General features: G+C 46.1%; 1 protein-coding gene across 1 annotated transcript; it reads left to right on the forward strand.

Annotated features, from left to right (window-relative positions):
* The first annotated feature begins 896 nt into the window (after window positions 1-896).
* Window positions 897-49,615, forward strand: arhgef10la (Rho guanine nucleotide exchange factor (GEF) 10-like a). The gene is made up of 10 exons (XM_062456179.1): window positions 897-976; window positions 2,815-2,915; window positions 11,587-11,708; window positions 25,667-25,753; window positions 29,479-29,690; window positions 30,839-30,996; window positions 35,768-35,910; window positions 39,479-39,650; window positions 46,769-46,888; window positions 47,233-49,615. Exons 1-10 carry the CDS (start codon window positions 897-899, stop codon window positions 47,787-47,789), a joined length of 1,752 nt encoding a protein of 583 aa, XP_062312163.1. The 3' UTR covers window positions 47,790-49,615.
* Window positions 49,616-72,089: the final 22,474 nt, after the last annotated feature.

Below are 72,089 nucleotides of genomic sequence, written 5' to 3' on the forward strand. Positions count from 1 at the left end.
AACCAGCTACCATCACCTTCACCACTATCCCCTTTCACTAACTAGCTACCCTCCACCCTCACCACTATCCCCTTTCACTAACTAGCTACCCTCCACCTTCACCACTATCCCCTTTCACTAAACAGCTACCCTCACCTTCATCACTATTCCCTTTCACTAACCAGCTATCCTCACCTTCACCACTATCCCCTTTCACTAACCAGCTAATAGGCTTCACCACTATTCCCTTGGGCCTCCACTAATCCCCACAGACACACTCAGGAAAGAACACAACATGCCCTAATGTTCATGGCTGCCCTACTTTTATTTTTGTTTATTTGAACCGCTGCTTTGTCAATAGATGACCTCTGACCCTGTGTGGAAGAGAAACTGTAGGTTAGCTTTGCCTCGCATTACCTCCAGGTACGGACATTCACTTGCTGGAGTGTGTCTACGACCTCTGACCTCTGACCTGTGGCTGGAGTGCTGGTTTGTGTGTGGGTGAGTGTGTGGATGTGTATATATGTGTGACCTCTCCCGGTGTCTGGAGTATGCAGGCTTGTGTGTGTCTCTGTGTATGTGTGTATGTCTATGTGTGTGTGTGTGTGATCACCTCAGTGTCTGTAGTATAGATAAGTGTGTGTGACCTCTCCCAGTGTCTGGATGCTGGGTGGTGTGTCTGACCCTCTCATGGATGTGTGTGACCTCTGCGGTACTCCTCTGCTGTATTGGTGCATTCAGCCTCTCTCAGTGTCTGTGTGTTAGCCAGGTGTATGTCAGGCTTTTTCTCCACTCTCCAGACAGCTTCTGTCCTGTCCTTGTGCATGACATTGCTCTCCTTCCCTCCTGTCTTATCTTGTCCTCTCTTGTCCTCTCCTCTCCTATTCTGGGGTCTCCCTGCCCTGCCCTGCTCTATCATGTCCTCTCCTGTCCTGTCCAGCCAGGTTTATCCTGGACAGTGTCTGTCCGTCGGCCCCATGGGCCCCGTGGGCCCTGGGTGAGCCGGCCCTGGTGGCGCCATCAGAAGTGTTGTGGGTGATGAACCTGCCAAGAGAGCAGTCAGTTCCTCATGTCCCTCTCTGTGTCCCCACCTCTCCGCGGACGCAGCAAAATTGTGGGTGCTGTATTTAAGTCGTGAAACGTCCAAATGACACCTTTGTGTGAGAGCTCCGGTTTTTCAACATGCCAGAGAAGTTCAAGATCTGACTCAAATGATTCTGTCCCTCACAGAGCTCTCTCTCTTTCCATCTCCCTTTTCTTCCCCTTTTGTGTTTTTTCAATGTCCTCCTTCTTTTCATCTTCTTCCCTTCACCTTAGTCGAGCTGTCTTTCCTTCCCTCCTCTCTGTGCCTGAGTCGAATGAAATGTGGAGCGGAGAGCATGCAGCGATAACTGAGGCACAGTCCCTTACTGCACACCATTCTCCACTCCATTACCATCTAATGATGTCCAATTTGGATGTGAATGTCTTCTCTCTTGTGTCTGTGTGTGTGAGTGGTGGGTGTGTGTATGTGCATACGTGGGTGTGTGTATGTGCATACGTGGGTGTGTGTATGTGCATACGTGGGTGTGTGTATGTGCATACGTGGGTGTGTGTATGTGCATACGTGGGTGTGTGTATGTGCATACGTGGGTGTGTGTATGTGCATACGTGGGTGTGTGTATGTGCATACGTGGGTGTGTGCTCTCTGTGTGTGTGCTGGTGTGTGTGTGCCCGCATGTGTGGGTTGGTACTGTGTGAGCATGCTTGTGTGTGCGTGCCCACATGTGTGTGTGTGTGTGTATAATGAGCTCACTGAATAGCCTCAGAGTAGACAGGAGACCTGCTTTGCGGCGAGTGGATGACTCAAAGCTCCTTTCTTGACGCATTCAGTCCGGTTGTTTCGAACTCACCTCTACACCCCAGAGCTGAGCTAACAGGGCCTCTACAGGAAGTGTTGCACAACAGCGGACAACACAAATGTGCAAGGTTGCCAGTAAAGGAGGAGGTTAGAGCCGCTTAGAGACAGGAGAAAGAAGACTGGGTTGCATTGAAGTGGAAGCGTCCTCAGCTGTGTGTGTGTGTGTGTGTGTGTGTGCGTGTGTGTGTTTCTGAGCGAATATTACTCACTCTCATGCGCTCATCTCTGCAAGTTGTCATGACTTCACAGTGTCAGTACTCCTAGGGCTTCATTTGAATACATCATTCATTCATTTATTTCATCCTCTCCTCCCAGATTGTGTGTGTGTGTGTGGGGGGGGGGGGGAGGGGGTAAGGGTACTGTACCTTGTCACAGTTACCATTCACCACAGTAACGCTGCTCTCCAAGGTTTACTGCTCCTGTGTCCCCCTACATGTTCTGAAGCTCAGACATAAGAGATCAAACGGAGATGCATCAGACATAACAGATATATCAGATATAACAGTTATATCATACATGTAACAGATATACAACAGAGATGCAGTTGATATGGCACCTATATAACTGAGATATAACACAGCTATAGAAGAGATATGTCATAGATATAACTGAGATGTGACAAAGTTATAACAGAGCTGTGAGATGAAACTGAGATATGCAGTAACACATATATATATATATATATCAGAAAATTAACAGAGATTTAACATCCAGGCTTGTAAAACCTGGATCCAATCTGAATACAGGCTGTTCTTACCCCTGGAAATCCTCTCTTATGTACAAAACAATGCGTCATGTAGTAAGACATGATAATCACATTAGTACAGTGATATTGAAAGGCACCGGTGGAGCTTAAGTCATAATCCTTTTTCTGTGTGTGCCTGTGTGTGCGCACGCACATTGTGTGCGTGTGTTGTGTGTGTGTGTGTGTTCAGGTCTGGACGGCCAGTCTGTTTCATGGTGGTCTTCAACACACCCAGTCCCCTCAGTAAGATCTCCTGGGTCAACCGCCTTCACCTGGCCAAGGTCGCACAACGTGAGTACCCCCTCCAGCTCAGACAAAACACATCACGCTTTCGTGAAGGTGGACTTGTACATGAGACTTTAATGTTTTAAACATGTAGCGTGTGCCGTCACATTTACAACCAAAGCAGTGTCGGACATGATCTTGGTTCAGGTCATTGACATGGGGTGTTGAACATGGGTTGACCCATTCAGACATGTGTGTTGGGCTTGTTTTATACATGGTACATGTGTTACACGTGAACGACTGATAACAGTGATGCACCAGCAGCACCTTGCAACATCCCCTCCCCTCCCCTCCCCTCCCCTCCTCTCCTCTCCTCTCCTCTCCTCTCCTCTCCTCTCCTCTCCCCTCCCCCCACTCCTCTCCTCTCCCCTCCTCTCCCCTCCCCCCACTCCTCTCCTCTCCCACTCCACTCTCTTCTCCTTCTCTTCTCTACATTACTCTACTGTACTCTCCTCCCCCTCCACTAACCCTCCTCTGTTATATACCCCCCCCCCGCCCGTGCCATTAGACCCCCCCCGAGCTCTCCTCCATATCACTCACCCTCCACACTGCCTGTGTGTGTGACTGAGTGCTACTCTTACCCCCCGCCAGTTAGTTTAGCTTTCTGCCCAGTGTTTAGGCAAGCTGTATTCCCAGAGGGCTCTGCTGCGTGCGCTCCTGTACACAGATCTGTTGGGGCTTTCAAAGGGACGGAACCGGGTCAAACAAACCTGGACGTGAAATGACCGATTTTTACAGATGAGCGGCCAGACTTTCCCCGAAGCATCCTATTGTTTTGGGGCCCATGTTCCCGGGCAGAGCACTCTGGGCTGGGACTCCAGTCTAGTTCTGTCTGTGTGGGCGTCCCAGCTACAAGCTTCCTTCCCCGTTCTCTCTGCACTGAAGAGAGCAGCAGCTGAATGGATGTTCTCTCCGCGGCGTTCCACCTCTTGTGAGACAGGCTGTGGGTGTGCCCTGAATACACCAACCAGAGGGAACACATCTGAGAGCTCTCCTGGAGAAACCTGTGTGTGTGTGTGTGTGTGTGTGTGTGTGTGTGTATCAAAGAGGTATCAGAGCCACCAGGCAGGTATAGGGGAACATATTCTCTGAAGCTGGCCTCCTCCTTCTCCCTCCACCAGCCTCACAGCTGTAGTTTAGGGTTTGAGGCCCACAGGAAGAATATATTTCACATGAGTGCAGTGCACAGCGGGACAATGGAGCACCAACACATTATTACCAACATATACATCTGCATACTGTACTGTACTGTGTATGTTAGAGGTGGTCTGGGAATTCACTTGTGTACAGAGAAGTAGCTGTGCATCTTGCCAGCCTAATGTTCTGCTGTTACAGTGTCCTCTTGGCCTAATAGATTATGAATGAGCTGAACTACAGGAGATCTGGGTTCAACGCAGGGTTAGTCTCATTGCACCTTGTAGAGAAGAAGGGCCGGGTACACAGTGTTGTCAAAAATGAGGTAGGGTTTGTTTGGCTCGCAGCCTCACGTCTTCAGTGGTTGCCAAGCACTATTTAGATATTACCCATGGATGTTTGGGAAAAATAAGCTGCTCTCCCAACAGTAACAACAATAACAGCCACAACAACAACAAGCCTCCCAAATGCCAAGCTCTGGCTAATAAACAAAAACAGGTTATTGGACTTTTTGTTTTTACAAGGATGAGGAGCAAAAAACAAACAATCTGTGCTGTCACTCTGGTATCAGTGGGCCCGCATCCCAGAATGCACCAGTGAGGCAGAGTGACAGCATATCTCCAGAGGCGTTTTTGAGGGAACCTGACCAGCAACAGCTAACTTGTGTTTCTGTAGTATGTTATTTGTCTGTTTATCAGTCTGTCTGTCTTACTTTCTGTCTGTCTGTCTGTCTGGTCGTTCTCTCTCTCTCTATCCTGCCTGCCTGCCTGTCTCTCTGCCCATCTGTCTGTCTACCTGCCTGTCTGCCTATCTGCATTTCGGTCGGTTTATTTGATTGGTTTCCTGACCGTTCACACTAGCAACAGAAAGATGAAAACCTCCATGTGACACACTGAGACCGAGGTCAAAGAAAATGAGACATGCCAGCGTTGATTCCCCGGCTGCGCCCACAACAGCCCCCAACACCATCCCGTTCAGGATGTCAATTACATGTTAATTGCATTACACCCACACTTTGCCTTCCCATTTAACCAAATGTAATTACCATAAGGGAGTTGTTGATGCAATTTCACGGATGGCCTGCTGTCTGTGGGACTCTGCCACCATGCCGACCCGCTACAGGGCCAGCACCATGGCTCTCTGGGGACGCCAAACACCAACTCAGCAGTTCAGAGCCACTGAGTCCAAACCTGTTGGTTGCGGAGGAGGACAGCGCTCTCCTAAAACCCCCACCCCCCCCGGAACAACCAGTGCCTTCAAATGTGCTGGTGCTGGATTGCAGGGAGAGATTCAACATCACACGAGAGGGGAGCTCTCGTGTATAATAGGTGTAGCTCAGGCTTCAGCATTTACCTGCTGATCAAGAGGTCCCTGGTTCAAATATCCCCCCCCGACACCCCGTATGTCTCATTGGACGAACGCATCCGCTGAGTGAATGCAACGTTACATCGCAAACCTCAATTCTTAGCTTCTCCTCTTTGTAACGAGGTTTGTCCTTCTGCCCAGATACCATGCTATCCCTCAGGTGAAGTCCTCCGCTCTCACCCTTCTGAATATAGGGAAACACTGGACCAGACAAATGCTGCACTCTCCACTGTGTGCTTCAGGTCACTGGGATTCCACAGCACTCTTTCTATTTGATTACCAACACTTCAGGTGTTGTAAGAGGATGCCTCCAGTGTTAGCCTGGCTTGTGAATCTCGTGGCTCCCTACACTGGCACTTGGTATTGGATACGAACGCACTTCCTGGAAACTGTGCCAGACTTGGAGAAGAAAGTTACTATGCTATGGAGGTGTTAGATGGCAGAGAGGTTTTACATGATAGAATACAGAGGATGTTGGCGGCGCTGGAGAAGCGATGCCTTAAATAAACACCATTTGTCACTTTGTTACCACGTGGCGTTGCTATGAGCCCTTGGAAACGAGAGACAGAGAGAGAGCGAGAGACAAAGAGACAGGGAGAGACAGATAGATAGAGACAGAAAGAGAGGGAGAGAGACACAAAGAGGGAGAGAGGAAGAGAGACACATACAGAGACACGTCCCACAGTTCAGCTGAGACAGCTCTGGGATCCATTAAGAAGACTGGCTGCATTAGAATGTGTCACCGCATCTTGTCTGCCCTCCATCAGCCCCCACTGCTTCTGAAGGGCTCTCCATATCATAGCTAGAAGAATCACCTAATTAATGGGTTGATTCTGCTGCAAATTAATTGGTTTTCCATCGTCTGGGATGGAGGTTTCTGTCAGCCTGGGCTAAGGCTGCTGATTGGACGACCCACAACGGAGACCAGACGTGAGAGATTGGAGTCTGGGGGGGGGAATTGATGGGGGTTCAGGCAGAGAGAGAAATAAAGAGAGTGAGAGAGAGAGATGGAGAGACAGTGAGACGTGAGGGAAGGAGATGGAGGGATAGAGAGCTGGGAGAAGAGAGGGAGAAAGAGAGCGAGAGAAAGAAGGGGCAACAAAAAAAAGGGAGGTGAGCAAAGAAAGGATGATTGAGACAAGCAATCAGCCCCTCCGCAGGGAGCGGAGGGATGCAGGGGGCTGTTGCCCAGGGTTTCGCTGCTACCTCTAAGTGGCTCAGACTCTGCCCTCTCCACTAGGAGAATCAATAGACTCAACTCCCCAGAAGTAGGAGTACCAGAGCAGGCACAGTCCCCTGCACCCCCTTTTAATCCAGTGTGGTCCCCCAGATAGTCCTAACTGGAGCTGTGTGTGGTCGTGGCGGCGGTGGTGGTTAGTAGCAGTGTACTAAGGAGAAAAATCAATCTGTCTATGCATCTATTTGTCTGTCTTGTCAGTCTGGAGTAGAACATAGTCTTAGAGTAGAATACAGTAGAGTACAGTGAAGTTGTTGACCTGAAGCTGAGCAGGATGGGATGTGGTCGGTGGAATCTCCAAGCAACATATGACCCGTCCCCCCCCTCGTCGGAACGTTCGTTTTGTCTTCTCCTACGGTTGTTATGGCAACCGCAATCACAGAACCCACCTTGCTCCTGCAGCATGAGCAGCCGCCAGGTGCTGCAGTGACACCGCCACTGTGTTGGAGTAAAACACCCGAACAGGTCTGGGGTGATGACCACGTTTTTCATTAGGAAGAAGGGACGGGTGGCGGACGGCGTATTCTCAAGGAGAAGGCGATTTTCTTGGAGCTTCTGCAATTCATCTGTCAGAAAAGGGAAGATTATCTTCACATCTCACTGCGCTCAAATGCGGGAAATGTTTGTGAGGAGTAAACATTATCACAAATTTAATTACCAAATTCCACTCAAGCATTTATCCAGAGAAAATATCAATTGCGCTGGGTGTGTGTAATGAGTATATAACTTTGCCCTTTGTGTCGGAGGTCTGATAGACATTGCAAATGAATCTTCATCAGGCTGATTTGAATATCAAAGCAGCAGAATGTCCCGGCCCCCGTCCTTAACTGTTTCCATCCACTTCTTGTCATCTGATTTGTGACACTGTATTGTCATTCACTGATTACAAAGCATATCACTGTCATAGCCTTCCACCTGGTAAAAGATGAACATCGAAATACTGTTAGAACTAGGCACCTCTGATCCCTGATCCTTCTGTTGTACTTGTTGTACATCGCTTTGGATAAACGCATAAATGAATGCAACTTTTCAAATACAGGCTACAGAATCGACGGGATGGACGGTTGAGGGTATAAACGCTGGAAGGGGAAATTAACTTCTGAATATGAAATTCACTTTTTAAGTAAAAACTCTGGACTGGAAGTGACCCTCCATAAACTATGTCTGTCAGAGAAGAAGATGTCAGTCCTCATAAACACCTTGTCTTCACTTGATGGCAGTGGGAAGAATGATGTTGAGTGTTACTGCCCATGGTGTAGCAGAAGCCCCTGTAATAATGAGCCTTCTACACTGCCAAGGTTGGAGATGATTTCATAGATTTTGAAAATAGTACATCGTTCTGAAACGTCTCTGTGTTTTGTTATATCGTGGACCGTGAGTTGAGCTAAGCTTATGGGTTTTTAACAAGGATTATTTGGCGCTGATCAACCTTCCAGGTAATGTCAGGGTTTCTATCCGAATGTAGTAGAGAGTGCGAGACACAGGAAGGCAGAAAGAGTGTGTGACACAGACACAGAAAGAGAATGTGTGTGAGAGAGGTGGAAAGTGAGAGAGAGAGAGTGATTGAAAGGGAGAGTGGGATGGAGGGAGCTCTTGGCTGTGAAACACTTGATAGCTTCCCTGTATGTGCAAGGGTGAGGGGGTCTTATGCTAATGGATGCATTAACTGTGCTTCACTAGTGACTTGGCCCAATTGCGTGTGTGGGTATGTGTGCGTGCGCATGTGTTTGAGTCAATCTATCAGAGGCAGCTTGGAAGTGTGGAGACGATATTAATTTATTCATTTCATAATTCCAACATGAATCTGATCCTAGTATATGTATATATTTGGTGAATTCAATGTATTTAAATATGCGTGTGTGTTTGCAAATGTGCACACATGGTGAGTGTTTGAAGGTGACTGGCCTGCCTGTTTCTCATTATTGTTCAAATTTGAGTTTTTTTCCCCTCTGTTTGTGGCTCTGGAAAGCCCAATTATCCGTCATCGTTAACACAGTGTTTGGGCTGAGGGTGAAGCCTACTGTGTTCTCTCAGACTAGCACTACACCACTCTCCTCCCTGATTACATATACCTCCTCCTCTTTTCTCTCCTCCTCTTCATCATCGTATCGTATCTCCACTTTATTGTCCTTTGCTTTCTCATCCTCTCCTTCCTTCTCTCCTCTCCCCTCTTCGTCCTCTACTCTCCCTCCTTCTCCTCCTCCACATCCTTGTTCTTTTCCCCCACCTTTTCAATTTCTTCCTCCTCTCCCTTCTGGTCTTCTTCCTTTTCCTTCTCATCTTCCTTCTCCCGTCCCCCCTCACCAGCCTTCTCTTCTCCTCTTGATTCTTCTTTCTTTCCTTCCTTTCCTCTTCTACCTCTTCCACCCACTTCTTCATTCCTCTTCGTCTTGGGTTCACTCGGGTTGAGGCTTGCTCAGGTATGTAATAACAACTCGCCCTGCCCACCTCCAGGAGTACTGCTTTTCTGACCCCACAATCACCAGAAAACCCAGCTCACCACACTGCTATCAATGCTAATTGAATAATTAGCCATAGAAAGTCACTGAGCGCTCAGGTGCATAGGAAAGCAGTGGACCTGATGACCCTGGTGGACCAGTTACTGGCAATCCGCCTCAATTACAGCTTTTTAATAAGTCTTTACGGGCCTCACAGGGCTGGCGCTGAGGCATTCAGCGCAAAGGCCAGCCCCAAAGATATATAATTGAGGATCCAGCTGCAGCTATGAAGACCCGTCTGCCTTCTGAGAGAAAACAAGCGATGTTTCAGCCGTTAATGTTCCACCTGAGTCTGAAGAAGCAGAGGTTTGGGAGCGACACACGGGGGATAGGGTCTGTTTTAAAGAACACTTCGGGAGCTTGAGTTCAGGATGTGTTTGTGTTTCAGATGCTAAACTAATGAATAAGAAAGATGTACATCGGCGTACTCCTAACCCTACCTGTGTCAGAAGGTGATGTGGTTTGTTCGGTACAAACAGTCTGACAGATCACATTACTCTCTTTTAATCCTGTTATGGTTGTTGGATACAAAGTTGCTGTTATTTGTGTTTTTTTTTTATGGGATGATCAACCATTTTCTACAACGTTCACAGCCAAACTGCTTGTTCATGGACGAGCTCGCTCGGAGGAATTGTTGGTTTAGAGACCACTATGTGCGTGTCTGGTAAACTTTGAATGTTTTTTATTCCTTGAGTGGATTGTGGTCTTTGTGTGCCTTTGCACCCTTCTTCTCAGTTTACAGGGCAACTGACAGTACTTTGAACAAAAACAAATTCTAACATTCTCCTGACAAATCTTTGCCATCAAAAAAGATTTGCCTCTAGGCCTAATTCTCAATGTGCATGTCACAAAGACAGTCAAGGTTGACGAATACTTCTGTGAGGTTGTAGAACTAGACACAATTTAATACATTATTCTTAGATGTACCAATGTGCCAATTGACATACTCAAGTTTTTCTTTGGGCTATTGTCAGTTTCTCCTTCTGCCCTTGCATGTGTCAGTCTCATCTCTTCTGAATGTAAAGCATTTCTTCCAAAGAGCATCAATCTGAAGATAAGCACAGTTAAATCGTGACTATTAGCCGTTCTTCGGGAACGGCGTTATGCCTCACTAATGCGGTAACAAAGTTATTATTGGTCGTGCTACTCTGCACATGCCATAATTACAGTTTATAAGAGTCATGTTCAAACGGCTACATTTCTAGCTTTTGTTCCAGCATGGAAAGTTGGCCTTAACTATTGCAACCTTTCGAGATTCCTCTTCCTGCAAATTGACTGTTGTATGTGTGTCTGCGTGCTGTACAAGTCTGGTTAAGTGACATCCAGCTCTAGCGTTATGTGTCGGTGAGACTAAACTTGGCTAATTGGCCCTTAAATCTCCCTTATACCTACTCGAGAACACCGAAGTGACTCGAGAAGAACTGGCCTTTCCTGTCTTTTTTTCAAACCAACCCACCCCCCCCTTTTTCATGTTTTTAATTCACTGCAAGATAACCGCTTGGAAAATAGCTAGGCCTACTGATACTTCAGCACGTGGCTTACTGCATTCTGATATATTCAGTCGACCCAGGGAGTAAATTAAGACAAGCTGTTTGATTGCATACACAGTTGCGTTTCAGTAAATCGCGATCGACAATTACAAAATTACTTAATGGAATGTTGGCAGATTGGCAAGAGCGGAGTAAGCACACCTGTTGTAGTGCTAAGAGACGCATTCTCCGTGGGAGAGTGGCAGATGGATGTAGTCTTTTTTACCTTTATTAACTCAAATCCTGCGCTTCGCCTCGCTCACGCTGCGGTGGACCCTGGCTGTTGTTTTGAATATATAGTCTCATTACCATCGCCGTAATCAGCACTGGGGTCTGGTGTAGGCCGAGTTGACTAACCTCTCCTCTAGCCGGCGACTTGGGGCTGATTACCGAGCCCCACACCGAGGCTAATCTGATATTCCTGCCTCACCTGCGAGGTGTGTCTGCTTTTCAAACACTGGTTTGTTTGCGCTCTGTGCGGTCGGATATGATAATACACAAATTGGACGGAGAAAATATATTTCCCTTGAATAGACTCAAATTCTTGTTCAGAGATAGGCATTTATTTCTCTTGTTTTTTTTTGTCACAGTCGAGCAATTTCTGAACACAATCTAATTTCTGAGGACGCCAAGTGCGCAACTGTGGCATAAAGAGTTGCTTACACTGCAGGCATGTGCTCTACAACCTAAAACTGCAAACTCTTAATATAATCTCTCTCTCTCTCTCTCTCTCTCTCTCTCTCTCTCTCTCTCTCTCTCTCTCTCTCTCTCTCTCTCTCTCTCTCTCTCTCTCTCTCTCTCTCTCTCTCTCTCTCTCTCTCTCTCTCTCTCCTCTCTCTCTCTCTCTCTACCACTCTCCTCCCTCTCCTCCCTTTTTTGTTCTCTCCTTCTCCATCTCCTGTCTTTTGTTGTAGGAGAAGAGAACTCACCAGGCTGGTTCTGTGCTGAAGATGTAGAGAAGACCATGGATGCATTCAGGTGCCCGCTGCTTGCCTGCCGCGTGCCTGTGTTTGCAACCAAAACTCCAGAAAGGAAGGTGAGATGCTCAGAGACTTCAGCAGTGGTTTATCACAATATTTTTTGCAGTCCAATTAGCTTGAGACCACTGCAAATTGAAACCAATCGTGGGTCAACTACTATTTGAGAATACTGCCAAGTTCTGCCGATAGTCCAGTGTCCTTGATTTGTCTAACCCAGAGCATTAACAACCAATGGATGAGGCCCTGGAGAGCCAATTGTGGGCCAGTTTAAAACTCGCCTCCATTTTGTTCAGATACTGTCAAGTTATTGATCTGGGTAATTGACCAAGGCCTAAATCAGATCCCAGTAGACACTTAACTGATAATGGCTGTGACACAAACATTTGTAGTTTTTTTTATGAAGATAAATCTTCATAAAAAAAGTTTTGACTGGTGGGTGTGTCCAAAAGGCAGCTTCTGAGAGGTAGCATGTCTCTAGAGGTGAGCAAACGTGTCTGATTCCTTAAAGCTCAGCCCCAAAACTTTTTGTACTCACAGTACATTCCTCATACTGTTCCTCATACTGTAGGTTTTCCCATTCCATAAATTCTCATACACTTGCGCTCAATCTCTTAATGAGTATTTAGACAGAAAAGGTACAAGAAAGATGACAAGCTTCATAACCAGCGAGCACGATTAACTTGTAATTAAACACAGTTGTCATCTTCCATCGAGGTAGTTCAGAGTGCAGCAGCAGGGACCTCAGCAGCTCAAAATACTGAGGTCCGAGGTATGATCTCACTCAAACAATGCAGGACCGTAGGAGCTTACAAGGTGACCACTGCCTCCCCTTCACCCCCCCCCCCCAACATCCCAGCCCACACCCTTCCCGCACCTGGGCTAAAAGCTGGCTGGAGAATGGCGATCGATAAAGACTGTTAAGACTTTAGGAGCCTCTCATGGATCAAATGGCAAACTCAGGTGAGAGACAGACTAAAAGGTTTTTCAGGAGTCAGTCAAAAAGGTATCAAATCAATTTTGCCAGGCTGGGAAGATGATATTTCCGACTACTTTCCCAGCGATAATGCGGTTAGGGGGGCCTGGCTATGGAAGTTGGATAGAGGGAAGCCAAATTACCAAGGCGACAAGGAGAGGATGTTATGAAGTGATCATGCAATTACCTTAATGGCCGTGCTACACCCAAGCATAAATCAATGCTGCCGTCATTAGATAAAGATCCCACACACAAACTGATAGTCTGGATGCCATGTGGTCTTGGGGAGAGGGAGAGAGAGAGGTGGGGAGGGAGAGGGAAGGAGAAAGAGGTGCAAATGGAGGGCAGGGGAAGGAGATGTCGGGGGGGGGTGAAGTTCATAACTGCAGAGGAGAGCACGGGAGAGAGAGAGAGAGACAGAGAGAGAGAGAGAGAGAGAGAGAGAGAGAGAGAGAGAGAGAGACAGAGAGAGAGAGAGAGAGAGAGAGAGAGCAAGAGAGAGAGTAGACAGGGAGAAAGAGTGAGAAAGATGGGGAGGGGAAAGAGATGCATAACCAAAATATTACCCCAAGTTTTTTAGCGGGCGAGGTGTCTCCAAGGACACAGTCGTTCCCCCTGCTGAAGTGTGCTCCACCTGCTGTGAGGGTCGGCCAAGGCAATTAATGGATTTGGAGCGGGCAGGAGCAGGAGTGAACCCTCTGAGGGGCTCGCTCGTATCCGCCGTTTTCGAACACAAACAAATGAGACACCTTAGTATGCCAGGGAAGGGCCTCCGCGGCCGTGGCCGTCATGAGCACGGCTAACCGTGAAATTGGCCTTCAGACCCGAGCTCCTCGCCACTGCACAGACATTTGGAGCCTGTTACCACGAGAGACTACATTTGGACTTTCTGATAAATGCACGCGTCTCGTCATGCTCCCGGGGTGGGGATAGCTCGGTGGTTAGGGCTTTTGCCTGCAGATAGCAAGGTTGCAGGTTCAAATCCCCCCACTGAACTGTACATAGGTTTGGATAATAGCATCTGTTAACAAAATACTGTATTATTACTATGAATATGGTCTGTGTGCACATGCGATATTCATGTTTGTGTGCTATAAGATAATGAGACAGAGGCCTGGGTTAAAGGGAATTGAGCTGAATGTGTTTCTTTCTTTGCCTAAAGAGTAGGCAGCCTTAGAGGGAGAGACTCTAAGTCTTTCATGCAGTGCTGTCTGTGATTAGAAGCTTAATCCTGCAGCAGCCACTCTCTCCTCCTTCCCTCCTTCGTTCCTTCTGTCTCTCATCTCTCTCTCTCTCTCTCTCTCTCTCTCTCTCTCTCTCTCTCTCTCTCTCTCTCTCTCTCCCTCTCTCTCTTTCCTTCTCTCCAGCAGTGCCTCAGCCACTGTCACTGAGCTTATCTCTCTCTCTCTTTCTCTCTCTCTCTCTCTGTCACCAGGCTGCACAGGCCTCAGCGTGCCAAGCTCCCCAACATCTCTCTCCCTCCGTTTTGGCGGTCTTGCTTGGCAGTCTGAGTTACAGTGAGTAGATGGGGGGGGGGGGGGGGAGGCAGAGAGAGAGAAAGAAAGAGAGAGTGAAAGAAACCGCGAGAGAGACGGGGAGGGAGAAAGAGAGGGAAGGAGGGAGAGAGAGAGAGAAAACAAGTCCTGATTAAAAGCGACGTGGCTGGCCGAGGGGGCTGGAGCAGAGACGTTTCCAACTGGAAATACAATCTTCGAACGTAGTGTAGCATGAGCCCCATGCACGGGTCACCAGAGGGAGAGTGGAACCAGATCCTGCGCGCTCGCCTACTCCTGCACTGCACTCTGGGAGATGAAGAGGGCTTCTGGGCAAACTCATTAGACTTCAGAGATAACCCTTATCACAAAACTGTGTTGAAAGAGATCAGGATGGGTTAACCGACATACAGAAATGCACACACACGCATGCACACGCGCACAGGCATGCATACAGTACAAACACACACACACACACCCACCCATACACGTCACCATTATTCCCCTCACGGACAAGGCTTCTAAGCAGCAGCTGCCTTCATTAATACTCCACAACTCAGAGACCCCACAATGTTCAGGGACGTCGAAACCTGTCAACTGCTGTGTGCCTCCAGCCTTAATAGCTGTATGTTCAGCTGGGCTCGCTACTCATGTATAAAAAGCTGCATAGCATCTGAAATAAACTATGCTACAGCCCCACAGTAATGGCACTAGGAAATCAGGTCACACCTGAGCTCTGTGTCCGCGGCTCTGCTCCAAACACCTTCCTCCCTCTCCTCGGCCTCTCCCTCTGTGGTTCCCCTCCACTCGGTCTGACCAGCTCTCCCTCCATCCCATTTTCCTCTCCCGTGTAGATCTGAACGTCGTAGTGCCCTCCCATTTACTTCCTCTCCTACGCATCCCTCCCACCACCTCCCACCCCCCCCACCCCCACCCCGGTCGTTCGGGTGATGACGTCTCGCGGTCGCAGCGTCGAGGCGAGGCGCCGCGACCGCAACGCGCGGCTCACGGCTCGCGGGGGGAGACGTGCAGAGCGGCGTCCGTGCCGTAGCGCGCTCGTCTCTCCGTGTGTTCTCCTCTGTGAGCCGGCCTCAGCCCGGTTCCTGCCTCCGTCTCTCCCACCTTCCTCGGAGCATTCTCGGCGGTGGAGGCCCGTCGGTTTTTGACGCCCGGCCGCGGTGGGAAGGGAGGAGCTGTCGTGTCTTTCCCTCACAGACTCGCCGAATCACAAACACTCAACGTGTCTCTTCTCCTCTGCGACACATTTTCTGTGTCCCTCTTTTCCTTTGGTGTGTCCCTCTTTTCCTTTGGTGTTGAACGCCTCCTCCTCCTCTTCCTCCTCCCAATCTTCTGCACCTCACCAGAGCTTTCCCGACAGCAAAGCTACAAAGAGAGAGGAAAACCAGAGGAGATGTTTCCAGTCCGCGTTTATGTAGCATTAGGCGAGGAGGGAGATGGTAAGGGCTGAGAGGAAAGGGCCTCTTGTAACACCTTCAGGGATTTCATCATGTATGCTTTGAAGTGAAGAATGACAAGCGGGAAAAAAGGGGTTTGGGCTGCATTAGGGGTTAGACTCTCTCTTTCTCTCTCTTTCTCTCTTTTTCTCTCCTCTCTTCTCTCTCTCTCTCTCTCTCCTTTTTCCCTCCTTGTTGAGCGGATTATCTCCTGCGCTCAGAGAGGAGAGAGGCTGCTTGCATCTTTGCATAACGCCTTTGTTTAGTTCACACGGATCACTGTTCCTGATTCAGGTCGCTTCAGTCCATTAGGGAGACATTCATACAGGCAGGTCGTTCTCAGGTGGGGCTGTATTAGAACTTATCACTGAGGTTGTGGACATCATTGTGTTAGTATGTATGTGTGTGTGTTGTGGGTTTGCATGTATGTGCTGGTTTACGCGCAACATACACACATTATTGATTTATGTAGGGCATGTTGAGTATGCTCCTCTAATCTCATCTCTGTCGCTTGATGGCTGGATGCGGGAGAGAGAGAGTGCTGGGCTGACCCTGGAGGAGGGACTGGGGGAGCAGGAAATGAACTGCTTGAGTGGCGTCTCTGGCACCAGAGAACGTGTTGACAGGTCTATTTATAGACAGGGGCTTTTTTTCGGGTGGGCTCCGGATTTGCACGGATACTGTTTCAAAGTTGTCACAGCCCGCAGCGAGGGAGGATGTGTGGACGCGTGTGTGAGTATGAGCTTGTGTGCACACGTGTGTTTTGTGAACGCGCGTGTGTGTGTGTGTGTGATGTTGCGCATCCCAGCTCAGATGATGTGTTCACGAAATATGGATCTCTCTCTCTCTCTCTCTCTCTCTCTCTCTCTCTCTCTCTCTCTCTCTCTCTCTCTCTCTCTCTCTCTCTCTCTCTGTGTCTTTGTTCTCACGAAGGTCGATGTGTATTCATTTTCCACCTGAGCCCTCTGTGACATTGCTTGTAAAAAGGGCTATACAAATACATTTTGGTTTGATTTGATACCGAGCAGCTGATCTCCAACTCCTTTTCTCTGATTTGTGGATAACAGATGCCACGGGGTGGATTAAAAAGCTCTCCCCTCCACTCAGTTTCAGCAGGTTGTACAAGCTCTCCCCCCCCCCCCCCCTCTCCCCAACCATATCCCCTGGCAAACACAATCACGCAAACAGCAGGCTACCCAAGTGCCCACACGCCTGTTAGAAAAGTGCCACGTTCCGGCGGCCATGTTTCCCAGCCCTCGTCAAAGGCTTTGCCTTTTATTAATTGTTTGAGCCGTACCCTCCTAAGCATCGTTGTCTCCCAGGGCCTAACGAATTAATTAAGGAAGCACTATGGATTGAGTGTGTGGGTGTGTAGGAGGGAGGGTTCATTTCAAGTTGCCCTAATCCGTCTCTGGTTTATCCAGTTTGTTTGGGTTCCTCTGAGCTTGACTCCCAGCCTTTGGAGCAGGACAGATCTCCCCTCACAGACAGCCTCTGCTCATCCCTCCTCCGGTTCAAGCAGGGGGAAGAGGCAGGGCTGGGTGTCTTCAGCTTAAGGCGATGCAGCAGGAAGTGTCAATCTGATTACTGGGCGTGTGTGTGTAGCCGGATCACAGATGACCTGTCGCCGGGCAGGATACGGCTCGGCTCAGCCTCTCACAGTCGACATGGAATTGGCCGGAAAAAGAGAGAGAACCCCAGCCGGTCCAAGCTGCGGCCTTCTCGTCAGAGACTCGGACGCAGGGCGTAGTGACAAGCTCGCTAGCTCCGACTGCTTAACACTTCACATCAAAGCAGGACTCACAACAGGGTCAGGTCCCAAGCCAAATGTCTGCCGGTTGAGGGAAGGCGACAGTGTGAGTTGTGACACTGCCAGCAACTTGGCTGAGGTACGAGGGAGGGAGGGAGGGAGGGAGGGAGGGAGGCAGGCAGGCAGGCAGGCAGGCAGGCAGGCAGGCAGGGAGGGAGGGAGGGAGGGAGGGGGAGGGAGGGAGGGAGGGAGGGAGGGAAAGAGGGAGGGAGGGAGGGAGGGAGGGAAAGAGGGAAGGAGGGAAGGAGGTAGGGAGGGCTAAAGCATGAGAGTAAGAAAGATACCAAGAGATACCACTTCAGACTAGGGAGGAGAAAATTGAATGCAGACAGGGTGATCATATAGCACCTGGAACACTGTACTGTTCATGAGAAAGAGAGTCTGTCATTTTTAAGGTGTGCGGCTTCACAACGGTGCCACTTTCACACGTTGAAAATGGCATGCGTTACTGTTGACTTGAATGGTTCTCATGACAACCCTGTTATTGTACATGGTTATCAAAGTCATCATGTGTGCCTTGGGAATGCTTCGCTCAGACTGATGTCTGTACAGGAGAAGCGGACATGCCATGACTCTCCTCGCCAACAGAGGGCAGTGTGGGACCTGTGTAAGGGAGGCAGGGGCGTACATGGTGTAGCTCTGCCTGGCTGAGGTCATCTGAAGAGGGGCTGATCTGTGCCTGTGACAGTTAACATACTAATTACTGTGAGTCGCTTGAGCTTGGCTTTGGAGTGGAGCGGGCTGTGACTCGTCCGCTCCTCTCCCCCTCTCTCCTGTCTCTCTCCTGTCTCCTGTTCCTCTCCTGTGTCTTTCCCCTCTCTCTCCTGTCTCTCTCCTGTCTCCTGTTCCTCTCCTGTGTCTTTCCCCTCTCTCCCACGTTCCTCTACAATCTATCTCTCCTCGCCTTTCCCCCTCCCTCCCTCCCTCCCTCCCTCTCTTTCTCTCTCTCTCTCTCTCTCTCTCTCTCTTTCTTTCTCTTTCTCACTCTCTCTCTCTCCAATTCCTCTCCCCTCTCTCCTCTCTCCTCTCTTGTCTCTCTCCCCTCTCTGTTTTCTTTCTCTCCTCTCTCTACCCCTCTCTCTCCTCCTCATCCGTCCATGGCCTGTCCTTCATCTGAGCCTCAACCCTGGCCTGGGGTTTATAGTTTTCTCCGCACTTGTCATAGACAGACAGAGAGGAGTGCAGCAAGATAGATCAGCCGTGTCTCCTATGTGCTGCTAAATGTTGTAATCTTGTGCGAGAGATGGGGAAACTGCGACGGCAAAACATTATTAACGGACTTGTTAAAAACGCAAGTGCACTTTAGTTGAGAGAGAGAGAGAGAGCAGCCTCTCCAGTCTTGCCTGCATGTTCTGCCTCTCCAGTCTTGCCTGGATGTTCTGCCGTCTCCGCTGTTGTTGTCACACTTGTTTTTCTCCACCATTTCCCTGTCTCTCTCTCTCGTTCTGTCTTTATTCCTCCCTCTGTCTCTTCAGACCATCCCCTTTTCTTTGTCTCTTTCGCTCTCCCCCCTCTCTCTCTCTCTCTCTCTCTCTCTCTCTCTCTCTCTCTCTCTCTCTCTCTCTGCTGTGAGCATTTGTCCTCTCCCTGTGTTTCTCTTCGCTAATGATCCTGTCAGTCTCAGGTCTACCTGATTCCAGACTGGTAAACGCTGCCAGTGTTTGGTTAAGTGGCACAGTACCTCAAGTACCTGAAAAACGTAAAAGCTCACAGCTAGAGAAGCCTTGTTCTAATGGAAGTGGTCTTGTTGCCTGCCATTGTTCAACTTCCAATAGTACCTCAAACATGTCAAATCGACATGGAAATATCACAATGAACTGTAGGACACAGGACATAACAGGATGGGAGATGCTTTAAAGACACGTAATATCATTTGAGTGCTAATCTTCCCGTCTTCTGACAACGTTCAGAATCTCCTCTTTATGTGCCTGCATAAATAACCTCTGCATGCTCCGATGTGTTGTGTGCCAGTCAGTCATGAACCAGGGATCCACTGGGACCTGCTCCAGGGGCGAGGGGCGGCAGATCCAAGGCCAGGATGGGGCTCCTCCTAGATCTCGGGGCAGCTCCTTCCTGCCAACTGTGCGCCCCGAACAGCCACCTGGTGCTCGCTCAGCGGGGGCGTCGGGCAGGGAGCAGCTTTGGTTCTCAGTTCTGCTGCCTGGTGGGTAGAGGTGGCTTGTACCCACCCCCCCCCCCCCCCCCACTGGGCTGTCGACAGGGACTCCCACCCCCGTGATCACGTTGTACTTTGTGTAGCAGAGGTGGTTTGTGAAGGGTTGAGTGTATTTGCCGGGTTAGGGGAAAGGGGTTAGGGATTCAGAGTTTGTGGAGAGGAACTAGGGGTTTACGGGTTAGAAATTGAGGTTCTCGGGAATGGTGTTAGGAGTTAGAGATTAGGATTTAGTGGAGAGGAATTAAAGATTAAGGGTTGGGAGTAAGGGGTTTTAGGGTTGCCTGGTAGTAGTTAAAGTGTAGTAGTTTCGAAGTTGGATTAGGTGTTAAAAGTGAAAGGTTGCAGTAGGAGTTTGGGATTGGGAGTTATATATTAGGGGTGGTTGTTCGAAGTTAGGGGTAAGGTGTTCAGAAGTTAGTGCTAAATTTAGAGATTTTAGATTAAGAGTTTCAGTAATGAGCTACAGTATTGGCCCAGGGAGAGACTAAGAGAGAGAAACACAATCCCGGGCCTGTGGTTTTCTATTAAACCCCATTCAGAGGGGCAGAGGGGGATGGGGGCTCTGTCCATCACTTCCATCCCACTGAGCTGCAGCCAGGATGGGCATGGCGCGACTGTTGCCCCCCGGGAACGGCTGGAGCTAGCGACAACACGCGGAATGAACTTGGGATTAGCTGGACGCACCGTGGAGGAGGAGGCGGGGGGGGGGGGGGGGTGGGGGAGACTGGAGAAGAGGACGGGGAGATGATGAGTCACAAATGGGAGTTTGTGTGATGTCCTGGCAATGTCAGGCTGGGCTCCAGGCTGCTATGCAGAAGCACGCCGTCTCCTCATTCCTCTGAGGGATGATAGGATCTGTGGAGGAGCCAGGAGACAGAGGATCGTTACTGTACAGACACACGCTTATTAAATTGAAGCAGACTTTCGGCTCTGGGGTTTAATGAAAAAAGGACCAGCCGTGATCTGGACCTCATCCCTGACCACACCCTGGAGCGCTCCTACCTCGGCCAGGGAGGGGTTAACACGCAGGCATCCTGGTCTCCAAGTCCCTCTCTCTTCTCTCTCTCTCTCTCTCTCTCTCTCTCTCTCTCTCTCTCTCTCTCTCTCTCTCTCTCTCTCTCTCTCTCTCTCTCTCTCTCTCTCTCTCCCTCCTCCTGCTGATGATTTAATCTCATTGTCTTCGAATGACTTTGAATATTATGAGCGTAATGCCGGGCTGCCAGTACAGCAGGTGGTTGGCACTTTGATCTGTGGCCTCCCGACGCCTGTCGAATTTTGATTCACTGGGCGACGTCCAGCTCATGAAATGGGAAGATGAGCAAGCGCGTCTCAACTTTGATCCTGCCTTCCCTCTGCGTTCCAGGCACGCTGGGATATTGGACAACAAATAACACGCTGACACACTAGGCCCGGATCTCTCTTGAGACCGAGCCATGCGGGGCTCACACACAAACACGCACGCACGCACACATTATGTGTTTGAGAGGAGAGTAGGTTCCACTTACTTGCTCTGTCTAAGGAACAATATCTCAGATTCTCAACAGCTTCCTCCCTCTCTCTCTCTCTCGCTCTCTCTTTCCCTGTCTCTCCCGCACCGTCTCCCTGTATACATATTGATTTAATTCCCATGCGCTAACCACCGTAGCATTATCTTCTACTGAATACAAATGAATCAATATGTGATGCGTATACCACAGGATTTTCACAGGCACGCATCCTGGTGTCATTGTGAGAAGAAACCTTTTACTTTATGAGTGGTGTTGAAGAATCATCACACCTGACCTTGGGCAGTGTTCTCTGAGAAACCTTCCGGCCCTCTTCAACCAGGCCCCCATGCTGTAATGTGGGCCTGGCTGATGTGTTTTTCCTCCTGCAGCCAGCCTTCAGTAGCTACTGGTTTCAGGTTGTGTGGATATTCCTCCACGTCCCAGCCCCGAGGCTGACAGAAAGAGAGAGGGAAGAGAGTGAAAGAGAGAGAAGGGGCGAAGGGGGGGTAGTTATTATCAGTTAATAAACAGAGGCAGTTTTCTATTAGTGCCTGTTAGTGCGTGAGGAAGGATGTTGGAATGTGCAATTGCTGTGACAAAGGACATGGGGAACCAAGAGAGTTGGGGTGGGGGTAAGGGGGGGGGGGTGTTAGCCTTGGGTGTTTTTATTTTTTACCCTAGCCTTCACTTCCTGTTCACTTCCTGTCCCTAAGGAAACCCTTGCTATTAGGCGTCTTTCATCAATCAATGACTCAGCACCGTACACAGGACTTTCACGCCGTCTGCAGAAAGGGCTCGCTCTGCCCACTGTGCTGTGCTGTACGCTGGGGCCACAGGAAGTTCCCTCTCCACATCCCGAATCCCACAAGCGATGATGGAGCACACTTTGTCATAAAGAGAATCCATTATAGAGGCGTGCGAGGGGCGGGGGGGGGGGGGGGGAGGGGGGTGGGGGTTGGAGTCCGTCAGACAATCCTACGAGAAGTGCGAGCCGGCGTGTTATTGTGTTGTCTCGTCTCAGATAACACTTCGCGCGGGCCCCTTGTGCATTCCATACATGGTTCTGGGTTGTTCCGTGCCAGAGCATAGCGTACGGGCGGCCCGCCGCCGCCATCGGAGGCATGATGACAACCGGTGTTTTCTTGGTGGTTGTGGTCACCGCAAGGGTAAGTAGCACACCTGTGTCTCCCTCAGGAGACGCATGCCATTAATTGGTTAGGAATAATCCATCCTCCCAGTGGGCCCACGACCAGCCACAGTCAGTGGATCCCCTACACGTTTACAATATGAATAATTAAACACATGGAAATGATGTGTGCGCTGTTTACAATGGCTGGAACATTCAATCTGGGGATGGTTTATAGAGGGCAAGGGGTCTGTGTCTTCCATTCATCCTGGGAAGGGGAACCATGACGAGCACTCAGACAGTCAGGCAGACAGACAGGCAGACAGACAGGCAGACAGACAGGCAGACAGGCAGACAGTCAGTCAGTCAGTCAGTCAGTCAGTCAGTCAGTCAGTCAGTCGGACAGACAGACAGACAGACAGGCAGACACACAGGCAGACAGGCAGGCAGACAGACAGGCAGGCAGTCAGGTGCATCCACACCGACTTTCCCTACCATGGATGTGGTTTTGCACCATTGGCTGGTGTGCTGCAGTGCGGACAAGGCCCAGCTCATAACCGTGTGGACCACCTGGTGACAGCATATGGGCTTGTGCCCCCTAGGGGTGGTGGGTGGGACATACTATGTGTGGGGCTTTAGGTCATTGGGAACCAGCAGCTGGGAGACCGCCCTCACAGCGCATCAACAAATCTCCCTTTAATTAGCTCACCTGCACATCCCCTCCTCCCCATCTCCAATCTCCCTAAAGTCCTTCATCAAATCACCCTCCCTGGTCGTCCGCTCTCGTCTCTCTCGTCTCTCTCCCTCTCCATCTTCCCCTTCTCCTCATTCTGCCTGTTCCATCTCTCCACCCTCCTTTCTCTTTTGCACCTTCCCTCTTCTGAGTGGCCCCATCGTTCCACTCACCACTCTCTCTCCCTCTCCACCCCTCTCGCTCCAACTGGAATGTACTACTTCCTCTCTTCATGACTCATACGTACATTAGTTCTGGGAGGCTGGGAGGCTGGGAAGGAGAGTGGGAGGCTGGGAGGCTGGGAAGGAGAGTGGGAGGCTGGGAGGCTGGGAAGGAGAGTGGGAGGCTGGGAGGCTGGGAGGCTGGGAGGCTGGGAGGCTGGGAAGGAGAGTGGGAGGCTGGGAGGCTGGGAGGCTGGGAAGGAGAGTGGGTGGGAGGCTGACTGACAGTTGACTTAGCTGAACCTTGTACCACATTGATTTTTAAATGGTTTCCCACTGATGGCTTATTAGCATTGGTAGCATCACCTTAGACAGGCGGTGCTTGGGCCCCTCATGTATCCTTTGTGCCTGTTGATGTCTGGGCTTGGTTTATACAGCAAAACTATTGTATCATTCTTCCTGGAGATGAATCAACCCCTGGAATTCCTTCAAGTGCTTCAATCCAGAAGTCTTGCAATTGATTATTCCTAGCCATTTACCTCTACAGCCATCTAGACTTCATTGGAGGGCATTTTTTCCCCTGCTAAGTCTATTCCACACCATTGACTCCATAAGGCTTTTCAATCACGCCAATACACAGCAGCTGTTTATGTGAACCATCCTACTGCACTTTGATATCTATATAGATGCGTAAAGGAGGTCCAGGGCTGAAAAATAGAGATCCATTCAGTGTTACCAGACTCACTCCAGAGAGTGCTAACAGACAAAGCAATCACGGCCTGTGAAGATTGGCTGTGTCGTGCGGAGGTCTCTGGCGACTGATAACCTCCACCCCCCCTCCACACACACACACACACAAACACACACACACACACCTTCAACAGTCTGCCACCCCGTCGGCGGCAGTTGCATCCGCCAGTCCAGCCCTAGACACCCAGCCGCCCCTCCCCCCCCGCCCCCCCAACACCGCCTCAAGCCCTCTGCACGTCCCCCCACCCCAACACCATCACCACCGCCGCCCGGCGCTTCACAGTCCCCCTGGGCCCATAGCAAGCAGGCCTGGCAGCCCATCCAGCCCTCCAGACCCCGGGCCTGCATATGGGCCTCTCTTATGACCACCACTTAATTACCTATCAAATACACAGCCCAACGCTCCTGAGAGAAGGGCTGCTTGGGGGGGGGGGGGGGATGGGGGAGTGAGGCAGAATGAGAGATCGACGGTAAGAGAGAGAGAGAGAGAGAGAGAGAGAGAGAGAGAGAGAGAGAGAGAGAGAGAGAGAGAGAAGGTGGGTGGCGGGGTGGAGAGAGGGAGAGAGGGAGGGGAAGTGGAGGGAGGGTGGGATGCGGAGAGAGAGAGAGAGAGAGAGAGAGAGGGAGGGGAAGTGGAGGGTTGGTGGGATGCGGAGAGAGGGAGAGAGGGAGGGGAACTGGAGTGGCAGTACATGCGTGTGATGAATGTGAACAGATAGATGCAGACAGAGGGTGAGTGGGAGGAGGGTTCCTGCTGGACAGATGGGCAGGAGCAGTCATCTGGCCCCAAATTATTTTGGGGCGTTTCATGTTTACAAACCCCCTCTGTCTGAGGGAGTGGAGGGGGGGGGGGCGGTTGAGGCTTGGCCAGCGCCATGTCATAAATGACCCGTGATTGATGCGTCTTGCGTCAGGAACAACCACCTTGTTCGACCCAAAGTCCTAGCTATGCAGGTCTTACCTGAGAGAGGCAAGTAACTACCAAAGCCTGGGCCAGTGATGGACCATTATCAGGCTGCAGTGAAAATAGACCAGCTTTCATTATCGGAGTTAGGGCTGAGTGTTTGAGTCCAGAGTGCAGGATGTTGTCAGGTACTGTGGGTACCAGAGTTCCAGAAAGTTAGCTATTGACTTGACGGCTGGATGCCACCATTAAACAGCTGCCATGGTGTTAAAGTGACTGGAAGACATTTTGCTTTCTTTTTTGTCGTAACCCTTCCACCACCTTCCGATCCTTATTTTGGGTCTTTGTGCATGTAGCCCACTGTGTCCCATGATAACATTTCATCTGCAGTGAAATGTCTGAAATGACGTACGTGTGAATAAGAAGATGTTTTAATATGGATCCATACCATGCTAACGGCAGATTGCCGTTAGGCGCTGGGATAAAGTGTGGCTCTGAGTGTTGGACTTAAGAATGAGTGACTTAATCTGATGAGCTCAAGACACAGATAAGAATCCCAGATAAATCCAATGAAATCAGTACCCATCTCTTTTTACCCTCCCTCCCTCCATCTCTCCTCGTCCCCTTCACCTCTCTCTCTCCATCCATCCTCCCTTTCTCCTTAGTTTCCCCAACCTCACCTACTAGAGTATAAATCTGGTGGTTAGGATCCATCTTGCGTCTATAAGCGCAGTGTTGCTGTAGAACCTTGAATCCTCACCAGGTACTCTTGGTCTAATGGTTGGATGGTCTGGCTTGATTGATCGAGGTTCAATCCCCACTCGTTTCATTAGAACTTGAGTTGATAAACATGGATAATTATGAACATTTGACCTTTGTGCCTGCGTGATTCACAACAGGCTGAATCAGTGTTTAACCAGCAGGATGGTTTGTGTTTCTCTCCGCAGCTTGAAGCTGCTATCCACAACCCTGTTCAATGTGCAATGCTGGGGTTTTCAGCAGCCAGCACATCCCTACCTCAAGGCTACCTCTGGGTGAGTAACCTATACATGCACCTCCTGCAGGCACACACAAACACAAACGCTCACACACGTGGGCACACATGCTCACACAGCAATACAGTAAGTGCCAATGTAGACACACACCCAAGTGTGCAGACACACACACACATGCTCACATAGGTACACACGCACACAAACATGCATGCACACACACACACACACACACACAGGTGTGCACACACGCGCGGACACACATGCTCGCAAACATGTACTGTACGTGCACACACACACATTCATACACATGCTCATTATGTGTGTGCACATACTGTGCATGCATGCAATGAGACATATTGAATATTGAATGTTTTCATGCTTATTTATAAGCTCATTCTTCTGTCAAAACATTGCTTTATTTTCCTGTACAGTATAGGCCTACAGAGGAGTTGGTAAATAATGTGTTAGAATCCCTGGAATATTAATATTTGCCTGGATGTTCTAGGGCAAAACACATATTTTTGTGTGGATCAACTTTTCTGATAGATGAAGTTGGCTAAACCCTGCTGCCCCTCTATACCATCCAGACAGGGGCCTTACTCAACCCTGCTGCCTCTCTATACCATCCAGACAGGGGCCTTACTCAACCCTGCTGCCCCTCTATACCATCCAAACAGGGGCCTTACTCAACCCTGCTGCCTCTCTATACCATCCAGACAGGGGCCTTACTCAACCCTGCTGCCCCTCTATACCATCCAGACAGGGGCCTTACTCAACCCTGCTGCCCCTCAGTACCATCCAGACAGGGGCCTTACTCAACCCTGCTGCCCCTCTATACCATCCAGACAGGGGCCTTACTCAACCCTGCTGCCTCTCTATACCATCCAGACAGGGGCCTTACTCAACCCTGCTGCGGACAGGTGGTACTTGAGGACAGGTTTTAGAACCACTGCTCTAGGACACACAGACTTACTCATCGCTGCCCTCAAAGCCTTAATTGTTTCTGGCCGTGCCCCTCTCCTACAGAGAAAAGGCCGGTGGATCAAATGAGCTGGTGGAAAAATGACCGTCTGGCATTTAGAAGACGATCATATCAGTGTCTACTTGAAACGTGCAACAATACGACCGAGTCACACATCCATGACCTTGCCCTTGTTCTTAAACTTCTGTGCGGTGAACAACATGTGCTCTGGTTCTGCTGTGTGGAGAATAAACAAGTGACGGCCTTGGGTAGGAGAATGCCGTATCATTTCGTGTGTGAAGATCCTTTTAGATCCATCTATTTAGTGCCTACCTAGTTAAGGTTATGTAAGGATAAGTAACATTGGATAACTAGTCCAAAAATGACAAATGGGGTTTCAGCATGCACAATTCTTCATTTACCTTAGCTTTTAGTTCATCCAGGCTCCCATTGTCTTACCGAAGTTGCCTGTTCAGTCAAGATAGTGACACTATAATGAAAATTAATAAATGAATACATAAATAAATAAATAAAACAAGTTTCGTAAATAAACCAGACAACAGAGGCAGAAATGATCATGGTGAAACAGGAAGCCAGTGCTTTTGGGCCCGTCAAGCAGTCTGGTTGCTGGAGAGTTCTCCCGCCCCCTCTCAGAACCAGCTTTCTGGCAGGCTTGTCAAATAAGGGCTGACACTAATCATGTTAAAGGAAGATGGGCTTGTGGGATTTCTGCGTGCTTTGATCAGTGTAATGACATTGTTACTAATCAGGCTGGTGCACTAGCATGCATCCAGCACTGTCTGCCTACCTTCTCTGCCCCACTTTCCTCCTTAGTGGTTAAAGTCATCATTTTTACATTAGCTCTCACCTACCCCTTGTTTCTTTCCAAATACAGCCTCTCAGCCATGCAGTTCTTCCCCTTATGTCCAAAGCTCACTTGGAATTGACCCCAAAAACTGAAAAATGTTTTTAAGACATTCTATCTAGTGCCAGTCTCTATGGTGTGCAATGACTCAGGTTCAGTGAGTGAGCAGTACAGGTTAGAGCTAGGAGACACTGCCTGTGGCCAAAACCGTTTTCTTCCTGGGTCCAGGCCTGCCTAATTAATGCTGGCAGGGCATTTACTGTTGGGGAAGTTTTGTCTGGTTCCTGGCAGCTGAAAGGACTCCGACCAGGGCGCCACTCCAGATATCTATTCCTCTAAACTAGTGGTGATGACTTTGTCAGGGCACGATAATTTTGCTGGATTTCTGGGGGAATTGGATCGAAAAGGAGGAGCGGTGGGGCGGGGGGGGTTGTGTTTGTGTGTGGGGGGGGGGGGGGTGCAGATGGACAAGTGAGCGTATTGTAAGGGTGGAGGAGTGTGTGAGGGAAGGAGCCCGAGGCTATGCGGTTACAGAGAGAGAAAAAGCGAGAGAGAAAAAGCGAGAGAGAGACAGACACTTGAAGCTGTGTTTTTAGGGGCTGCTTCACTGTAAGATAAGCTCTCCCTATCTCCAGTTCTCCCTGTCCAACATACCTTTATTTGTTCTGGCTCTCTCTCCTGGGCTCGGAGGACCTCACTCTCCCGGATCCAGCACGCTGATACAAATCAAACAAATGATTGCATGCAAATAAGCACAGCCATGGGAGAGGAGGGCGACAGCCTATATTTAGCTCATGTCTCATTCCCAGAATGTGAGTCATGTGGCGCAGAGTAGATCTGCACTGCTCCGAAATTATGCAACTAACCCCCCCCCCCCCCCCCCCCCCCCGGCGCCCCCCCAGCCCTCTTTCTCTCTAACACACACACACAGAGAAAATATCGTTAACCCATGTAAAAAAAAGAAAATGCTCTCAGACTTAATGACATTACACGAAGGTGGCCCCGGCCCTGATTGAAACGGCGGCATTCGCAAGGTTTGCAGGTTTGTCCCTGCTGTCTTGCTCTGCATTGAGATTGGCAGGCTTGACAGAAGACCAATAGAATTGTGATTCATGGAGAATCCCGCCTGTGTTCAGACACGTTCTCCTCATTGGTGTTGTAGGTTACAATACACCGGGGATACATAGATCGGGCCCTCCAAGTCTGCCAGCTAAGTGCTGTGAGAGTCACTCTCTTCTCTGTTAAGAAGGGGTGACACTGCCCACCTGTCCCTGTGAAAACCACACACTTCTAAAGCGTGACCTCGAATCCCTGGTGAGCTGTAGCCGTTGGAATCGGGGTCACCTTGTGATGTCACAGTGTCGCTTTTGGTAACTTCATAGTGTTTGGCGTTTCTCGTTCACGGACTCAAACACGACATCAATCACTGCCTTTGAGAAAACCCAGAGATTGTCAAGTGATGCAGAGCTTTTCAAAGTTGTTTTTCCCCCCACGTCTCTCTGTTCTCTGCTGATGAAAAGATCTCAGAGTTTTAAAGATTGTTTGATGTCGGAGAAATGACATTGTGAATCCATTACACTCGGCAGTTTATGAATCCGAACGATATTCAAAAGTCAGGAAGGACTGAAGACAAGGTTTGAAAGGATATTTGATTTAAACCTTTCATTCCTCACTGAAGTAAGAATTGCTGACAGGTGGGGAAATTGAAGCAAAGAGGGAATTATGGTATCAAAAGTGTTCTCCATCCTTCTGTCCAGGGTGGTCAAGGTTGACAAACTCTGGCCCAGAATCTCTAATAGGAAACCCAAATTTGATTCCCAGTTGGCTGCCAGCTCCATTACTAACTAAACTCACTCCAAACTCATGATCTTTAACCCCCCCCCCCCGCCCCCCTTACCCCCCCCCCCCCCACACACACACCTCCCCTCCCCCCTGCAGGTGAGTGGAGGGGACGGCACGCAGGGCCAGGTGGAGATCTTCTCCCTGAACCGACCCACGCCTCGGCCCGTGAAGAGCCTGCCCGTGGACTCTCCGGTGCGCTGCCTGGACTACGTGCCCGAGCCGGGCCCCTCAGAGGACGAGGAGGGGGGTGCCCTCCGGAGCCCCACAGGGGTGGGGAACACCATCTGCGTGGGCCTGGACAGTGGAAGGTGAGTCTGGCAGAGCCCAGGCCCAACAGAGATGTGTGCCCATCTGCAGCACTAGCTACAGGATAGAGTCAGACTTTACTAATACATCAGCTGTGAGTGAGCTCAGGTCTCCCTGCATGATTTCAATCATGGAACTGTATGGACTTGGCTCTGCTGTGAGTCTCATCGGATAACGAAGTCGGCAAAAAAGGCGTGCGAAATTACTGTTGTGAAAGGTCAACGGAGTGAAATAAGTAGCTCTCTCATATGCTGATTGTCATGACAATGGCTCTAGCGGTGCTTCTTTCTATATCTCCGCGGTAACATGGACAATCCTACTCTGCATTCTCCTTCAGCGCAGGTCCATTTCAGACGGGCTGCAGAAATAAATTAGCTTGTCAATATTTCATCAAACCAAAACATCAGAGTTGATTCAATACCCTTCAGATCTTGCCAGATAGAAATCACTGTTTCTTGTTTTTTGGCGTCCAATGTATTTTATGATTTCCACTCTGTGCAATGGAGGAATAGTTTCATCTCAGACTCGGTCACAGTACCAGTGCCTGAATTACTGTCTGAGATAGAGAAAACGGCAATCTTGCATTTCAGACTCACCCGTGATATTACCTGTTTAGCTATTCTCTCTCTCTCCCTCTCTCTCTGTCTGTCTCTCAATGTCTCTCTCTCTGTCTCGCTCACACTCACTCTCTCGCTTTGGTTTTCTTGTCGATATATGGAGACCTGAATGAATGAAATTTATTTGTTGGTGCTGACTCATTCAGCCTATATAGGTATCTGTCCTGGAAAGAGAAAAAGAGACAGTTTAATATAGACATACAGTAGAATATATATAGTACAGTTTCAGCATTTTGTCTCACACACCCCCAAAAAATGTCAACTCCAAAATCTTGTTAATGACTCCTTGCATGAAAGAAACATATTACTCCAACGTGGGCATTTGTCATTCTCTAGCAAGAGAAAAATGAACAAAATGCACCCAGAGGAGTTCAAGTGTCATTTCAAATGTGCGCAAGACAGAGTGGCTGCATTGAACACAATACCGGAGCTCTAAAGTGCACTGTTAAATCAACCGCCATGAAAAACGACATGGTCCTCTGTCATTATAAATGACGCTCATTCATCACACTCTGCCACGTTGGGTTCCCCAGCATCCTGGTGTTTGGGAGTGTGGACACGGCAGCCCAGTGCCTGCTGACCCTCCGCACCGCCGACGGCTCCCCTGTCCTCAGCCTGAAGCACTCTGCCAGGTACCTCTTCGCTGGGCTGAGGAATGGGACCATGCTGCTCTACGGACGGACCAACGCGGGTGAGTACGCGGCTTCCTGCACCTGCCAAAGCTCTACCCTTTCGGGGGAGACGCTAAGCTGGAGAGCAGTGGTGGTGCCTCAGTGCTGGAGGTGTGCTAGAGCGTTTGGCTACAGATCATGAGGTCCCAAGTTCAAGTCTATCCGTGTACGTTTGGCACTTCGGATGAAAGTTTCGAGCTAAATCAAAACATTGAATAACAACAAACATGTTCAGCGTGCTGTTCAGTGTTGACCTTTACACCAGACCTTGTCCTACATCATATGTGGCTACAGGAGGAAGAAAAAACTGCTGATTGAGAATATTACGTTTATTGCAAATCATGCTTCTAATGCTCTTAGCAGGTAATTGATATTAGTTTAGGTAATTTGATTTCCTCTTGAGCCTCGTGGTAATAACGTCAGACGTTCTATTCTCTTGCATGAAATGCGACTTTGAAATTGATAGGATATAACTGTTATTAGAGATCGCTAATAGAGCTTGTCTGTAACAAAAAAGGCTTTTGTTGTGGCTAATCTATCAAATTAATTGAGCAAATGGGTTTTATTGTTGTATCAATTTGTACGTTTCATCTGTCAAGCTCTACACCAATTGCCCATGGAAGTCTTTGTGTGTTGCCATGAATGTTTCAGTGTGTGTGTGTGCGTGTGTGTGTGAGAAATATAATTTCCGTCAAACATCTTGCCTGCTTGTTGCAACGTGTTATGTGTCTCATGTGATGGGGTTTCCATTATGGCAGCCCATCTTGTAACTGAGTGCATTTGCAAAGGCAGACAATGTTCCTTTTGCACATTTCTGGAGAGCTGGTTGAAGGCACATCTCCATCTCTTCTCTTGTGCCTCCCAGTCACAGTCGGGGTAAGGTCATCCATCCTGTCAGTCATCCATCCTGTCAGTCATCCATCCTGTCAGTCATCCATCCAGTCAGTTATCCATCCTGTCAGTCATCCATCCAGTCAGTCATCCATCCAGTCAGTCATCCAGTGAGTCAGTCATCTATCCAGTCAGTCATCCATCCAGTCAGTCATCCATCAAGTTAGTCATCCATCCAGTCAGTCATCCATCCAGTCAGTCATCCATCCAGTTCAGTGTGTCAATCAGCCAGTCTTTTAGCCAGCTAGTCAGTCTTTCAGCCAACTAGCCAGCCAGTCAGACCATCATCTAGCCAGTCCAGACCCCCACCCCTCACCCCTCGGCTTGAAGCAACGGCCCCGGTGGATGTAGGTGGTATTGCATTTGCGGTTAGGCACCCGGCTCTTCCGGTCGTTTTTATTCTATTAACTCCAGTCAACATTTACAAAACTATCTCCCCCAATATTTTTTGTTCGATTCTCGAACCTGGCTCATACTACTAGCTTTTTCATAGAATCATTTTTCCTGATTTTTGCTAAATTTGAAATCAATCTGAAATGGGTAAACTAGCACCCCATTTATTTGCTTACGTCAAAAAAAGTTGTCTGGAAATGTGCTCGCGGATACAAACAAGGGACGAGCACAAAAGGGAACATCAGCAAATCGCTGATTTACCTGAGCTGAATGAGAATAAGGAGAAAGGACTTGATAATGTACAGTTGCCTGCCTTTATTGTAGCAATTTTTACAAATGGTTGCACAAATACATGACGGTTGTTTGTAGAGTTTATTTCCGTTATTTTAAAGCAGATTTTACCATTTTGTAATGAACGCATATTATGCTCATGGCATGACAAACGTAATTATAGCATAATATAATTAGTTATAATATCGTGGAATGTTACGGCGTCATTATAGATTGTTGACATGTTATTATGGAGCAAAGACGAAGATTAATAAATCATGTCTGATAACCACAATCTTGTTATGGTCGTTATATTGTTAGAACTTTGCCAGTTAAATTAAGCTTGCTTTGCCGAGCTAGAACAACGACGGAGCCAGATATACAAGTTTACAGTTTCTTTAATCCGACACAATACTTAAGCAGTCAAACTAAAAACACGAAGCAAAAATAACAACATATAGGCCCATGTATTCCCTTTGAAGAGTAGAGACATGACTATCCCATCCTGTGCCTTAGAAGGAATACTCTACTGCCACTATCTTTGTACAGTGTACATAAGTCACTCTGTAACCTACTTCATTTGACCACCAAGTGCTAGGCATTGCTGGACCAATGATTCCAGGCCTGCTACTAATAAACTTCGGTCAGCCGATTGTATTTATAGGCTTAAGTCTCTCCTCGGTCACAGATTGAACATCATCATAACATCCCGCCAACCAGACAGTCTTCCAGACAGTGAGTCATACAGTCAGTCTGTCATCTAGTCAATCATCCAGCCAGCCAGTCAGTCATCCAGTCAGCCAGTCATTCAGACAGCCAGTCAGTCATCCAGTCAGTCATTCAGACAGCCAGTCAGTTAACCAGTCAGGCATCTACCTAGTCAGTCATCCAGCCAGCCAGTCAGCCAGTCTATCATCCAGTCATCCAGCCAGCCAGTCAGTCATTCAGACAGCCGGTCAGTCATCCAGTCAATCAGTCATCTACCTAGTCAGTCATCCAGCCAGCCAGTCAGTCATCTAGCTAGTCAGTTATCCAGCCAGACAGTCAGTCATCCAGTCAGTCAGTCAGCCAGCCAGTCCCTCAGCATTACATTGCAGGCCGAGGAAGGCCAGCTGTAGCTAGTCAGGCATCTAAGTGCCAGCGGATCCACACCACGCTCACTTTGTTTCCACAGCCGGTGGGGATACTACAGCCTGATCAGTGGGCTCAGCACACCTAGTGTACCTGGCAGAGTTGCTGCCCCCATCCCCCAATGATCCCAAGTCCACCCAAGTAGAAATATGATTAATTACACAAGGGCACTGTGTGTGGATTAAATATTACTTTCCTTGTCAGGTATAAAATACATATGAGAGAGAGAAAGAGAGAGACAAATAGAGAAAGGGAGAGATAGAGAAAGAGGGGGAGAGAGACTGAAAAACAGAGGGGGATAGAGAGAAAGAGGGGGAGAGAGAGAGAGAAAGAAAGAGGGGGAGAGAGAGTGGAAGAGAAAGAGAGACCGATTGAGAGACAGAGAGAGAAAGAAGCAGAGTAAGGAAGAACAAGAGAGAGGTAGAAAGACAGGGGTACAGAGAGAGAGGGAGGAAGAGAAAGAGGGAGAAAGCGGGAGAGAGAGAGAACATAAGCTCTGGAGAGAGTCTGGTGCCAGGCAATGTTTGCACATTCTGCATGGCTGTTAAAGATTTATGCCTCCTGAATGGTATTCTCTTCCACAAGACTGCAGGAGTTAGAAGACACTAGGGTTCAACACATCATTTGTATCAGAAGGTGCATGAACACAGTACATGGCTGCTAAAAATAAATCCGTTTTTTTTGGGCACGGGTTCATCGCTTGAATTTCCACCTTGTGCTTTGGTGAACTTATTTTTGGAGATCAGTCAGAGTGTGTTACGTGTTTAAACACTGAGCTTTGTGGTGGGTTGCCTGCCTCTGAGTTGCCATTGGCTGCGTGATGTGAAAAGGAGGTATGAGCTTCCTGGTTCATGCAAGAGGCCGGAGGGACTTCCAGAAGAGAACACATTTTTAAAGGTGGGGGAGTGACATTTACAACACACCAAGCAATTAACCTGAGGAAGTCGGAAGGCGTTCGGAAGCTATTCTTGTATGAAAGGCAGAAATAAACAACTCAAAATGTTAATCAACCGGCTGGGTGCGCTTCCATCTCTAATTTAGCTTCATTAACGGGCTGCTAAGGAAAAAAGCGTATGCAACCTGGCTCATAATGCTCCACAACTGCAGCTGCATACAGTGCCCCGTGATTAAAACTCAAAGGAAAAAGGTCTGCTTCATTGTTACACTGATGAATGTGGGTGGAAAAAGAAGACAAAAAAGCTAGTTCTGATAAAGGAGTTGGAAAGCGTATTAAATGTGAAAGCCGGGGCTTTATTGGGACGTGGGTGGTGAGAGCAGAGTTATTGTTTCCCAAGCAGAGACCGGTGGGATTCAAAGAAGAAGAGAAGACTCCCACCGCCTCTGTTAAGTCAAGCCCACAGTTCTGAACTCAGTCAGTACTGTACAGTGTCCACTGTACAACTGGATTCATGTAGCAGGAGTGTTTATCCAAAAGGACATACATGACATGGTGTGTGTGTGTGTGTTGGGGGGGATGTTGAACCTGTGACCCCTTGATCTGCAGGCTAATGCTCTACCACTATGCTATACCTATCCCCGCTTCTTAATGTTCTTAAACGGTTGCCTAATATTGTAGAGCTACTTTTAAAATAAATTGTCAAGCAAGGAGCAGGGTGAGTTGCTGGGCTATAAGGAGACGAAATTGAGTTTAATTGCCCTGCTCTAGGCAACATCTGCTGAATAACCAGACTGTGTACTCAAACGGAAAGTGGTGCATGTGTTTAAAGCATAATGATGCTGCTGTGGCTTGATAACAACCATTCATTCTGTTGGTTGTTTCAGCACAGTTTGGTTGTTGCCCTCAACTGTCAGAAGTTGAAGACGGTTAACTAAGTAACAAGCAGGGATTCCAACACAGTTGGCTCATGACAAAGTTATTGTCAACCAATGGAGCTTCTATGTGTTTTAAAGTCATTTTATATGTTTCATGGGTGCATGCTGTTTGGGAGCCCCTAACACAATACAGTTTTCTCTCGTCATGAGGGAGACAATAAAGTATTTTCCATTTGAATTGGAAAAAATCCTTGTGGTCCGAAACACAACAACAGTTCTGCTAAGGCAGGATTGCAGTGACAGTTCACTAACTCTTGTTGACTTTGTTTCCAGGAGAGCTCTGGGAGCCATCTTCGTGTAGGAGTGTGGTGGTGGGTCCGGAGCCGGTCCGCACGCTGCTGGTACTGGAGGAGTCGGTGTGGGCCAGCTGTGGCAACTCTGTCACCATCGTCGAGGCGCTCAGCTTATCCACTCAGGTGGGACCTCAGGAATGACAGAATGTTTGGCTTTCAGGCTCAGGCTTGCTGACTGGGCGGTTTACAGGTCAACGTGCTTGTATAGGTCTGGTACGTGTACAACAGCGTGTTGGGGATTTTGGAGCGCTACAGTCTTATTCATTGAGAAACGCCTTTGACCTCCTTCTGCATGGGAAGTGGAGGGGTCATGGCCCCAGCATCTGCGTAGATGTGAACAGGTCAAAGGTCACGTGCACAATCCTTCTCCTCAGCCCTCTCCTTTTTCTAAACATTCCTCCCCTCACTTTAGTCCCGCTCCACTCTCTAATCCTCTTCTCTCTGGCCCTCCTCCGCTCTCTCCCACTCTCTTTCCTCACTCCAGTCCTCTCTTACCGACCCTCCCACTCTTTCCAGTCGTCCTCCTCTGTCTCCAGCTCTCTGGGGACCAGAGCTTAGTCAGTTGACTGGCCATGCAAAGTAGACAGGTTCAGGTTCAGAACCCTCCACATCCCACCACCTCTCCCCCTTAGTGCTTAGACAGACTGCAGTGCTCAGGTCAATGCTGGCCTCTCCTCTCCCCTGTGTTCCTGTGACCCTATGTTCCTGACTAATACACCCCCTGGGGGGAAGATCCAGGGGCAGTTATGGAGCCATATAACCAGGGCCAGGGGGTGACGGATCAGGCTTACTGAGGCTTACCCTTCTCCTGTTCCTTGGTCTTGCCTGGCCAAGCCTCGATCTTAACTAGAAGATCTCTCCTGGCTTCTGCTGGTGCTGTAAGCCCAGCCGCATCTTAGAGGCATGCCTGGTTAGCTGGTTGTCTTACTGGCTGTTTGCCTGACTGGCTGGCTGGTTGTCTCACTGTCAATTTTGCCTGTCTCACTGGCTGTCGTTTTGCCTGGTCTCCTGCCTGCCTGTCTGTTTGACAAACTGGTTATGTAGGTACTGTCAGGCTGCCTGTCTGTCTGTATGACTTGATGTTTGTGCGGCTGACTGGATGTATGGTTGCCTGGTTTCTTGGTTATATGGCTGGATGGTTGGCTGGCTGCCTAGCCGTATGGCCTGGCTGCCTGGTTGTGTCGCACTTTAGTGTGAATTTGAGCACCTGTGTGAATGTTTAGAGCCTCTGAAAGCTGACACAGCAGTTTGCATAGAAACTCATTTTGAAACACACTCTTTGCTTTGCTTCATGGCTGAGCTTTATGAAGGACCAATGACAGTCAGAAAGGGGGATTTTTATATTATTTTATAAAGCTTCAACAACTATATTTGTTGAAAATTTTTCAGTTTCGTCCGACATGATGGAGTGAGATGGTTATACAGAAGGGGGGTGGTGTGGGAATAACACACACACCTCTGTTGTTGTGGGGATCCATCTCATTCTACGAGTGACTGACTTGACTGACCTACCAACACCACACAGTATTGGATAGAATGTGCCGGAATGTGGCCTGCTTTTGCAGCCTGGAGCTGGAGGCTGAGTCAGGCAGGCAAGGCAGGCGTGGGTACCCAGGCTTTGATCAGTATTGACAGCCCCCCCCCCCATCCCTTCTCACTCTCATGCCTCCATTCTCCTCCCCCTCTTCTCTTTGACCTTGTCTCCTCCTCTCCTTCATCCTCCTCCGAGCCTCCCCTCCTTCTCTTCCCCTCGTCTTCTTCTCTCTTCCCCTCGCCTCCTCCTTTCCCCCTCTCGTCATCCCCCTTCTCCTTCTCCCCTTCTCTCTCATGTTCCCCCACCTCCCCCTCCTCTTCTCCTTCCTCCCCCTGCTGCTCCCTCACGGGTGAGACGAGGGCCGCGTACTTGCCGCCCTCCTAGGAACAGTGACACCTTGTCACCCTGGGTAATCAAGACCTAATGAGCTGTTCAGACAGGCATTAGTGCTCCATGGGTTTATCCTCCAGTCCCCCCCCACACACACACACAACCCTCAGCCCCCTCCCTCTGTCTGGCTGAGGAGGCTGCCCCATCCCCGGGCAGGGTGGAGAAACAGCGGCGCCGCTGTCACGCTCCACTACCCAGCTCAGCGCTTCCACCCTTCCTCCCTGCTCTCTCCCTGTAAGCAGGGCCGGGTTCAGATACCAAACACCTCGGCTGTCAGCCGGCTGAACAGTCGTGCCTCCACTTCACCTGGCTTTCCCAATGAGCTCACAACCCGGAGCCCGCGTCTGTGTAGGAGAGCGTGCATTCCACACTGAATCCAGACTGAACACGAGGAGGCCGTGAATCCCGTAACGATTCCTGACCGCGAATCCCTCACCCGTTTTTTTCGTTTTCTGTTTTGAACCGTTTCCAGATGGACGTTGATAGGCGTTGAAATGTTTGCATAGCGTTGCTCTCTTCGACGGTTGTGGGCGCTGGTTGAGTCGTGTACTGTCTCAGCAGGGTTTGGGACGCTGGTTGAGTCGTATACCGTCTCAGCAGGGTTTGGGGTGCTGGTTGAGTCGTGTACTGTCTCAGCAGGGTTTGCAGGTTGTGTGCTACATATGGTGGACCACATGGCAGCCAGCAGTATGAACGCCGTGTCTACCAAAATACTGAGTGCAACATGATGGCTTGGTACAAATTATTATAATTTTTTTACAAAGTCTTTATTTATTGCGTTTATTTCGGTTTTCGACTCCTTTGAATTATGGACTCCTGAAGGTGAAATCTGCTTGGGGGAGGGGGGGGGGGGGGTAACTATCTTTTGATGGCGCTGCACTTCAAAATGGGAGAGATTCCCCTTAGTCTGTGTCAGAGCGGAGGCAGACGCCCGCTGCAGAGGAGTCAATTAAAAGAGGAGACACATCAAAGGCTTCGCTCCTCTCCTCCTCTCTTAAACAAAGGAGGTCCCTCTGGCAAGGGCACAGAAACAGGTGGTAATCCCCCCTTCTCCGGAGCACAGGGGGAGTGCCCTGCAACCCCCCAATCCCTCACCCCCACCCGTCCCTCACTCGCTGACTAATCTCCCGGCCCTCGACTGGGGAGGAGAGAGTGATAGGAGCGGGAGGACCGTTCCAGAAACAGGCAAGGGGAGCTGGGGGGGGCGCGTGGGTAACCGTGATAAGGGCCTGTTGCGGTTTCCTTTGCTACTCATTAAGAGCACGTGTGCCCGAAAACACCCTCTTCTTTGTGCTCTCAGAGAACGGATGCTCTGGAGGGTGGGTTGGGTGGGGGGGGTGGGGGTGGCGGGGGCGCATGCGTGTCATTGGCTTTGTGGCAGTTTTGGGAGAAGACACACCACAGTGGAACTGAAGAGAGAGAGAGAGGCAATGACATTATGTGATTTCAAATTTTTGTGTTCAACATGCAAGTCCCAGACAAAGTTCAGAATAATTATCATCGACAACATTGTAGAGCAATTATCTGAGAGGAGAATGAGTGTCTGCCTATTGACTGACAAGGTCATCACACTGTTCAAATAACGAGGGGAAAATGAAGCTTCAGAACAATTAGAGAGACTAACATCAGTCATATTTATTCTACAGTTAACAAGCTACACCTCAATCAAACTCTAAGCCTTTAATAGTTTACAACCCATCTCAATGGTAAGGTTCTAACTCATCTTTAACCCCCGCTGACCCCCTCCCCCCCCACCCCTCCTTCCAGCGGTTCGAGGTCCACCCTGACCCCATGGTCAGCGTGGCCCACATGGTACGAGCCGGAGGCGGGGTGTGGATGGCGTTCTCCGAGGGCTCGTCCATCCGCCTCTTCCACACAGAGACTCTGGAACACCTGCAGGAAATCAACATCTCCACCCGGGCCACTCTGCTCAACCCAGGTACGCACACATGCTCCAGGCCTCGGCTTCACCTCTGACCCCCGGTCAGGCCCCTAGCTGCCATTTAATGAGAACACACAACACGGCACTCCCTTCGGGTGCCGCCCCTGACACCGGACCAGTCGGGTGTTGCACCTCACCCTAATTGTCTCTCCTCAGAAGGACAAAGCATCAGGTAACCCTGGTGCTTTCTCTTATCGGGCCCAACGCCGACATTCAAGATGCTCCTGTGTTTTGTAACAATAACAACCAAAAAATACATTTGTGTTGAGGCATCAATGCATGTGTGTGACCCCGCAGTATTAGTGAGGTCAGGTGGAAATCCTATGGCATTTATAAGTCAGTTGTTGGTGGAACTGGGTTGTACCAAAGCAACAAGGGGCCACCAATTAGGCTATGCCGATGCCCAGGAAATGGCATTCAGGTCTTTTCTGAGCAGCTCCACGGTTTCATCGCTCCGGGGGACTGACCTGAATAAGTAGCTCAAGGCACCGGAACAGCCCATGATGGAGTTTGGGTGTGGGTTTGGGTTTGGGTGTGGGTGTAGGGTTGGATGGTTGGATGGATGGATCAAATACAATTTATTTGTATAGCCCTTTTTACACGCAAGCATGTCACAGAGGGCTTCACATACGCCCATAGAACTGCCCCTCAACCAACCTAAACCCTCAAGGAAGACAAGGAAAAACTCCCAGAAAAACTCTCAACAGGAGAAAAAATTGAAGAAACGTTCTATAAGTTATACTTATAGAATAAGGATGGAAACAACCCTTCCCCCGTTGCCTCCAACTAGTAACATACTTACCTTTAACAGTCGTAGAAGTGACTAAACAATAAAGTTTTTAACCTAATTTTAAATGTCGAAACAGTATCAGACTCCTTAATTGAGACAGATAATTTGTTCCAGAGAAGAGGTGCTCTATATGAGAACGCCCTACCTCCAGCTGTTTTTTTCTTAATTTTGGGAACCACCAGATAGCCGGCATCTTGAGATATAAGTGTCCTTGCGGGGCAATAGGGTGCAAGGAGACCGGAGAGTTACAGTGGTGCCAATCCATGCAGAGATTTGTAGGTTAGTAGTAGAACTTTGAAGTCAGCTCTGGCTTGGATAGGGAGCCAGTGTAGAGAGACAAGAGTAGATGTTATGTGATCAAACTTTCTTGTTCTGGTCAATAGTCTAGCAGCAGCATTTTGCACCCGCTGTAAATGTTTTAGGTGAGTAATTGGGAGGCCAGAGAACAACACATTGCAATAGTCCAATCGGGACGTAACAAATGCATGTATTAGTTTTTCAGCATCATCCTTTCAGAGAAATTTTCGTATTTTGGCAATATTACGTAGATGGAAAAATGCAGTTCTGGTAATTTGCTTAATATGGTACTCAAACGAAAGGTCTGGGTCCATTGTGACTCCAACATTTTTTACCAGCTGGCTTTGAGAGACTTTGATGCCGTCTAGGTCTAAGGTCAGATTGGAAAAATTATTTCTATATTTTTTAGGACCGAAAATTTGAACCTCGGTTTTATCCGAATTTAGAAGAAGGAAATTTGCAGTCATCCAAGCTCTCAACCTAGAAACACATTTTTCCATAGCATGTGGAAATTCTCCAGACTTTATAGACATATATAGCTGAGTATCATCTGCATAACAGTGAAAATTTACCTCAGAGCTTTTTTCTTAATTTTGGGAACCACCAGATAGCCGGCATCTTGAGATATAAGTGTCCTTGCGGGGCAATAGGGTGCAAGGAGACCGGAGAGTTACAGTGGAGCCAATCCATGCAGAGATTTGTAGGTTAGTAGTAGAACTTTGAAGTCAGCTCTGGCTTGGATAGGGAGCCAGTGTAGAGAGACAAGAGTAGATGTTATGTGATCAAACTTTCTTGTTCTGGTCAATAGTCTAGCAGCAGCATTTTGCACCCGCTGTAAATGTTTTAGGTGAGTAATTGGGAGGCCAGAGAACAACACATTGCAATAGTCCAATCGGGACGTAACAAATGCATGTATTAGTTTTTCAGCATCATCCTTTCAGAGAAATTTTCGTATTTTGGCAATATTACGTAGATGGAAAAATGCAGTTCTGGTAATTTGCTTAATATGGTACTCAAACGAAAGGTCTGGGTCCATTGTGACTCCAACATTTTTTACCAGCTGGCTTTGAGAGACTTTGATGCCGTCTAGGTCTAAGGTCAGATTGGAAAAATTATTTCTATATTTTTTAGGACCGAAAATTTGAACCTCGGTTTTATCCGAATTTAGAAGAAGGAAATTTGCAGTCATCCAAGCTCTCAACCTAGAAACACATTTTTCCATAGCATGTGGAAATTCTCCAGACTTTATAGACATATATAGCTGAGTATCATCTGCATAACAGTGAAAATTTACCCCAGAGCTTCTAATTATGTTTCCTAAAGGCAAAATAATAGAGGGCCTAGAACTGAACCCTGTGGTACTCCGTATTTTACAGTGGAGCTCCTGGATGAGCAGCCATCATAGTCGACATATTGTGATCTATCAGATAGATACGATCTAAACCACTGAAGTGACGTACCAGAAATCCCAACATAGTTCTCCATACGTTCCAAGAGAATCTCATGATCCACCGTGTCAAAAGCTGCACTTAGGTCTAGAAGAACCAGGACAGAGCTAGAACCCGCGTCAGAGACTAACAGTAGATTATTGACTACCTTGGCTAATGCAGTTTCAGTGCTGTGGTGGAGACGAAATCCAGACTGGAGAGGTTCATAAAGCTGATTTGAGGAGAGGTGCTCAGTGATGGAGGAAATTAATAATAATAAATGAAGTCATAGAGGAGCAGCCGAACAGCAGAGACAAAGCTTTTCATTCCTGGGGGTTGTCATGGAAACACTGTTGTCTTTCCTTCAACGTCCCTGGAACGTTGGTATCATGCCAGGTATCATGCCCCCACCCCCTCCTCCTCTCTCCATCCTTCTCTCTTTGGTCTTCCTTTCCCTTACGGACCTTTCTCTTCGCTCGTCCCTTTCTTCTTTGCTTCTGTCCCCGTCTCGACACCATCACCCTCTTTCATTTCCCCTCTCTCTCCCTTCCATATCCCCCACGCCCTACTCCTACTCCTTCGTCTCCTCTCTCCGGCGTTCCTCTGCTGCGTCTTCATCTCACCCTCGGTTTACCTCCTCCTGTATCCCCCTCAGAATGCTGCAGACACCAGCTCCCTCCCTGACTCCCCTCCTTCTCAGTGAATGAAATATTTAGAGGCGAGCTCTGGTCTTCTCTGTGTCGGTACGTGTATGTGGGTAAACAGGGAGAGCAGGAAAACAGATCCCCCGTCTGAGTGTCTCAGGTCCTCTCCCCCCACACTCTCTCAGTCATTCGAATTCATCGTCTGGCGCGGCGTTTGTTTTTAGAATGGTGGGCTTTCCTTGACCCCTGTGGAGTTCAAAACTGCGTGTTTATCGTTTGTTCTGAGCTTAATCAGCCAAGTCTCTCTCGGCCCAAACCGGGAACTGAACCCAGGTCTGTGAGTGAGATGTTCGCTCAGTTAAACCGGAGGGCGATGTTTTTTTCATGAGCTATTCCAGGCTAAATGCAAAGTAAATACGAACGAAGACGTGAACCTGGGAGTTTGTTACTCTCTCTCCCTGAGTAAGACACGACTGTTCCCCGCACGATCGTTCAAAATCACGCATTGCGTGAATGCACAAAATACGTTATACATGGTACCCCTCTCCTGTGCGTGTTGATCTCCAGTAATTGACTATGAACATGCCGCCTCCGACCACCTCTGCTGTTTCTTCTAAAATCGTGCTTTCAGTCACAACTACCAGAGTACGTTCGAAGCTCAACCAATGGTTGGTGTCGTTACAGCTAATCTCCCAGTTAATGTGCTCCTAATCCCTGTCTACAGACGGATGAAAGAGCTCGAATAAAGACAGGCATGGTTCAGAGTCCGCTTCACTTTCTTGTTGTTGAAGAAATTAACAATATCATTTTCAGTCATAGCGCACTCTTTGAGGAGAGGTGTCGTGGTCGAGGTGCCTGGAGAGCTCAGGTGACCCTGAGGTAATTTCCCCTCTGAGCTAGCCCCTTTCCTGTTGAAACTGTGCAGCAGACTGGGGGAGATGGGAAGGGTTTGTGGATGGGAGGAGGGAGGAAGGAAGGTTGGGAATGGAAAGGGACTCTGGTCTCTTGGGTCCCAGAAAGGAAATGAGGTCCACCAGATGTCCTGATGTCCTGGGGTGTTCACAGGAGACCAGAGCGGTCCCTAGCCTATCCAAATAAAGCTTTGTGGTGGCTGCTCAGCGCTCGCGGACACACATGAAACACCGATGGAGTTACAGTACATATCAATGCCCCCCCCCCCACCTCCCCTCCCCCATCTATTCCCAGGGCCTCCTTCCTAAGTGATGAAGGGACATGCATTAATGATAGACTGTCCTCCATAATTCCCACACGTTCGCGCGATTACCCGGCCGTGCTCTGCTGGGAATCTCAAAGGCTGTAAACACCAGAGAAGTTTCTCGAGCTGAAAGGAAGAAAAAAAAGAAGGAAGAAAAAAAAAACTTCACTTTCTAATGGGTTTAATAGTGCTTTCCTTTAGGGAAGGGGAAAAAATGAAATTCCAAAAAGTCCTCAGTGACATATCACAAGGAAACATTTATCTTTGGAGACATCTTCTTTTTAAGGCAAACACTAGCTCCCTAGATAAACCCAAAAGACCGTGAGCTCTGCTGTGAAGAATTGGAGGTGGAAGATAGCTTGAGGTTAAGCTACACCTCCTTAATCTCAAGTGTCTTTGACGTTATCCTACTTTATCGTTGTTTCTAAAGCCTGGAACGCCCACATGCGCTGACTCGACTTAGGATTTCATGCTAACCCTGGAGTGGGTGCTCAGTGGAGTCACTCCTCTGCCTACTCCTTCGACGGTGTGTATAAATAGACGCAATGTGTAACGTGTGTGCAGGCGGATGACATTTAGCTACACTATATTGCCAAAAGTATTCACTCAGCTATCCAAATCATTGAATTCAGGTGCACAAAGCAAGGGCCATAAAGACATGGATGAGCGAGTTTGGTGTGGAAGAACTTGACTGGCCTGCACAGACTCCTGACCTCAAACCCGATAGAACACCTTTGGGATGAATTAGAGACTGTGAGCCAGGCCTTCTCATCCAACATCTGTCTGACCTCACAAATGCACTTTTAGAAGAATGGTGAAAAGTTCCAATAAACACACTCCTAAATCTTATGGAAAGCCTTCTTGGAAGAGTTAAAGCTGTTATAGCTGCAAATGGTGGGCCGACATCATATTAACTCCTATGTTTTAAGAATGGGATGTCACTCACGTTCATATGCGTGTGAAGGCAGCGAATACTTTTGGCAATATAGGGTATATAGACTCACGGAGGCCCTATTGCTTAGACCCTCCTATGTCTCTGCCTAGTGACTGTAATTTACTGTAATTTGCCAAGCGCCTTGCCTTCCTCCTTCCGCTCCACTTCTCCTCTTCTCTCCCTCCTCCTTCAATGCGTACAAACTTGGGTTTGTTTCGAGCCTTGTGAGCTGAATCAATTAATATGCTTTGTAGTCACCCATGCGGACCACACGTCATAATCTGGCACAGCACACGAGCGAGTAAGATAGGAGATGTAAATACACATCCTCTTCTAATTGGGCAAATTCTCTCACAGTGGACATCACATGACTGTTGGTGTAATTCAATTATGGTTGCTGTGGATATTAAGTGGTGCTTCAGATAACTGGGTCATGGTACTGTAGCTGAAAGACCACACACACACGCGCACGCACACACACACACAAGTGACAACCACTTCAAAAAATATCCTATTTTCACTCTGGGTTCTATGTGGATCAGCGTGGGCCTCTAAGGCTGTATGAATGAATGTGGTTACCTTCCTCTCTTAATTGCCGAGAGCCTCCTAGAAACATGAGAGCAAACTCAAGAGGACATGCCGTCGAGTGATGCAGACCAGTTACGTGGGGAAACAGAGGCCTCTTAGTGATTTTTTACAGCAGAAAACAATGGAATGGTTAGACGTTCATGAAGTTCATGAAGGAATTTGTCTGAAAAAAACAATACAGTGTTATTAGTCTTACAGTTACTATGGCTAAATTGACAGTGGACGCACTTCCAGTATCTGACCCACCACCCAGTTATGTTTAATGTCCCAGAGATGTGACACACACATGCATTGTTGTGTAAGTACACTGACAGTATGCCACTTGACATTAGGTTTGACAAATGAGGAAACATGAGGAAAATCTCTCTGTAGTTTGACCCTTTATTCACTACCCAACACCCCATGGTCTAGACACATGACAGGATATCCTGCATACAGTACCAGTCAAAAGTTTGGACACATCTTCCCATTCCAACTCTCATCGTGTGTGTGTATGCCTTATCTACGGAAGACCTCAACTCTTCCCCATTTCTGATTATCAACTGTATAATTGTGCTCTTTGATGTTAGTGTCCAGTCTTTAGAGTTTAAATTACAAATAAAGCTCTCTATCCAAGATAGCTGGCCCATTTCTCAAAATAATGTTGTGAAAGAAAGACCTCTGCTTTAGATGGTCATGTAAAACTTTAAAATCAAGGTCACATCGGTTGTGGTGGGCCAGAGAGAGGCCACCAGAGAGAGATTGAGAGAGTCAACAACTTTTTGTTCTTCTGTTGAGTGAGCCAAAAATGTGACAATGTTTTGCACAACAAATGTACCTCTACACAAATCATTTAAAAGGAGCCGGGTATTGGATCAGAGATCCAGTGCATGAGAATTTGATTGTGCCGTTGCTTTGCATCTCTAAATTAAAAAAAGACATTATTCCTTGAGCAGACGCTTTCATCCAAAGTGACAAACAAACACAACATGTAGAAAGTTCATCAGAAGACCAAAGATCAGAAGTGCACAGCTCTACAGTATTTCCGTGGTCAGAGCCGAGCGGTCCGTGTTTACCTGACACGGCGCAAAAAGCAGACACGTTTCTAAGCGCAGGCACGGCGTACGCTATTAGTATCTCAACGACGGTGGAACAAGAACATCTTCATTCACTTCCTCAGCAGGCTTCCCGTCTGTATCAGACACTGCGTGAGCTTCCATCTCTTGTTTGTTGTGTGCAGGCCAGAAGATGCGTGTCACCAGCCTGCTGATCTGCCAGGGGCTGCTATGGGTGGGCACGGCCCAAGGCATCATCATCACCCTGCCCGTCCCCAAACTGGAGGGCATACCCAAGATCACAGGTATGGGCCAAGATGTGAAGCTCTCTGATATTTCCGTATTCCATATAATAATGTTAGGGTTACAAAGCACGTTTGTGTGTCGGGTAACTCAGTCTTGTTTGACTCCAAATATGCGATATGTACTGCTCCTTGATGTGGGAAACCTCACTTTGAACTCCCAGCTCTGTCACACTCGTAGTGATGCAACGATGTATGACTTGTGAATGGATTTTGATTTGGGTTTGTTTTTCACTGTGAGAAAATGATTCTGCCCCATTTATTATTGACCAGCTGCTATTTGCCTGTGGGCACCGTGGTGCATTAGGTCGGCCTGTGTTTAAGTCTCCTGCTTGTGTATCCTACAGGAAAGGGTATGACCTCTCTGAATGCCCACTGTGGACCGGTGGACTTCCTGGTTGCCACGTCCAGCATCCTGTCACCTGACCTCCTGAAGCGAGACTCGGTCGGCGAGGGTCCAGACTCGGCGTGTGGAGGAGAGGAGCGCAGTGACTCGTCTTCCCAGGAGTCTTTGCAGCACTCGGGCTCCTCCCAGGGCGGCGACGGGGGGCGGGGCAAGGGGCGGGGCGTGCTGCTCCAGTACCGCCTGCGCTCCACGTCGGGCTTGCCCGGGCGCCCGTTGACAGCGCGCGGCGACGAGGCGTCCGATTCGTCCCTGGAGTCTCTGGAGCACAGCATGGAGGACGGCTCCATCTACGAGCTCAGCGACGACCCCGAGATGTGGGTGCGCGGGCACGCCTGCGAACGCGAGGGCGGCCGGAGGGACAGGGTCACCTCGGCGGCGGTGGTTTCGGGTGGGAGGGGCTTCCGCAGGCTGAGGGAAGGGGTGGCGGCGGGCGGCGCCGGAGGGGCGGAGTCTTCTGAGAACACTCTGATGGTGTGGCAGCTCCCGTTGACCGTGTGATCCGGGGGGGGGCTCGCCTCGCACGGCAGGTCCGGGGCCAACAGGAGGCTGTCGTTCACCCCAGCAGGGCCAGGACACCGGCCAGTGAGGGAGTGGCATCTTCACCAGTTGACAAACGGCACCACGACAGGGATAGGAGGACTAGATGGACCTGCTGGTGCACTGACAAGCTGCTAAGACCTCCATGTGGCTCTGCGTCGCTTGTATCAGCGTTGAGATTCATCATCTCCATCACCATCATCCTCATCCCTTACGCAGTTCCAGAGCTCCTAAGCTGGTCACCGATTAGTCCAACTTCACATACCTAAATCCAGCTTCATACTTTAATCAGGTCCGGCTGTGCTAACAAACACACACACACACTTGGCACACACACACACGCACGGCCATACACACACACACTCACACACGTTCAAAAACTCCTTTGTGAGGAGCAGTGGACTGTGTTCCTTTGAGAGGGAGTCTTTGTTATGTGTGCCATGCTGCAGTGCTGGGAACCTCTTTCATCCCCTCCTCTGGGAGGGATCCCATCTGTTTAGAGCACCAACACGGAGCACTACTCCCGGTTTCACAAAGTACACCAACATCAGTGTGACGCCATCCGCCCTCTCCCTGGCAATGTGAATTATGCGAGCGTCGTCTCATGTACGTCGAAAGTGAGAGCGCTTGCGGCAAACGGACAGAGGCTGTAACTGGATGTCTTATCGGTATTGTCTCACACATCTGGGTGTTGAAGGTCTACTGTCATTAATGTAGCACTGTTGGGTTTTTTAAAGTAGATAAAGTATGTTTAGTGGGATATACATAATACTGACCCATCAATTGATCACAAGAGCTTATAACTAATCAGTTAAACAACTTCACTAGCTTGTTAATGAACCACGGACAGTAACTAACATCCCGTTCACAAGCAATCAATAGCACGCAAATGAGGAGTCTGTTACCTGGAGTCTGTTGTAGATAGTGTGTGTGTGTGTGTGTGCGTGTGTGGTGTGTTAAAAATCCCACGTGTGTCACAGAGACTGAATGTGTTACAGAGAGTGTGTGTGTATTACAGAGCGTGTTTCAAAACCCACTTAAGAGCATGTGCATACAGCCATGTCTGACACAGCTCCACTTGGTAGCAAACAAAGGATCTGCATGTGTGCTAAATGTTTACACCATGCTACACATTCACACTTCACTTTCTCACAGTACAATATATATATATATCGTCTTAACATCTTAAGATCGTCTTAACATCTTCTAACGCGGGGTTCCAGACTGGGAAGGTTCCTAGGTGGAGACAGCCTGCCACCGTTGAACAAACCATTTGAGTTTAACATAAGAGCTCTGTAAAAGTTTGTGAAGATTGGAGATTGGAACAATGTACTGATATAGAGTGTGTGTTATGGCACTGAAGTGTTCTTTGGGATCGCTTACGGTGCTGAATGAAAGCAGTACTTGATGGCGCATATATAAGCAGAAACCACCCATGAAGGGATTATGTTCTGCTTGCTGGCAGAAGGCCATATATCTTACTGCCCTCTGTGACATTTTTGTAAATGTCATGGATGTTTGTTCTTCACCTCAGCATTGGAATGCACGAGCTTTGCAGCCCAGGTCAGGGTCCATGTATAAACTACAGACACGGTGTTTGTGTGCTACAAAATTCCTATTTCCTGTGAACTTGTCTCTCTCTCACACAAGGTTATGGAGATGCTCTGCCAGGATAAAGGAGTTCACGGTCGAGCGGCCTTTATGAAATATAGATATGTGAATGCATCTTTCTTTCACGTGTCCCGCACCTCCAGCAGAGCTGTCTCAATAAAGCTGCAGATTCAACCGATCCTATACATCCCTCTAGTGTCCCTTTGAACCCAAGGACACACAACACAAACTCAGAGTGACTCTATTGTCACATCTAATGGAATATTAATGTGATTTTCATAGTTGAAAATGATGTTTCCCTCTAACAGTATTGTGGTAGATGGGTAGATTTGCCGGAACATTAGACAGATCCTGTGAGACTTGCTTTGACTCAATACTTAGAAAGTACGAGGATTTGTGGTAATACACTGTTCTAGCTGCTTCTTCAGCCCATGTCCATTAATAAACAAGTGCTTACACGTTTTCAATGTTTCTACTTAATATTTCAGTGTGCAACGTCTTGCCTGGTATGTTACAATGTTGAATCAATCCTTCGTAATAGCCTAATAATCTTTTGGGCAGTTTTTCCTTGTCATAGATCATGGTGTGTGTTGGACTTGGCAGTCCTTTAGTTTCTGTCAGAATGCATGCAGGGGCTTTAGGTCCTGAACACATGCGGCTACCCAACCACCTCCATTACATATGCATCATCAGTCATTCCCCACAGTGGCATATAACACAGTTATTTTCACATGGCTGCTGTGCGTGTGTGTGTGTGTGTGTGCACGAGGGTGAATCTGTGTCTGTGTGTGCATGCGTCCTTGTGCATGCATGTGTGTGTTGGTGAATATGCGTGCATGTGTTCACGTTAATATTCATGGGTGTGAGTGTGTGTACATGTAGCCTACTGCTCCGTGGCCCAGCACATCCCTTCCCTCCCCATCCTCACATAATATCCTCATGCAGAGGTGAAGTGGCCCTGTACAGCCTCCCTGCTGACAGTGCCTGATGAACCATGAGGAAGATGACTCCATCTGAGATGGGCCTCTCTCAGCGCTAGCCTGAGAAATAACCAGTAAAGGTCACGGCTGGCATAAACTATATGAATGATGTCCTGGTTAGAAAGACAGTGGGAGTTCTCCCTCTGAAATACCTGCTCGGAGCTACAGCACAATGACCTCTTCATGGCTCCTGAGCTCTCACTGAACGCGGAACGAATGCATCATAATGGAGTCGCTAATTACAGTAACTGGTCGCACTGTATTTCGATGTGTGCTCTCTGTCCATAGAAAACAGGGCCAGTGAGCTCATATCATAGCTGTTGCCATGCTATGTAATCACTGTCGTTGCCCAAGAGCTCGCCGATACACCCTAATACACAAGTTAGAATACTGCGAACACCAGCACAGACGGCAAAGAATGGGATTCTGTTCCATTAATAAGGCTCATCTGTCTCTCTGCGTGAATGTGTATAATCTAAGCATTGTTTACTCTCCTTTTTCATTTTCTCTGCAAATTTCTCATTTGCCAAGCTGCTTACTCATAGCCGTTCTCTGGAGAGACGGGGAGCCAGACAGCACAATGCAGCCGTGCTGCAGAGACTGAATGAAGATCACACAATGCTACACAAACAGTCTGTGCTGAGGGATGCAGAGGACTGTCCGGGACTGGCGGGGAAGGTGGTGCTATCTGATGAAGCTCTGCTGAATCGTACCTTGTTCCTGGGTCAGCAACCAAACACATCATCCTTCCCTGCAACACAGGGGAAAAAAGAAGTGTCCCCAGAATTGCTGCGCAGGCGTTTTTCTGTCACTAACTCAAACAGTAGCGCATGCATAGGCCTATGTGGGTGTTTTTTCTTTCCTTTTCTTTTTTTTAAGGGGGGGGGGGATTCACAAAACCTCCTTTTCTGAACCTTTCTATAGATATTTCTGCCAATTAACCCCGGCCGGGGAGAGATTTGCCTATCTCAAGCCCCAGCTTTGCGCTTGTGCGGCTGCCGGCGTCACCCTCCCTGCGTCTCAGGTATAATTTGCATGGCTCGGTCAAGGCTAAACTGAGGCACATGGAGCGATGCAGTTTGAAGGCCTCTCCGCTTTATCTACCGGCTCCTTAAAAGCCAGCTGTATTTGCATTACTTTTCATTTCCGCCAGCGCGGCAGCGCCGGTGATAAAGGGAGAACAGCACACAGTACCAACCTTCCTCCACAAAGAAGGCTGAGGATGATGATTAGCATACGGAGATGCAAGGACACGTCGTCTGGCCCCCACAGTATTCTTCTGGGTCTGCTTTTCTCAATCGATGTAGCACATTCCTCCAAACTCAGGACAATGTCTTCCAAACTGTCAACGCAGCCTTCACGCCTATTGTTACACGAGGGAGCATATACAACACACACCACAGTACACAACACAGCTTGCAACCAAGAACACAACACAGTAGCCGACACGACACACAGTACATCACAAATCTCACAGCACTCAATGCCGTTTGCTGACATCAGTCAGGAGTAGAAGAATTGACAATCCTATGATCTTTCCTTAACAGTAACTCTGCCAAACAGTCTGACGACAGTCGTGTCCCTCCTGTTGCTCCTAGTGGACCTGTCTTCACAGGCTTTGTCACGACTCCCGAAGCCAAATATTTTATTTACTACCTTTTAATCATGCAGAGGATTGATGAAATTTTGATTGCCGTACATTATTCAGCATGTCCCCTGGGTAGAGGTCGACTGCTCCTTGGCTTTGACATTGTGGCAAAAATGAACACCTATTCACCACCTTTGTGATATCTATCTCCATATTCACCAACCAGTAAAGAGGTTTTGAAAAATAGATGTGTATTTGCCCCCTTCATAACAATGACAGCCTATATACTGTGCTTTATGGATCTGTGATTTCAAGTCCTCAACGATTTACGCTTTTACAGACTGGAAGCTCATGATAGGTTTACCTTAGGAAGAATAAACATTTCCATTTTTACACACTCTGCTTTTTCCGACCTGCAGTTTTTTATTTCACGAGTGTTTAGGCCTTTGAAGGGTGACCTTCAATTCATATATCTATTGCTGTAACTCTCACCGAATATCTCTGGGACCTCTGCGAAGCAGATAAAATTTGTTTTTATGTCTTGCAGTGAATCAAGTAACTTTTATGCCAACGTTTTTCCCACAATTCAAACAAAATGAGAGTGTTAGCATTCAGGTCTAGTCAATATAGTGTGTGCTCTTCCTCTCTCCTCTCTCGTCTGTGTTGAATCTGGACGTCGGCCATAGAACAATTTGGGGGTAAATAATATGTGTTGAATACGACAACAGCTCGCCTCGCGATTTACAAGGTGAGCAAAATATACCTTGCAGCATCCTTGATATGAAAAATAACAAAATCAAATCTATAAAGACCCCCCCACTCTTTCCCCTCCCTCCTCCTCGTCCTCACCCCACCACACCGACCACATGTCCCCTTTGGGAAGCTGACTGTTCCTCCCGTGTGTGTCCTGTTTTGTGACCTTAATCAGCTCCACAGTAACATCTCCCCCACTGCCATCCATGTGACAAATGTCCAGTAATCCCAAACCATTTATTCTCTTAGTTCCTTGATGACAGCTGAACCTCCAGCTAAGGCTCATCTGAGTGAGCCCCTAAAAGATGCACTGAGTAGAGCACACCTAGGCAGAGTATGCACTGTGTACGCTTCTGTCTCTCTCTCTGTCTCTCTCTCTCTCTCTCTCTCTCTCTGTCTGTCTATCTCACACTTTCTCTTTCTCATACTCACTGTCTCATTCTCTCCATCTCTTTCTTTTTCTCTTTGCCTTTATCTTTCTCTCTGGCGCTCGTTCACACCCGTGCATCACTCTCTCTCAATCACACACACACTCTGTCTTTTTCCTCTCTATCCCTTTCGTTCACTCACCGTTTGACTCAAACGTTTTTCCCTCTGACGGTTTTTCTGTCTCTTCATCTTGCCAGCGTTCTGGTTCTGCGTGTCTCACTCTCATCACTCTCAAGGGATGAAATGTTCTTGTCATTCTGGTTATTTCCATTCTGAAAAGAGACGGTGATAGAAGCAGTTAAAGCTATTATCTTTTCTGTGGAAGTTCGGTGGTAGTTTTTGTCACCGTTCAGACCTCTGTCTGTATGTGTTTACTGGGTCATCATTTGCTTTATCCAGTGGCTGAGGAGGGGCAGCCGTGCCACTGTCTCTCAGTGAGGGGCGTTATGGAGCAGCAGGATAAACACACAAACACACACACACACTCACACACACACACATCAGAATTCCCAGTGCATAGCAATGTTTGAGATGCAGAGGTGGTTATTGTGATTCTATTAGTCTGTCCAGCGTGAACCATAAACGGACCCCAAAGCACCCTGTCAAACCCGATCTCTAATCTGGGAGAGGAAGCGTGTCTGGATAATGGACTTTTCCCAGCGGGGACCAGAAAGACTGACTGCTGTATGAACAAGGTGGTTATGGACTCTTAGTAGTGAAAATCCATATATCTGGTTGTTTAGATATTCAAAACGCTGGTTGGCTGGCGTCAGTGCTATGAAGAGGAGAGATCACATGCCAGAGAGATGGAGGGGTTACTCAGAATTGACTCTCACAAGAAATAACACTGACAGATTCTATATTTAAACCTCAAACACCTCAGCAACCAGATTCCAGTTTGTCAATGATGGAATATCCTGTTGTTGTGTCACTTCCACTACACTGGTGATTGTGTTGGAATCAACAGATCTTACGACTGCAATGCTAAATAAGAAATTAAATCACAGTTTCGGTGACAGCAAAGAAAATGAAAGTCGGTCTTCTTCACAGTTGAGAAAAAGATAGCAGAGCAACGGTTGGTGAATCATTAACATTTTACTCCGGGAGCCGGTTTGATTTGAGTTACAACTTTAAACATGGATCCAGGCAGGGATGTACCTTGCCTGCTGTAATCATGTTTGTACCAGGCAATATATTCTGATTGAATATGATGGGTTTTCATTGAGAGCTGATATGGAAAAATTCTAGCGGCACTGTGTAGATTTGAATAGTCAAGAGATGGCGGTTACAATACATTTATTTTGCTTGTACAAATCAAGATTTAACAAAGTACTTTGTGATCAGTCTAACGAAGGAGGTGCTAGCCACAGGTCGTTCGCCAGAGTGATACAGAACAACCCCAAAACCCTGCCTTATATAAACTTTAGATCAAATGGTTATTCTGAACTCTGTGATTGGTCAGCACTGCTCAGTGACAGTGACTTCATATCAAGTTCCCACGGTTCTTTATTGTGGCCTCTCTCCCCAAACCAGTAGATAGTAAAACCACAGGGGTTCACCAGTCAAATGGTCAACTGTCCTTTGTGTGGGCCACTTCAAACAAGTCTACAGGAAGGGTCAGAGCAGCAGATCACAATAACAATACAGTTGAATCCACATTGTCTCCAGACCAACTGTCTCTTCCTCCCCAGGTGACAAGAACTCTCTCAGGTCACCCAGACTTCCCGTCTCCTAGTTATAAAACTGCAAATGGTATCTCTACCAAATGGAGTTGTTTTAACTTCCGTTAAAACACATTCCTCATGTATGAAACACACACATTATAACTGTATTACAAAATTTCCATGACAATTCCAAAGTATTTTTTTTTTTTTTTTTTTACAATTCCATAAACCCAAACAGTTAATTAAGAAAAATAATTCAAACATTAACATAAGAAATGCTAGTCTCAAGACAAAACCCATTGTACCCCGTACACCACAAAGTCCAGGTTGTCGGAACTGATGCCATGGTCGTGCATCCGTAGTGGCCATCTTCAGTTGAATGTAGGCAAACTTCTGTCAGGCGGTGTAGTCTAGTCGAATCGATTGCAAACGACGATCAAATTGCTCAGGGCAACTTTCAACGACACTGCACTTTGCGCACAGCTCGGAAATTTCCTTGGTACTACGCAGAACGCGTATCCTCTGCTTCCGTCTCCAGACAAGGTGCACGCAATGGTTAGCGTGTATCCACGTTGCTCTCCCCTCGATCTTAACCACCGGATTAGTCGTCAGGAGAATCTGGTATGGCCCCGTCCACCTTGGGTTTTACCAGGCGTTTCAGGTCCTTCACCACGATCCAGTCCTCTGGTATCAAATCATGCAGCGGTCCAGTCATAGGAATAGCCTCCTTCACCTGCCTGTGAATCTCACACAAAATAGACTCCAAAAAAGTTGCACAGTGATAAACAAGCACATTCTCACAGGTCAGTTAAAGGTAACTGACTTCTTGTCGTCTGACTTAGTCTTCAAAGTTCTGTTCTCTCATTCAACTGAAGTGATTAACACAATGTTGAATCCTATCAACACCAAAATAACTTCCTTAAACAAGTGTGACCCATTATCATTACATAACCTCAAAGAAAAATCCCATCGAAAATAATCTAAATTAACAAAAGCTTGATCACTGAGCCCCTGAGAAGTCTAAAACTTCTTCCCATCAACAATCATTAAACAGTATCACTTCTCCAAAAATTGAACTCTACAAAATCCATCTATCAATACCCAAATAGTTTCTCTAACCTTAACTGTGAAGCTTATCGTGTTTAAATTCCTTTTCTCATAATACTTGTCCCACATATGAGGAACTGACAAAATGTCTATGCATCCATTACAAATCCTCTTGTATGCTAAAATGATGCATTCTTGTTATCACACAAACTGTAGAGGCATGATCTTTCCATGTGTTAACTCAGCAAAATCTCAAGATAAATGTTTTATGCAGACCATACAACCTCCATTTTTTATTCTCATATCCTTCCTTTTTCCAAAACGCATTTTCTTGTGGATTAGTCCAAGTTCGAATCTCCATTCCACCATTCCTTTCTCCATCTGTCCGCTGTATTCTGTAATTCTTATCAAATATACTCAAACAAAACAAAATTCTCACTCTGGGTTAAATACAGTCCAATATTTTCAACTCAGCAATATCATATCAAACCCTCACAATCCTATCACAAATCCAAACTACTAAAGCTAAATTCATAAAACCATAAAACCCCCATAGTCACTCTCTGTTTGGATCAGTCAGTCATCAGTCAGTCATAAATTCCTAAACGTCACCTCTTCCTCTCTAAGAAGCCTGCGCTTCCCTTAAAGAATCTGTAACAAATGTTGTATCAAGGTCACACAACAATTTTCCTCAAAAGAGTCCTGTAAGACCAAATTTGTCAAGTTAGGCTCATCCGGACATAGCAACGTCATCTCATCACTTCCTGTAAACATATCAACATCAAAAACATATTCTAGTTAGTTCATCAATGCATTCAGACAATCTAGAAACTGCTCCAGCTAGTATCAGCACTAGCATTTTCCCTGTGGAATAATCATAATTGTTAGAGTGAATTCCACATTTGCATACAGCAAGTTGTTCTATAAGTGAAAATAAGAAACTTCCTGTTTCCATACCTTTCCCAAAATCATATGTAACACCAATGATGTATTTAACTATCAGTAAATATTTTAACTCTTTTCCCTTTTATGAATTAACAAGCTTACACTGAAGCAATCAACTTTTGAACCAATTTGTATAAAATAAAACTATTTTAGAAAACAGCCAAATTACGAATAACCTCAACTTTTAGTCTCTTATTATCTTTTCTTCAAAAAACCTTTAGGAACAGTTCAAATGAATACCTTTACATTTCAGATTCCCTTTTAATTTTTCCCTGTATTTAAATTCACCAAATCAAATCTCTCTTTTTCCAAGACATGTAGAAAACCAGCATCACTACCCTAAACCAGAATTTAATCTGTATGATTCCAAAATGAAACATAGACCATAAAATATTCTTAATGTAACCATTATCCAAACTTATACCCCATCTATATTTCTATATAGGTTAGATAGGTAGAACTTCATAACTTGCTTTGGCTGCAGTCCAGAACAAGCTACTTAGCACAAACCATCACACCACAATTTATCAGACTTAATGAGTCTTCCCAAATTATTTCAAAACCAAATTATCATAACCCTCTTTATGAACCAATACCATAATGATACAACCTCATCACAACCTAACTGTTTATCCCAAAACATTGTACCATGCCCTTAAGACAAAAGAAAATATAAACTCTCCCTTTTTCTTTTAAACCTTTAAATTCACAATTTAACATAAACCCGTAAAACAAAACCTTATTCTTTAACTCCTCAAAAGTTTTATCAAAGCATGTAATGTATACACCTTTGAATATTCCTATATTTACCAGCTATCTCAATTACTCTTTGTTAGTGTATCAACTCAAATAAACAATCGCGCATTTCAAACTCGCATCAAACAGCGCGCTCTGGAACAAAGCAAATAACTCAACCTTTTTTCTCTTTTTTTTTGTCTTCTTTTAAACAACACAGATGGTTAGCGTTTACCATCTATTCACTTAATTTTGCTAAAGTATAACTTTTCCAATCCAATTAGAACTAATTTATGAACCAGGGTCTAATTTCTGCATTTTTATGGATACCATCACACATCACAGATTTTCCGCTCGTAAATACAAGTCCTGGTCTGAAAGGCTCCTACCTCCCTGTTTGGCAAGGATTTAGAACAAATGTTAAATCATACATTCGTAAACCACCAAACTTCGAATTCATCTAAACGGACACATCTTTCACCATTAATACTCACATAAGTATGCAGAATTACACCCTCTGGGATCACCTTTGTAAAACTCGTCGTAACGGGACTTTTTTTTTTTTTTTTTTTTGTAGCCCCCACCTTTCCTCAGAATTTCTGAAACTCATTTAAAATGTCCTCAAACAAACAAAACCTTGTTAGCAAATGTTTCAAAATACTCATCACGTAACATATTTCAAAAGTAACCAAATTAATATGGAAAATTCGCTCCAAATGTATCTATTTCTCTAAATTTGCGTCTTTGTAAATTTCTCAACTTCCATCTGCGCATGCGTCATGCGGTTACTCATCCTGGATCTCAAATATCAAGCTGCAATTCCTTTACTAGCCTGTACCCGCCTCCATCGCTGTTGAGTCTGTCTGTACGTTTGTTAGCTACAAATTTCGTTGTCATAGTTGCAAATTCAACTTCCTGGACTCTCCTTTGTCTCAGGACAGAGCAAAATGCACTTCCTCCACGTTTTCACCATTAGCCTTTAACCAACAGTCACAGCCTAGATTTTCTTTACAATTACAACCATTAGTACTATTTTATTTTCAACATAAAAATTAGGCTCCGAAATCTACATATGCACCTAATATCACTCGTCAGAGGACGACAGTTTACCCATGTATTAGCATTCTGGTTGAACAAAGCTTCAACTTCAAGTCCATTTAAATAGGTAAATATGAATACCACCAAACCCAACACATTTCAACAAATCATCTCAGCAGCAATAAACACACATATGTAGCACCTTTGCCCTTAACAACAAACGCAATTCGGTCACTCGAACTAGTTCCCCTTGTATACACTTCAGTCCCTCGGACTGGCTCAATCTTTCTAATCACTTCTTCATAACCCTTTACATATTTCTTTAAACAACAGTAACATCTGTGAACTCCCACAAAATTAAAAATAAAACCATCGAACATTTCCAGACATAAACAAAAATATTCCTTAAACAACATAACATTTCCGTTTGAACACATATCTTTCTATAAAAGTTTCAATAACCCCGGGATTGTAATTCTTAAAATGAATACCGCTTTTATTGCCAAAACTGGCCTTTTACCAATTATCCTACCCAAACACTAAATTTCCAGCGCGTTATTCAACAACGAATCAAGCTCATAATATAGAAAATCGGTCTGTACATAATTTCCAAATCAAGAGTATGGCAACTCACAATATTTTCTTAAGTTTGACAAAGAAACAGAAACACACATCTGTTTTCCCAACCAATATACTTCTAAATTCAACGTGTGGGCACTGCACGCAGAATGAGCTTCACTGAAAGAATCAACTTCCGCTAGGCTCAAGCGCATGCGCCTCTTTTCAAGTGGAGAATTCAGTCAAAGAATTAACATTAGCATTTTCAAAACAGAATGTCTCCGTCTTCAAAAACAAATGCCTTCTGGCGGTAATCAGACCGATGTAAAGTCTAACATCAAATATATAACGGTTAACACAGAGTTGTAAAACAATATAACAAGTCAATCGTCTCTCCTCTACCAACAGTGTCATAACCGATAAACATTGTACGTCACCAGTTCGGAACTCAACTTCCGGTCACGAACCCCTCTGATTTGAGAGTTCGCTCACAATTTCCAAAAAAAACTTTCAACAGTGATGACACATCTCCGGACATTCACGTACATTTTGCTCAAATTCCCACAGTTAACCTTTTCATGTTCCTGTTAAATTTGCCTGAAAACGCCTAAACAGCATACCCAAAGTAAATTGGAAGCTGTTCTTGAACCATTTGGAGTACATGCATGTAAATGATCTCTTTTGAAAGCTGACACTCTGAAGTTATGTCCCCTGTTGTCAGGACCCCTGTCAGTCCTTCTAGTGTTGAGTAATAGAAGCTTGAACACAAGGAAAGTGAAAATTTCTATTTCCGCCTAGATTTTGTTTTGAAAACAGAGGCCTGAAGAGGCCTAGAGGTGGTAGGTATTATCTGGAAGACTAAATTGGACCACAGGTTGAAGCCTTACCCAATTCAAATCAAAAGTCAAACATAATACCACAATATATTCATATTTGACACATGTTTTTATAAGAGTACATCCAGGAATTTTCTAAAAGGGTCTTTTGGAGACTCCAAAATGACCCTTTGTAACCAAGGTCAAGGTCAAATAAAAAGGTATTATTTTTCATAATTGTTATCTCTGGCCCATCTCTGGTACTTAGAAATATCATATATAATAGCTAAATCCCTAATTAGTAATACTGAAACACAAAAACTGAAGCATGAACACATTGGAGTGCTTTATCTGATTCCAAGGATTGGCGCACAAAGAACACTGATTCTGTCAACCATATTGCGCAATCGACTGTTATTTTGAAGGCTCCACAGACGCATACAAATGAGGTATTGGCATTTTCAGCTAGCTGTCAGCTACAAGGCTAACGAGCTAATTTCAGAGCCAGTCGAAGCCAGTTCGAGAAATTTGTTTAGAACGAGTGTGGGGGGGGGGGGGCGGGGGGGGGCAGGACGCACAGACCTAGTTGGCTTTAGAGGGCTGTCAACGGGGCATGGAAGCTCCTATTGGGTCGAACAAGGTGTCAATCAAAAGGGGAGGGTTCAACGGACATTTTGAGACCTTCATTTTGTAAATACTCCGTTGATAAATCGGAGAAAATAACACTTTTATGTGAACAAGTTGTTTCTTCCTTCGGCTAACTTGCATAATGAAACAAAGGATAATGGCTATTCATGAACGTAAAACATTGTATTTGGACGAATTACTTTACATGGTTAGATACTTTGAACCCTTGGGACTTACGCAGATCAAGTTTTGATGGCATGATTTGCACACCTGGACCTATTTGAACAACTTAGGGTGAGTACAACTTTTTTCTTTGGCATTGTTGAAGGAATGTTCACCGGAAAAAGACGTTGACTTTGCTTGCTATTGCGACTTGATCTTGAATTGGTTTATTTCAATGGAAGCACAAGAATCGTAGCTTTCCAACGATGTATAACATGTGTAGCGTCTAAAAAATATATTTTTTAGAATTTAGTGCGTCGTAACTGAGGAAGGGGGAGGCAGCATTTTTGTCTCGCGGGCGAAACAGGAGCGTAAACAGGTTAAAGCACGCATTTTGGATTGACCATACCTAGCAATTCGTGCTGGCCTACATGTTTTCAACAGCATGTCAACACGCTCTGCATCAGCTTTGACCATAGCCCACAACACGCTTATTCCAAACACAACAGGGACTCAAACCCTTTGTTCCAGAGAGGACTTTAACCTTTCCTTCTTGGAAACACAATGGCAATTGCAAGTCAAGGCACAAGCTTCAATCTTTGCGGGAATCCAAAGCAAATCTATAAAGATGGCAGATGTCAGAAGATATCTGACCTATCTCCATCCAATCAGAAAAAGCTCTCCAATCAGGCTAAAATCTATTCTTTTCTCCACTTCAAAAAAAATCGTGTATCTATTTCTCTCCACGAACCCATTTCGCAATACAATAAGGTCCTTAAAACAAAACGACTCCACACTCGAAAATCCACATTTATCAATCCATATTTGCATTTGCAATAAACTATCGTTACCATACTTTTGTTTCATGTAATCGATGTTTGGACAGGTCAATTCTGTCTCCAGACCATTCATTTTTTAGAATTACAAAGACACAATTACTCCTTTTCGTTTCTAAAAACAATTAAATTCCGACTTCCCAACTTTCAATGAAAATAACTGCACAATCTTAAATTACAAATATTCAAACCGAAAAAATAATTAAAATTTCGAGAAGTAATTAAAATTTTGATTTTTGTAATTTGTATATAGCTTGAATAATAGACACCATTAGTTACTCATACTTCTTTTAACCTCAAAAAACATATAAAACAAAAATGAACACGCGCGCGTTACTAACTTTGACATTTCATAATTCAGGCCTTTCTTCACTTTTTCCCTTTTCTTTTCTTTTCTTTTTTTTTTTTTTAAACACTCAGCTGATTACCAATTTACTCTTTACCAATTTAATCTTTACCAATTTAATCTTTACCAATCCTCTAAAGTATACTTTTCTCTCGGGACTTAGAATCACGTTTAGGCCGTAAATAAATAAGAACTGTTATGACCACCAAAGCCAATACAATTTCTCAAACTATCACTAACCCAACATATTCTAATCCTAGGGTCTCAAAAGACACATAACACGATATAACATGTGAATTTATCACCCTTTTGTGCGCTCGTCAGCACACTTTCCCTGCATGCTTTTTTACGACTTTCACGTAAAGGATAAGTTCTCCGGCCTTATCCGATTAATTTGTACGACTTGCACGTACAGGACGAAAGATCTTCTCCGGTCTCCGCCCTCTTAATTTCGTACGACTTGCACGTACAGGACAAAGCTCTTCTCCAGTCTCCGCCCTATTACTAACTAAACCGAATTATTGACCATAGTCTAAACAACACACATTTAGACAACTCAAATTACACAGAAGCCACAAAAGAATATTTACCGGTTCTTTCAGGATCCCGCGTCAGCCAAAGCGCAACCAGTCAAGCACCCCCTCGAATCGGCCCCGCTTTCTCTGAAAATTTTGGATAGAGGTAAAGGCGGCTATGCCGGATTGATAAGATCACCTTTTCTAAGGGAGTCCTTGTCCGTGATACGCCGAGCAGGCGAGGATCCCCTTACGGGCCACCAAGTGATATGGAAAAATTCTAGCGGCACTGTGTAGATTTGAATAGTCAAGAGATGGCGGTTACAATAAATTTATTTTGCTTGTACAAATCAAGATTTAACAAAGTACTTTGTGATCAGTCTAACGAAGGAGGTGCTAGCCACAGGTCGTTCGCCAGAGTGATACAGAACAACCCCAAAACCCTGCCTTATATAAACTTTAGATCAAATGGTTATTCTGAACTCTGTGATTGGTCAGCACTGCTCAGTGACAGTGACTTCATATCAAGTTCCCACGGTTCTTTATTGTGGCCTCTCTCCCCAAACCAGTAGATAGTAAAACCACAGGGGTTCACCAGTCAAATGGTCAACTGTCCTTTGTGTGGGCCACTTCAAACAAGTCTACAGGAAGGGTCAGAGCAGCAGATCACAATAACAATACAGTTGAATCCACATTGTCTCCAGACCAACTGTCTCTTCCTCCCCAGGTGACAAGAACTCTCTCAGGTCACCCAGACTTCCCGTCTCCTAGTTATAAAACTGCAAATGGTATCTCTACCAAATGGAGTTGACTCTTAATCAACTTTAGACTTCCGTTAAAACACATTCCTCATATATGAAACACACACATTATAACTGTATTACAAAATTTCCATGACAGAGCATCCTTCCAAGAGAGTGCAATAACCTGTAGCCAAATGAAAAAGTCAAAACAGTGGATAAGCTCACAAATATTGTCCATTCACATTCAGCTTATTGCAATTCAAATCACCACACAGCAAGGCAGACGTTACATCAACATCAGACTACTACGAGAAAATCTTTCTTATTTTCTTTTGGTTCATTAGTCCCAGAATCAATATCACAACTCAGAAAGCGCCTACAGGCCGGTATCTTCAATTGTATTTAAGTAAAACCAAACAAACGTTAAAACGCACATACACTGTACATAGATGGACACATTATCGGCATTGGCGCCCCTGTTCTGTGATAGAGGTAGTTGGGGTGTCACTACTTGAGTTAATTGCCTTTTGCTGTGATCAACCCAGAATGAAACCGACAGCCAAACAAACCACTTGATACCAGACTCTTCTGTTGCCTTTTTAAAAATTACTATGGCTCTCTACCATGAACTCAATCTAGAGGGCAGAGATCGCTTCATCATCGAAACCAGATTATCCTGTTGCCCTTCCTGAGGTCCACGTGACGCCTCATGCTGTGCTCTTTCTTCATCAGATGAACAGTGTCCTTTTAGCCGGCCAGTGTGGGGCCATCGCCGGACAATAACTCACCATGTTAGCGTGGCAGGGGGCTCTGACCTCCCCCCTCTTCAATGGGAAGCTTTGAGGCAATCTGTTATGTTGTACAAGCCATGCAAATGGAGGCCAGTCTCTCTTCGTCTGCTCCCGGCGTTGCTAGAACAAAAGGGGGGAAGGAATGATCACAGCCAGTGCTGTTTCATAGCTGGAGCCCGATCACCAGCCTTGCTGTTTGCAAAACAAATCCGTGAATTGTGCTGGATAGTCATTTCCCTTCACTAATTTGCAAGTCCGCCCAGCGTTTTGATTTGTCAACTACAGAAACATCACAGTGTCGCCAATAGTATGGATAATCGGTTGATTCAGTGTGCGCATGTGGTCGCAGCAGTAATGGCTTCCTTTGAAAGCAAATAGATAACATCACATTGTTTAGTGGTTTACCGGATACAATTACAGAGGCTTACAAGTTCTTTACAAGCTGATGTACAGTCATATCTCCTCACATAACTGGGACTCTGCACACCATGAGGTCCCCAGACCACATGTACCTGTAGTTACAGCTTGACTTGGCCATGACTTGAGCTCCCAGGAGAAATCTATACTGCATTGATCTCATTCTCTTCAGGGCACCGTCTTAAATTCTCTATCAAGAGGACCCATACGAGTGGAAACAACTATATAACTATGCTCGGTATTTGGTCGAGTCAATCGCACACTCCAGGTGCACTGTCAATAACACTGACCCACCTTGGCAGTCTGGTTGTGCTTGACAGTCAACCAGTTATGTAAATGTACTATTTCAACTGTTGTACTATAACTATGTCTCTCTATAAGGGGATATCAGGTACAGTAAATACATGTATAGCTACTCTATCTACAGTCCTCTTTGTTTGGTCCATACTCTTTACATAAGTGTTTTTTCTTTCATGAAAAAGCCAAAAAATGATTGCTGTTTGTTTCTAGATTATATTACCTAAGCACACACAAAAAAGACATATGTACTTTTCACTTAAGTCCATCTAATGGCAATTCAGTATGCATAAGCCACTTTATCTCAGTATCCGACTGCACTATGTTGACCATTCACGCTGCTCATTATTCTTATTTTTATACATATTTTATTTTATATTTAAATTATTGTATTCTTAGATTGTTTAGTTCTTAGAAATAGTTAAACTTTTGTACTTTTACTTAATTTAAGATCTGTATATGTTTAGTGTTTTGCACCTCCCTGCCACAGTAAATTCTGTGTTTGTATAACATACATGGCGAATAAACAGAATTCTGATTCTGATTCTGATCTGACTTCTCATTCCACTGTTTGGTTGGTACAGGTTTAGGCTGGGCACTGAACGTCTGTGGTAGGTGTTTGGGCATAGTCTTCCTGAACAACATTACAGCAACAAAAAAAGCTGCACTTTGTGGGAAATAAAAGCCCAAGCGTTAAATTGCCCAAATGTGTTCTCTGTTCTCAGTGACTAGAGACTGCTTTGCTGTCCTGTTTCTGTGTGGTCTAAACGTAGAATCAGTATTCTGTGTGGATAAAAAGATTGTGGAACATTCTGGTATTTAAAGGTTTGTCCGTTTAATTCTTACTGGGATCCTATGTACTACAATGTATGTAACATTTAGACTTTGCAGATGAAAGACCTAATAACAGCATATTATGTATTATTAATGATGCTGCTAGCCAGACCAAACTGCTGATAGTATGTTTGATACCTGAATATCTAAGATGTTTGGTTCTGATGTGGCTGGTTTTGTTGTGTATGAATTCACTTTACGTAAAGGTAGGTCCAAGTTGATAAGGTGAAATTGAGCGGAGGGATTTTTACCCTTCACCTCATGATTCAGGCACAGTCTAAATCTTAAAATATGTGCCGATCTTGTTTTACTTGCAGTTTTATAATTTTACTTATATTTTAAATCAATAGACTGTAATATTTTTCATAAATACCTTTACTATTGTGATAGTGTATTGTGAAATGTGCAGATAAACAGAGAGGTTGCTTTCAACAAGCATACACAAGAATAACACAAATCTGTTACACAATTTGTCTGAATTAATAATAACAATGAAAAGGATTTGTCTGAAAAAAGAAGTAAGATAAATAAGACGGCTTGGAAATCAGAACCGCTAGCTTCGTCAGTGATGGTGAAGCATGCTTGGAAGCAAGAGATTCCTATTTATTCGACTCTCTGACCGAGTGAACCAATTATTTTTGTTTGTTTGTCTTTTTGTTTATTGTTTACCACCTATTTATTTTTCTGTTGGACCGAGAACACTGACATACTTCATGGGTACTGTATTACAGAAAAGCTTTACATAGAGTACAGATAAAGAGTAACAGTGTGTGTGTGTGTGTGTTACATCCCCTCCCCAGATGTTGGATGCCCAGGGCGGGGAAGGGGGATGCAACACTGCTAGGCCAAACATGTAGGGAAAAGGTTGCATTATATAGAGGAACACTGGACACAAGGACATATAGGTGGTTGAAAGGTGAAAGTTGAAAGGACATGAAAGGTGGTTTATTATGACTAACAGCCCCGACAAGGGTGCAAGGGAACGGAGAGCGATGCCCAAGAAAAGAACAGAGTAGAACAGCCCTGCCTGCCTTCCTAACCAAACACTAACTAACAGAAATACAATGGGTGGCACCCGCTCCTTTCCTAGTGTTCTGCAACAGGTTTCCAACTACGTGATGGGTAGTGTAGACCCATGGGTAGCTTGCCTGTCCCCTTGTTCCTTGCTAGGGGAAGCTCTACACCGTGCGTAGGCATAAAATGGAACTAATAATGAACGATACAAAAACAAACAGGGAGAACATGTACGAAAGACTACAAACACAGAGATCGAACTGGTGACAACAAATCGGACCACATACACAACACGGTTCTCAGTTCTGACAGCTCTCTCTCCATGCTGAAGTGAGCTGCCTTACAGTTTTTCTCAATTGCTAAAAAACTAAAACCCATTGGCTGAACAAAGTTATCAGTTGTCTGAACTCATTTAGATAATTGTGCATCCATATTGGTAAACACAAGTATCAACAATCAAATACCAATAGAGAAAACATGTAATTGATTACGTAAACACAACCACTAAAAATTGATTTCACTTGTTTCAAATGATGTGACACAACCACATATAAGCCAGTTCAGAGAGCAAACAGGTTGTTGAAGGTGGGAAAATATTGCTTGTGATGTCGACCAAGTGCTCTGGCCTGACCCAGCACAAAGACAAGTAGAGGCACATTGATCACAAGTTTACTCCTTTGATTTTTGTCCCTTTCAGTATTGTATACTGTAGTACAGTGCATTGTAGGTTGTATACTGTACAATGAACAAATTGTATGGCCCTGAACATTGTACTTTCCATGTGTTAGAGTAACAGTACTGACTAATCAATAGATTTTGACTGGTTGCAAGTTTGTTTTCGTTCATCAAAAGACAAAATGAAATTTGTTTTGAGATTACAATGTACTTCTCCCTGAGAACTATATGTTTTGAACAATGTGTTTTAAATTTTTTGGAGAATTGTTTACTGACTGCTTGATAGTGTATATCATTTTGATCACATTGTTTATGATTTGAGAGCAGTATTTGATTTTGAGCACAGGTAAATCTGTTTTGAAGCGAAAGTTTGATTTTGAGCACAGGTAAAACTGCTTTGAGGCGAAAGTTTCATTTTGCAAGAGGATTCAGAGGTTTTGTAAATAGTGCTTGAAGATGAGGTTTTGTGTTTATAGTTTTGAGAAAATGGGTGACCGTTTCAAGAAATGTGTCTTAGCAATCGAGAAAAACTGTAATAGACGGGAGCAGAGCAGGGGTTGCCGATTGGCCATCGCAGAGAGACAAGGAGAGTGGGTAGATGAGGGATGCAGCACGGGCCAATCAGGAAGCGCCTGTGAGGGGGGAACGTAGCGGGAGTGGACAAAAAAAGGGGGGGAGAACATACTACAGAACACAGACAACACAACGACAGGGGTCGTAACAGTGTGTGTGTGTGTGTATGTGAGGGGGGGGATAAGGGTGGGCAGGCATTTGGAGTGGGGGTTGAAGGTATTTGCTAAACCCACTTACCCTTGAGGGGGACAAAGATGGTTAAAAATGGGAGATAATTGGCATGATAATCAAATCTGCTTTTGTGTCCATGTCTTGAGGCTTTACGCTCACTGTGACCATCACAATCTGCTCAGAGCCTGAGACCATCACACTGTTCATCCATCTCAACATGTTTTTTAGGGATTTTGTGAGGATAATGTATTCAATTTAGGCATGTGCACATCCCTGTGGCATGTCAGAAGATGAATGTTGTAACGGTAAGATTTTAACAGTGAATCGTATATCAGTTGTATACTAGTTTAGACAGACTTCAATATGAGAATGAATGCTGAATTGTGCATTGATGTTTTCAATTATTTATTCTGTGATATCATTGTGCTGTATTAAATATATCCCCAAATCAGCCAAAACAAGTCTGTTTCTGATACCCTGTTGAATAATTCACTGCCTTATGTAACCACACCAACACTACATACTAACTAGACCTTTGATTAGTTAGGCTGATGGTGCAAACAGCTCAATAACCTTGTCCAACCAGCCGCTGCAAAATGTACTGTATTTCACAGAAACACAGAAGCCTGTCCAATATGTTCAACTTCTTGTTCGCTTCATTTGGGGTTGTTTGCTTGTCTGAGTCACATTGAAACTTGCATGTTGAATGCAAGCATGATACATGTGTGTGGTTGTGTCACAGGCGTCATCGCGCCGCTTGTTAGCCTCTCTTTCTCCATCACCAGCCAACTCACAGATTTCATCTTGGGTCCTCTGGCTCACGCATGCAACGACCACATTTCATAAACACTGCTTTAGTGAGCTACAGGCTACCACTGCATACACCATAGCCCACATATGGTCTGTGGGACCCATTTCAATGTTCACTAAGGGAAAAATTAGGAAATGAATTGAGTTTTCAATATGAGACTTATTGGCATTTAGTCATTATCTGTGAAGCATGAAATGTTAGTATGTAAAATTACACAATTTCATTCAAAACACATTGCCACATTTATGTTAAATGGGTTGTGTTTCTGTACTCACATGTAATACAAGTGTTTTTGTCCGGACCACAGTTGTTCAGACCAATCAGAGTCATTTAAGGAACTACTGGCAGCAACATCGTGGCTGAAGATAACCAGTGATACACAGTGACAGACAGATGGTTCATCCAGTCATCTGCCAAGTATTTAGTGAAAGTGCCTGCCCTTGTCCAAACAGTTTTCAAGGACGACTTCCCAGATGAATATGTGTAACAAACCATGTGGCAAGTCAAGTTAGCTGGTTCATGCGGGAAAGTCCACAAGTCAAATGAAGTCACGTCAAGTCAAGTCTCACTAAATAAAACTGATTATCCCACAAACATTAGTAGAGTGATACAAATGTAATCCCCACTCAAGGGTTAAACAGACTACTTTAATGATCTGATACACAGCCATCATGGCAACCCAAAGAAGACAGGAACCCACACAATGTACTGTGGAGAAAAGGAAGTTGCGACACATGTAAAGTCCATTCACAAATGATGAGGAGTGGACCACAGACGACAGAATTTGAAATGCAGTTATATTACAATAATTGAAGGAAAAACTATCAAATACATAAAACACAAACTATTTGTATGCGTAGCATAGACTGGATATGGTGTGCAGGAGTTTTGTTCTGTTAGTACAAGTCACCAACCACGGACATAAATAAGAGCCAAGGAAGATGAAGAAAAAACAAAACAAATATTACAGTAATGTTTTTAAATGATTCCTTTTGATTTATACTTCTGTGAAAACCTAATGTGTACACAGCTGCCACATCGCTCTTAAGGTCGAAGAGCGAATTAGTTGTTTGCATTCCAAGTAACAGCCTTAGGTCCATGCTCATAGAAGAGCCAGCTCCTCTGTTCCCAAGTTGGAATGAATACAAGGGCTTTAGAAGCAGGAGCAGGAGACTCTGACACTGTAAGACGCACTGTTTCAAAAGTACAACAATCCCTTTTCGTGATCCTAAAACAATCTGTCAATGTTCGTGGTTTTCACGTAAAGACCATTGTTTCACAGGACAAAGGGCAGGTGTTTCAGTGGGATGCATGTCTTCCTTTTAGTATGAAAAGTAAACAGCATAATAGGCTAGCCAGACAGCATTGTGTGAATTGAGTGGAATGTCTAAATAGGATTGGGATTGCAAATCTCTCAATATTTCTTGTAAGAAAGAGATACTGAACAGCAGACAGTAGGCTACCGGCATCCTTTCTCATCCTGGTGAAATAATAGAATTTCTGCTTTTAACCGTTTGTGATATAATATTTTGGTCTTACAGTAATGTATTTTTGACATGTATCTTGATTGATTCATAATCCAATTCAGGTGAACACAACTCTCAACTCACCAAAGAGAAAGGCGGCCATCTTATGGCACTAGGAGCCCAGCAACACAGACTGTGACATCACGAAGCCCTGTGAATGCTCAGGATAGATTATCCTCTGGAGTCTGTACGCCCCCCCCCCCCCCCCCCACCCCACTGGATGTATGAAAGGACTTAATAACACGTGTTCCAGTGAAGACGAAGAGAGGACGTTGCCGTCACCAATGGAAACAACAACATGCTCGGCAGCAAGTAGAATATTTCCAGAGAAAAAACCATCACAGCAAATGAACATAGCCGAAGACTGGGACTAAGACTAAGTTCAGTTTCCTAAATAAAATGTTACCCTGTTTTTTTTTCTTTATTGATAAATGACTGACAATATGACCTGTGTGATTATTATTCATGGCCATATACTGTTATGGGGCTGAGTAAGCAAACAACTCTTCAATGAACCCTTGGGTTTTACAACATGAATACAAATAAATACATTCTGCTCCCTGCTAGGTCCAATGATGCAATATTACGTAATTTCCCTAAAAACAAAAACAACAAAATAACATATCCTTTCATTTCTGCTTCCGAGGCCTCCTACAACAACTGAAAAGCTAGAACATTTTTTATTTTATATATTTGGGATTTATAGGGTTAACTATCCATTTCATCAATTTCTTGTTCATCATGGAAAAATTGTTTTACGAATCAACTGTCTATTTCAAATTAATTTACATGATTACATAATTTTCATGAGTGGAAATAATACACAATACTGAAAAAGTCTGACCTTTTTTATAGAGAAGATATGTGCAAATGTTTGATGGTAATTTCCTCCAAGCAGTCACCTCTTGTTTGATTGCTAGCAGTGATTGTTTGAGGCCTTCACCTGTGGTAATTGGGTGTCACTACACTTGGTTATCCAAGAGACACTGTCATCACAGCAATTTTCTAACATAATTGTCATTTCACAGTCTGTCATATTTTGTGTGTGACTTTTGATTCTCTTTTAATTGACTTGTTCAATCGAAAGAGAACATCTCAGATCATCTCACCATTTTGTCCCTCTCTTTCTCTCACGCGCGCAGACCACACACACACACACACCGTTTCTTTACAGCCTTCTAGCTCCTCTGTAAGACTGTTAACACGGTTAACATTGCTATTTTGTCTCAGTGTAAATTCCCTACAGAGAACCAATATGAACCTACTCCACCTGACGAGACACTGTCAAAATACACTCATTTCCCCCGACGTGCTCCGTGGATTTACAATTCAGGTTTTATCACACTGTATTTTATCACACAAGCCCACACTCTGAATGCAGACTCTCCTATACACCCACTGAGGGCTGACTGACAGCATTGTCTGTGGCGACTTTGTTAAAATTCTACAGGAGGGAACATAGGTTGAAATACCTCTTTACACTTCTGCCTGGGTGTGGAACACCACCAAAGTGAAAATAAAACACAACCAAAGCTGTGCTGTATTTGGGTCTCTGTAATTGGATAAACCAACGTATTGAGCAGGTTGGTTGTGGTAACATGACCGTAAAATAACCCTATCATGACTACTGTGTGATGTCTGCCAATCAGTGTCAAAAGGCAAGGTATATCCAACGTGGTTCCACTGATCACAGGCCACAAGGGTTTACTAACTAGGTTTCCTTTAAAACACATGCACATCATGCAGAACCCAGTAGAAAC

Source organism: Osmerus eperlanus, chromosome 1, assembly GCF_963692335.1.
Source record: "Osmerus eperlanus chromosome 1, fOsmEpe2.1, whole genome shotgun sequence".
NCBI lineage: Eukaryota > Metazoa > Chordata > Actinopteri > Osmeriformes > Osmeridae > Osmerus > Osmerus eperlanus.

What these genes read in the sequence shown, in the direction of transcription:
- arhgef10la (XM_062456179.1), top strand. Translation starts at nt 897, where the DNA reads ATGTCCTCTCCTGTCCTGTCCAGCCAGGTTTATCCTGGACAGTGTCTG. An exon ending in CCTGGCCAAGGTCGCACAAC is followed by an intron (nt 2,916 to 11,586) that starts GTGAGTACCCCC and finishes CTTTTGTTGTAG; the next exon opens with GAGAAGAGAACTCACCAGGC. An exon ending in CGCTCAGCTTATCCACTCAG is followed by an intron (nt 35,911 to 39,478) that starts GTGGGACCTCAG and finishes CCCTCCTTCCAG; the next exon opens with CGGTTCGAGGTCCACCCTGA.